Source organism: Cygnus olor, chromosome 5 (genome assembly GCF_009769625.2).
Source record: "Cygnus olor isolate bCygOlo1 chromosome 5, bCygOlo1.pri.v2, whole genome shotgun sequence".
Taxonomy (NCBI): domain Eukaryota; kingdom Metazoa; phylum Chordata; class Aves; order Anseriformes; family Anatidae; genus Cygnus; species Cygnus olor.
This window is the reverse complement of record NC_049173.1, coordinates 50,195,139-50,267,227: the sequence shown is the minus strand read 5'-3', so window position 1 is coordinate 50,267,227 and position 72,089 is coordinate 50,195,139. Positions and strand designations below refer to the sequence as shown.

At 39.1% G+C, this 72,089-nt stretch overlaps 3 protein-coding genes across 8 annotated transcripts; 1 reads left to right on the top strand and 2 right to left on the bottom strand.

The window, feature by feature from the left end:
• Positions 1-17,112: 17,112 nt before the first annotated feature.
• Positions 17,113-56,259, bottom strand: LOC121070991 (intraflagellar transport associated protein). 6 transcript variants are annotated; one of them, XM_040558875.1, is made up of 8 exons: positions 56,150-56,197; positions 48,399-48,706; positions 44,893-45,045; positions 34,001-34,155; positions 32,345-32,416; positions 31,360-31,405; positions 24,723-24,853; positions 17,113-18,742 (listed from the first exon to the last, which is right to left on the bottom strand). In XM_040558875.1, the coding sequence occupies exons 3-8, from the start codon at positions 44,993-44,995 to the stop codon at positions 18,578-18,580; spliced, it is 672 nt and encodes a 223-aa protein (XP_040414809.1). In that variant the 5' UTR covers positions 44,996-45,045; positions 48,399-48,706; positions 56,150-56,197; the 3' UTR covers positions 17,113-18,577. The 6 variants fall into 6 exon arrangements, with proteins under 6 accessions (XP_040414809.1, XP_040414813.1, XP_040414810.1 ...); XM_040558879.1 differs by lacking the exon at positions 56,150-56,197 and adding an exon at positions 47,916-47,970; XM_040558876.1 differs by lacking the exon at positions 48,399-48,706 and having other exon boundaries at positions 56,150-56,259.
• On the top strand, positions 52,429-58,735 carry RAG2 (recombination activating 2). Its single transcript, XM_040558873.1, has 2 exons — positions 52,429-52,692; positions 56,567-58,735. The coding sequence occupies exon 2, from the start codon at positions 56,577-56,579 to the stop codon at positions 58,080-58,082; it is 1,506 nt and encodes a 501-aa protein (XP_040414807.1). The 5' UTR covers positions 52,429-52,692; positions 56,567-56,576; the 3' UTR covers positions 58,083-58,735.
• A 5,161-nt stretch (positions 58,736-63,896) lies between these two features.
• On the bottom strand, positions 63,897-70,516 carry RAG1 (recombination activating 1). The gene has a single exon (XM_040559788.1). It carries the CDS (start codon positions 70,475-70,477, stop codon positions 67,349-67,351), a length of 3,129 nt encoding a protein of 1,042 aa, XP_040415722.1. The 5' UTR covers positions 70,478-70,516; the 3' UTR covers positions 63,897-67,348.
• Between the last annotated feature and the right edge of the window lie 1,573 nt (positions 70,517-72,089).

The window sequence follows — 72,089 nt, the reverse complement described above, 5'->3', positions numbered from 1 at the left end:
ATAAGAAAATGTCACTGCGCTATGAGATAAGGAGTCATTTAATCTTCTCTGTCTTATTCCATCCTCCGTTCAATTCTCTTTTATTAACACAAGAACAACAGGTTTCTCTAGGTCTTGAAGTATTCTTATTTATTTCCCATTGCTGAAGTTTACTTCTGCAATGAAAAACCAACTAGCTGGGGGTTCACGCAGTGCCTGTCATTCCTTGCAGCTGGTTGCTGCGATATGAAACAAAAAGAGGAGCTCTCAATATATGCAGTAAGGAAGATTAGATAGCCGTCCTCAGCTTCCCACACGGGAGGCCCAACACACCACTCCCTAGTTACAAATTACCCTGGCGTCACTGATCGTCCCTCTGGGCTCTCACAGCTTGTCCTCCTTGGGAAGATAAATTTCCCAGACCCACGCTGCGTTCCAGTAAAAAATAAATAAATCAACAAAAGCCTTTTTCCTATCAGTCTGATTAATTTGACACCCTTTCATCATCAAGCAAATGGAAAATTATATTCATCCTGATAGTCTTTTATCCAGACACATGGTGGTAAAAAGCTAGAGATGCAAGCTAAGATAGAAAGCTTTCAGGACACCAACAAAAGCCTTTTCTTCTTGTAATAGTTGCAATGAAATTTGAAATATTCCTAATGTCAAGGACATGATGTTCAAGTGACTACCCACCTGTGTGGTTTCTCGTGCATTGCACTGTTTGAAGGTTGCTTTGACGTTCCCCATTTTCTGGAATTCCCACACAAAATGTTTTTGAATGAATTGAACTGCAGAAATCTGCAGATTCGGAGATGCTCAGGTGGTTTCAAAGCAAATTATAATTTCTTCTTAGGAGTGGGTGACTAAACTAAGCACTGAATTAACTGCTCAGTGCTTTAATTGGTATTTTTTCCCAGTAATACTGACAAAAACGCACTCAAACCATCGGGTAGTAAAAGAATGGAATATGAGGCATCCTCCTCTGCAATTCCAGGTGCAAGTTTTGTGATCCAAAGTATATTTTCAAGTCTTTCTTTTTTTAACGACACAAGGATACATCCAGCCGTGAGGCTGTGTATTTAAACAGCTGTGGCATGGAATGAAGCTTAATACTTGAGCAATGAAGGGACAGTACAAAAAAACAAGTATGATTCAGTCCTTTCTGAGGACAGAAGACTTACTGCAAACTTGGGGAACACTACTTATCTGCTCCAGCTTCCTTGATGAATTGTCTGTTCTGTATTTTCCTGCATTCTCTCTGATACATTGATCTGATACACTGCCTAGGTGGGGGATAAATTTGGCTTGCCCTTGCTTCTCACCAGTATTAATGCAGTGGCTTTTCATATGCTTGTTTTCCTGAAGGAATGGCTGTCCTCAGGAAAAAAGATCTATTTCCTCCTTTCCTTAGTTCGGCTGTGGAATAAAATTGAAACTTTGTTTTATTCTGTGGATTCTCCCACATATATTTTGTTTTATCTCAGAAGTCAATTACATCAGTTAATCATAAAGATTCTGGCAGCATTATGTGATGTATGCGTGGAGCAATACATAAATGTCAAACCTTGTTGCTGCAGGCTAGGAAGGAAATGTTGCTTATGAATTATGTTTTAGGATCTGAAAAGGCCAGAGTATTTCTAGGCTGGAGTTTACTAGCAACTTAAGTGCCCTTATCCCTGAAAGTCAGGCAACACATAAGCTGAAATCAGAGTTGTGACATTTGCAATTATTTTCAAACAAATACATGCACCTTCAGGGATAACATTTAAAGAAAACAAAAACTTAGACAATAGCCTTTTCTCTCCCTCTGTCTTTCAAATGTTTGGAACAGCAAAAATCCTCTATTGCAAAGACACTGCCAAGCCATTAATAAACTAAACGAACAGATACACAATTTTATTATATCATGGGAAAAGAATACATTATTTCCCTGTTATTGTCCGAGATGTTACTTGCTAAAGAAACCTGCATTTTAAAGGCCCAGGACAGAAGATCGGACTTGAAGCCGGGGTGTATTTGTGTTACACTGGCATGGTCAGTGTTCCCTTCCCACTCTTCTTACTTGAAGTCTGATGGTTTCCCAGGAGGCTGGTTATTGGCAAATCCCCACAGGAACTTCCTTTCACTCTGTATTACTGACTGCTATCTAATTTGTATTGCTCCTATTCTCAAGGGAAACCAATGCCCCCTGAGTGGTGTTCTGACCCTTTTCCATACTGAAAGCACTTCCCAAGCACTGCCACCAGTAAAGTTTATTAGCAGATGTATCCTTTTTGTGCCCCAGATATTAATGAAAGAAGAAATGGAATCATCATGCAGTGGGCAAGGAGTATGGCAGGGAGATCAAAACCACACTACAGCCCACAAACTAAATCCCAGTCTTGGTTTTCAGTAGCGACGTCAACGTTGTGCATGTGGGCAAATCATGTTGGCTAATGGAACTGAGGATCTTTAAAATAATGGCTTCTGGGGAAGAAGAAATCCCCGAGTGATCTCAATAAAGGGAACCAGATGCAGTTCATCCCAGAGCTGCAAGAAACCCAATATATCGAATCGCAAGCCGAGTAGTAAGGATTTCTAATAAATTTTCAATTTGGAAAATATTGTATGTCTGGGAACAGAAAGATAATACAGTTATGGAAAGGGGAAAAATTAATGCAGCCTACTGCTGGTCCACTTCTTTGACCTCAATAAAGCATTAGAACAGTTATTTGAAGTAAGGAAAAGTGGGGAGGAAACTGAGGTCAGGCGTTTTCTTTAATATGAACTGATTTTCAAGATGATAGATAAATATGACTGGACAAAACATCTGTCGCAGAACAGCATGGAAAATGTTGGAGTATATTTTTAAGCATCTTGCTGGAGCTCTCTCCTATTGCTGCAGATGCTCAGAACACCCAAAGCAAGCAGCTTCCACTGTTATGTACTAAAGCATGAAATGGAAGTGACCCAAAGACAATGGAGCCTCAAATGGTGTTTGCTCCAAAACAGATTGCCTGCTGATTGCAGGGCAGTAGAGAAGAATAAACGGAAAGGTAATCAGGACAGCAGAGCCATTCTCTGCACTGGCTATTTTCTACGCCTGTGTCACTTCAGATGAGAAGCTGGTTTTAGCAGTGAGGCAGGCTGGGCAATTGCGTTTCCTCCTTCCTATCTGAACTACGATTGTTGTATTTTGTCCACACTTGCACAGGCGAATGGGGAATCTGGCCCTCTGCCTCTGCAAAAGCTTATATTACATCTGAAACCCACCCAATAAATCCTTTCTATGTACTTCATGAAAACAGGGTTGTTAATTCAGCACCTGTATGTGAACTTCACACACTTTCTGTGTGTTGTTCCCAAGGAAGAGAAAATATATGATGTACTATGGATTTTGTTGTTTGTTTTCATCAAACCTTGACCACAAAATATTATAAGGACAGGAAAGTAAAGGTACATGAGCTGTGAACTAGCAATGAGCGTTAAACATCACAAACTCTGTAACTTCCTAGCCCTCAGTCAGTCCTCTACAGCATCTGTCTTTACTATCTATAGCTACTGCATTTCTCTCCAGTATCTTTCTCTTACTGAAATACTTCTGGCTGCTCAGGGGAAATAAATCTGCACACCGAGGAGGCCTTTCTGGGCATCCTGGGGACTCAGTGCCTCAGCTACGAAAAATGACATTTGTACCGTCCTTTAAAAAAGATTAGCAGAAGGTGGTGAAGATCACCATGCCATTAATACAAGACACAAAAAGCATAATTTTTTATCTTAATCGATAATCGAGTGACCAATAAATGTTTCTTTTTTAGCACTTGAGACTAGAGAGCTAATATTTCACTCATGCAAGGGGACATAATAAGCAAAAGCCAACAGACTTTTTTAAAGAAGTGTAAGCGTTTTGGAATGAATCTTCTTAACGCCCTTCTTTTTAAATTACAAATGTTTAGCTTAGCCATTTCTCTGCACTACACAGATGATCATTTTTACAAAAGGGATTCATCATTTTCTTACTAATAGTGTTTAAGTTCATTTCTCATCAATTCAGGCTCAGATTTAAAATAAAAACAGAAAGCAGCAGGACACCAAATTGCTTAGGCATGTAGGCTTGTGCACTTCTTTGCCTTCTGACTGTACGCAGTGGGGCCAAGCACTCGAGAGGAAACTCATCCCGGCTGTTACTCCTCAGCAGCGCAGCCTGTACTCCAAGCGTTGCAGACGACCACACGAAGCAGTACAGCCGCAAAGCAGTATTTATGGTGGTGCTGTGCAAGTGGGGACTTGGCAGAACCTCAACAGGGAGAAATAAAAGCAAAACAGCACTGGCTGAAGGGCTATGGGAGCTCTCGCTGTTTTTTCAGAGGCAGGGAAGATGGCAAGCTGGAAAGCATTTCCCCAGCCATGCAGAGAGGCTGCTGGCAGGGTGGGTGATAGGTTCAGAGACTGGCAAGTGTGTGTCAGTCTGGAGATCTCCGCTGTCAGCTGCATCCCTCAAGAGCAACACATCTCAAGAACACTCATTGCCATGGCCGCTTCTTCCTTTTCTAGCTAAAAATTACTGACAGTAGAAATAATGATCATAACATGTAGGTTATGTTACACACGTAAAAGGGAATTATATGGCTTTTATGTTTCCTCCCTGAATGCATTTTAAGGCTTTGGTCTTGGTTGTTATACTCAGTGAAAGGAAGAACCTACCTACATACCAAACTCCTGCTTAGCAGCTGTGGGCAAACTTCCATTCATATTATTTTCTACTACAACTTAATCTATACCTCCTGTGAATAAATAGAGAAGATGTGAAATTACAGGGCTCTTGATCTTCATCCTAGAAATGCATACTGAGAAAGAACTTTAGGCATTGGGAAAAAATAAATAAATATAAATAAAAAAGGCTTAATCAAAGTCACTGCTATTAATGTATCAATTACTTCAATACATTTTCAGTGTTTCTAGCCAGCTTTTATTTATAGCAGCCCTAGCAGTGACATGACCCAAATACTTGTTTAATTCCCAGTGTTTATATTTGCTGGCCTGTGTGGGTATGTGTTGCTCACAGCACTCAGCCTATACCAACCAATTTGAAACATGAATCTAAGCAGCTGGTTTCGTGTGGCTTACTTGGAGTGCTTGCTCTCATGCTTTGGGGGTTGTTTAATTCGATTTATATTTGTAGCTGGTGGAGTGGGGAGAAGGGAGCAATTACAACACAGAGCTTTATTATTTCCTAGCCGAAGAAACCAGTGTTTTCCTTCCTGCAGAGTAAGAAGGTATTTTAAGACCTTGCAGCTTTCCTGCTCCCCTGGGCCTCTCCCCTCGGTGAGTAAGGGAGCACTGCAGCAGGGACCTTGGGGCACTGCTGCTGAATTGCTGCTCCTGTCACTGGGACCTAGACTCGAGTCAAGGTTCCTGGAGATAAGGACAACAGTGATTGATAACACGTCTGGGCCTAGGAGACTGAAAAATGGAAGGAAAAAAACTCATTAATTTTGTGTTTGTAAACTGGAAATCAGCTGAGCCATGACAGAAGCACAGGAAGGGTTTGTCTACCAAGGCACAGAGCTTGACAGAGGTAGAAGAAAAAAAAAACAAAAAACAGGGAAGACCATGGCTTGGGAAGGGAACTCATAGGGTGGCAACAGCAACACCAAAACCAGGACAATTGCAAAAGATGAGAGCCCCAGAGACCCAACATCTATTGCGTTTATAGTACAAGTACTCTCCTACTCAAACCTGCCTCTGAGGGTCCTCCTGTCAGACTGGAAGGAGAAGCAAGGCCACAGATGAATGAATCCATGGTTGCTTTATGACCAAACCACAGCAACAGCGAGGGGCTTGGCAGTGCCAAGAGCCCTCCACAGCTGCTGACCCCAGAAACTCCCCGAGGTAGGCCCCTAACTCAGCTCTTCTGCAACACTTCTGCCATTTCTCTGTAGCCATTTAGGGAAGCTGATATTTAGGCTAGAGATCTCTTTGAAAGCGAGAGTTTGTGGTTAGCGTGTTTGAATAGAAAAGCTTTCTTTTGGGAGGGAGAAACCTCGCCATGTCAGAGTAACACAGTTCCCGATTCTGTGTGTGTGATGGGTGGAGGCTTTTATTACCTGAAGTGTTCCTCTCGGGCAGATATGGGTGATTTTATGGAATGAAACTAATTAGTCATATCTTTTTCCTATACCAGCTACATTATTGCTGCAAAATTTAAATTGCATCAGTGCTTAGGATGCATGAAAATAACACATGCAGTAAAAAGAAAAAATATTTTTTTCCTATACCTTACTCACTATTTTAATAGAAAACACAATCAGTACTACCATGTACAAGTATAATATTCCCTGGGTAAAGCACCACTCTACTGATCCAGCTATTTATTGCTTTGTAAATGAATGCTGGCTGGGTGAGGGCTGCATGACGGTCCTTCAGAAGCAGTGCAACATTGCCACCACGTGCTCTGTACTGAGAATGGCTTTTGCAGTGTCAGTAGTTACCCTCTGTTCACATTATTTTAGAGAAATAAGAAAAAAAAAAAGTAACTAAGAAATTTTTCCCTAAAAAAATACTTATTTTGGACTTAGGTACTGGAAAACAGTGGCCAGAGCATTTGGAACTCTTAAATGATGCTCAGCAAGCTTCATACCAATTTTCAACCCAGTTTCCCAAACCGATTCATGTATTTGCTTTCACCCCTTCAATCTTCCTTGTCCAGAGAAAAACACTTTTTAGTTAGTGACCCTTTCTTTCTTTTTTCTCTCCCTGTGTCAGCTTTCCCTTAAGCGCTGCCCACCACCCGTTGGTCTCGTAGGAGAGTCAGTTAGCTGGCAGCACTTGGGATTCTCTTACTGGCCTGTTGGACTCAGGGGGCACAACTTCAATTATGAATTAACAAGCCCAGGTCTGAGAGGAAATTTCAAGTACTGAAATAGATCAAATCTTTTTTTTTTTTTTCCTAAGAATGGAGTATTTAATATTTTGCTGAAGCCATGAGGCAGCATATTTGCTAGAGTAACCCAATGGAGATGACATAGCATTTATGGTGGTAATGGTTAGACATGCCTGACTGCCTTTACACTTCTATGAAGTTCTCAGTCTTTGATCTGCGCTTCCATCTTTCAGAGGGGTTAGGTCTTGGTTAACTGTGATGTTGATCCCAGCACTAGCAGCGTTCCCAAACTATCTGTCTTTGCCTTGCAGCAAGCAGACAGTGTATATTCTTTCTCTTGATGAAGAGGCTAAGCATTAAAAATAGAACCTAAATGCAATCAAAATACAGTACTGTGAATGCATATTATATTTTTGCTATTTTTAACTCAGGGGAACTAAGGAAGTACATAAATGCATGGCACTGTGATGAAAGAAATTTAAATAATGCAAAAGGAAAAATATTTTTTTGGCATAATTGCTATTGATGGGAAGTTAGAGAGCTACATCGGACCACTCATGCCACAAACACAAAGAGCAAATACATGTTTGTACCAACAGTGCGAAAAACAAATACATTTGCTTTCTCAAATACATCCACTGACTGCACTCAGTCAGTCAGGCCTGCGCAACACAGTCCAGGTCACTGAAGCTACAGCCGGTCCCAGAGTTGGCCAGCAGCCAGTGGGACCAGGGCAGGGGCAGGAGCACAGTTACAGCGCTTGCACCACATCGGCTCCCCATCAGCCACCAGTGGAAGTGAAACCTGCCTTCAAGGAAGTGAATCCTTACTGAAGTAAATGGTGCTAATTGCATCTCTCTACCCGGTGCCAGGGAATGTCACGCAGCCATTCAGGTTGCTGGCCTTGCCATGCTAGTCAATACGAAGTATCTTTACTGGTACACAAGTCTAACGAGTGCATCTGACCACGCTACTTGCATACTGATGTTTGCCAGCCCAATTCTGTCACAATTCAAAATGTTAGCTATTAAATCTAAGATCTCTAATTAAATTAAATCTCTAAATAATGCAGAACCCACTAGCTCAGAACGTACCAGTCCTGTGGTACAGCATTTGCAGCCGCGATTCGTCACCTCTAAAATTCATTTCTAGCACATATTTGCCCTCACACTGCTGCAAGAAAACTTCCTCTCCCATCCTGAGTCTCTCCCAAACCATAGTTACAAGCTTCCTTTTATAAACAGATCCCTCACCAGTTGGCTCTTCTCTGAGGAATCAGAAAGAACAGAGCACATACAATGAGAGTATTGCTCCTCACTTGCAGTTTTTTATTTTTCATTACTTATGATCTTGGGATATTAGAAAAATGTGTGATCATATATTATCTGAGTTCAGACAGCTGTGAGAGAACTCATAAAAGAGATTCTCTGGTGGTGGTGGACTTTTTCCTTTATTATTCAGCTCTTGGATATTTGCTTCCACAGCTCACCAGGCAAGAGCCAGCAGCCCTCCACGCAAAAAGCAGGCCAACAGGCGAGATCCACCACGGAAAGCAAAGTGACCCACTTGTACTTGGTTAGCAATGAAAGCAATTCTACATTACCAAGAGTCTAATCAAGATGTTTCTTATTATTATTTCAACAATACAGTGTAACATTACTAATGATACAAGAACACCTTATTTGTAAAGAAGAATATGTTATATTTTTAACATTTGCATGAACAGTCTCATTTAAGAATCTTATTCTCGGTCAACACAACAAATATAACTGGTTTTGGCTAAGAGCTTGAGGCAAACACTGGTTTTAAGCAGCTCGTGCACCGTAGATTCTACTACAAATTTACTATCACTAGTCCATAACTGAACAACAGTTTGAGGATCATCTGTCAGTACATGACAAACAGAATCACATCCATTTCTCATTTCAGTCCAGGACCAACAGAGATCAGACCTGAAGCCTGAATATCCCCAAAGTAGGGGCTGTGTTAGGGCTCAGGGGTCTAGTTCAGTCTCCAGCGTGGGTTCAGGCTGTGAAGTTTAGCTGAAGTTGCTCCAAAATTTTGGCCAGAGGAGACATTTCAGACTTACCACTGAAACTGGCTTTTTGTTTACTCCATTTAGCCTCTCTTATATACAAATAGCCCTAATAGCTTTTATGTCACATGCTCTGCAATGAGCAGATAATTGCGTCAACCCAGCAAGAGCGTGACTCACTAAGTGAGCAATATCCATTTTCAACAGGGCAAAAATATCGGTGGAGGCCCACTTAATCGTTCCATGATACAATTTAGCACTGCTATAGCATGTATTAAATTAATTAAAAGGCTTTCCTTCCCGTCAAAGGTATAATCAAGGCAATTTGCTTCCAAACATAATCAAGGAACTATGCAAGAAAAGCTTAGCAATATGAGCTATTTTTTCATGTGGAAAGTTAATTGATTTTCTATCATTTTTCCCCTCTGGGATTGAAATGAAGCTTTGCAAAAGTTGTTGTTCTCTTATGTGTAATTGGTCCACTTGAACTTTTAGAGGTTACCTGAAACTAGGCCAACAAAGTACTTTTTTTCTCCCCTTCTTGTAAGAGACTGTATCAACCATCAAATAAAAGAAAAAAAAAAAAAAAAAAGAGAAAGAAAAAAAGACCTAGAGGCCCCAAAAAACTCCACGGTGCTTTAAAACAATTAACATTTAAAACAAACTTTTCTGTGAGGTAGCAATCTGTTTCCTCTCTTACTGAATACATCAGCAAACCCCTTTCTGAATGTTAACACTGTGATGGTTTAAAGGAACACAGATTTTTGTTTTCTCAGGGCCTGGCACTAGACATAAAATCCCATCTGGAAAAGAAAGGTTAGAGAAGGTGAACTGAAAAGCAAAATTGAACACTCATTTAAACCAACAAGTGGTAAATGGCCAAGGCATTGATAGTCTGCTCTAGCCTTTCCTTTGGGGAGGACAGGGTGAGGCAGGGTTATGTGGAAGTGTTTTGGAAGGGAAAATAAATAAAAAATACAGTTGGCTCTGGGGAGCCTCTTGGGAAGCTGCAGTTCATCAGAAGTGTCCCAGCGAATTGACAGCATTTTACAGGAGCCCAATTACCAGAGACTGCAGGGAGAGTCCCCGTGTCGTGTATGTTGATGCTGACAGAGCTGCGACGGGGTGGGAGCATCAGGAGGAACTTACAGCGACCAAAAGACACAACGTTTTGGAGTTCATTGAACTGAATTTTGTTCCCAATTATTTCAACTAGCAGCACCTCCCTGATAACGTGTAATAAAATACATCATCAAAATATGGGCTTAAGCCCACACAGCCATTCAAATTGACAAGTTGCCAACCAAAGGTGTTTCAATAGACTCTTCAGCTCTCTCAGAAGAAGGTTCCCCTCTCCTGCTGAACATATGGCAAAGCCATAACCTGTCTTCTGTGTGTGATATGATATTGATTGCTGTGTAGTATGGCAGTCAAGACCAATAGAGGCATGGAGAATAAACAGTAAAATAAAAGCATGCCCTGCAAATATTAACTTGATGGCGTATTTGGATTATGGAAAAAAAGTTTAACTTCACATATTCCAAAGTAAGATCAAAAGTGATGTCATTTACTTAGTCAAAGAGAGTAATGCTGAACCACAAAGTCATGAGACACAGAGCTACATGCAGATACAGGTTTTCTCAAAACCCTAATGTGGTTCTGATCCAAAATTTCACTTCAAGCTCACCTCTAAAATAAGATGGTTTTTTTTTTTTTTATGAGCAGAAAAAAAGCCCTCTCTTCTATCTTACTGTGCAATTTTAATGCAACTACGCTGTTCAGAAAAAAAGAATATTTAAATAATACATCATTTCTCATTTGTGCAAATGCTGGCAGTGATGCTTCATAAATGGATCGTCCAGCCTGTGTACAAATCAGGAGCTTGTAGAGATGCTCTGGAACTGAAACAGTCAGACCAAACCTGCACCACTGCACTGAACCAGACTTTTTTCCGTTATAAGAATTGAAATCCCAAGATGATAACAGTCTTAACAAGTAAAAATTTTCAGACTTCAACCATTCATTCTCGTGTATATTATTCTGATGGGGAAAATATTAATAAAATCCAACTCCAGCTGATGCAGTATTTTGCCACTATAATATGCTCCGATATTTTTTTCAGACTATTTTTAATTGCCCTTAGCAAATCAGCTCCACTAACTTCAGAGCTACTTGCAGAGTTTGGCAGATAATGATTTCAGCAAACTGTTTTCCCTAAACTTAACATTGCTTAATTTTACTTCATTCTTAATTTCATCACTTCTGTTCAGAGCACTCCAAGTTATTTTTTTCCGGTATCATCTTTGAAGGATGACTTTGATCTGTTGGTTCTGGGGCAGCAAGTGAAAAGTATCAAAAAGAATACATATTTCAAAAATGAAATTTTGAGAATTATAGCATTACAATCAGTAACAGATAAACATTTATTTGAACATTTGTGATCATGGTCTAATCCTGTCATTTGGAAAATACCCTCAGCTGCAAGCACCTCACAAAATATAGCCCACAATGAATACTATTACCCGTGGAACAGTAACCATTTGAATTTGGATTGCTGGTTTGCCAGTGCATTCATAAATCTGTGTTTTGGCAGGTAAGAAGGTGTATTCTTTTGACAGTCGGGATTTTAATGCCAATATTGCAAAAGAATGAAAAGCAAGACATTAAATGTCACATTCACAGCCCAGGTGATATTTGGCTGTTCAGCCAATCTCTGTTCCCATTACCTCCTTTCTTCCTGATCTCAGCAGAAAGATATCCACCAGGCTGTTATTTTTTGTACAGTTTACATTATTAATGTTCATAAGTGGAAAATAAATCCGTGGAACTCAAGAAGAGTTTCACAACCCAAAACAAAGAGCCTTAAACAGATCAGAGTTTTGTTGTAGGAAATGCTATTCAGCTAGTGCTAGCTGTCAGTATTTTTGACAGTCTGGATTTTGAAATATGTTACTTAGCAGAATCCTTGGTGGGCAGAGGAACCGGCATGTAAGCAGCTGACTTAAACAAAGGCAATTGGGAATTAAATTTTCATTCAGTAAGCCAGCTGACCATTATTTGTATTTTCCCAATTGTTTGTTTTTGAAAGCTTTGCAAATGCTAAGCTTGTGCATGAAATGTTAACGGTGCTTTGATGTTTCCTGGCCCAGGCACCAGCCTTCCATCTTTTTTACTGTAAAATTTCATCCAGCAGGAAAGTAGCTCATTGGATTAATGCAGTGTCTTGTCAAGTGTAGGGAAGCCAGCTGTAAATCTCATGTAGGAAAAACAAAAACAAAGATAAGGAAAAGAGGAGAAAAAAAAATGCATTTCAACATTTCACCCTCAAAGAACACGTGTACAATATTCAGCAAATCTAACTGGCAAAATCAACACTTCCAAGTAATCGGCAGAATTTGTCCTCTAGCTAAGTTATTCTGAGGAGCATAAGCAACATAATAAATGACACTTACTTCTTTCTAAGAATTATGCATATCATACTGCCTATTACAAGGCTTTATACATATGCACAGAAAAGCAGATGGATTCAAGAAAGCCTATTAAACATGAGGTTTACTTGCTGCAACTACACACCTGCACTCCACAAACAGTGCTGCCCAAGTACTCAACCACAACAGCCACAAAAGAACAAACTCTGCTGAAACATATGATATAATGAGGCTAAAGCCCTAATTTATGGTGTTAGTGCTGCCACAAAATACACTGAAGAATCCCACACATTTTTAATCTCATTTTAATGGCTCAAGAGATAACTGCGTTGTAAATCCACATGAATTACTAAATGATTACACTCATTTTTCAATTGGGCACTGAAAGGTTCTCAGGAATTGTATCAAGTCAACAGAATATTTTAGTATAGTTCACTCTCTAGAAAAATATCACTTTCCATTTCATTCTTTAGAATACCATTACCTCCTTATGGAATGCAATAACCTTAATCGTTATATTCTATAGGTTATTTTCATATAGACAAGTCCCCATTTGCTTTGGTTTGGAGTTTTTCCTTGAGAAATGTTTGATTAGAGAATTTTAAAGTATCTACTTCCCCAAAGTTTGGGGATATTCAGATGAAAGGGGGCTTTGAATATTCAGAGAGTTGCTAAAGTCTGAAATTCAGTGTGAAGTTAGATTTAGGGATTTTGTTCAGATCTATCTTTGCTTATTATTTTGAAACACGTTTATGTGGATAGATGTTCTGAAAAAGACACCACAGAGCACATAAAATTATAGATTGTTAATCAGGGGAATTTTATTATATGTCCTTTTTGGAAGTGCTGTAAATGAGACAAATATTTCTGCATTTTCGTAAGGCATTAAAATTGATTTCCATTTTAACTGTGGGGCACTGCAATTGCAAATAAATTAGCCTGTCTATAAAAACGACAGTACCTTCTAACACTTGCTTTTCTTCTTGCAAACTTCTCATAAACAAGCACTAAAGAAATCTCCGTCCTAACTCCGTGGCATTTCACAGCTCATACACCTGCAGCACTGGCGTACAGTACTCTACCAGCCAAACCAAGGCGTCCAGCAGCCGGCAAGCACAAACTTAGCAAACTCGTCATCTTTTCAGGTGTTGCAGAACTTACTCGGTACCATTTCAGAGAAAACTGCCTGCCTTGTTTTCCCAGGGGAGAGGCAAACACTTAGCACCTGGGAGAACCGTGTGTGCCTGGGACTGGCGAAGGTGGCCTGCCGTCAGGGCGAGGGCCCGTCCCTCCCCGCACAGCCCGGACACATGTGGCACCTCAGGGCCACCTGCGCCAACTGCCGCACCGCCACAAGAAAGCGCACCGCGGTGGGAATGCCCTCCGCTATCGCAGGCGCTCGGCTCTGCGGTGCAGGGAACTCGTTTCATGAGGCTGGTGAGAGCCCTTGTCAAGGGTTTCCTTGCTTTACTGGGCAGCCTGAGTGACTGCTGGCTGCTGCAGCCTGCGGAGGAGGGCAGTGAGCCTTGTGCTCGGCACAGCCCAGTGAGCCAAGGGGTCTGAAGAACCTCTGCCCCAGCCCTATCAGCATGCTTGGAGCTCCAGCAGAAGGCTCCTGCTTCGGTGCCTTTGGTCAGTGTAGCCAAAATGTCCAACAGTCTTTGCAGGGCTGTAAGAATTTGTACCCGGGAGGACCAAGGTGCCACTCAGACCCCTGAGTGAAACTAAGGGTAGAGGACAACAGGGTACAAATCAGCCTGCTAGCCAAGCAGCCCCCTTGATATAGAATGGCTGCTCAGCCAAACCAAAGCATACATAAAAATGCTGAATAACTAAGAATTTGGTCCTGTTTTGATTTGCGAAGTTCCCATTCCACCACAAACTGAGAGAATGCTCCTGTATAGCAGTGTAAAGTCTATGTTTTCACAAAGGATGTCAGATCATTTTAAAACAATTTTGAGATAAAGCAAAGTCCATTTCTAACCCTTGCCAAGTCACAGAGGGGAAAAAAAAACTTCAAAGGAGTTGAGAATTATTAGTAATGTATATAATCAAGTTTCATGATTTGAACATGACTTGAAAGCATAGCTGATATTTTTATTAAAGCAAAAAACAATGTTCTAAGCACACACCACCAGAGAACCTCCAAAATGGCCTGTGTAAAAATAGCAATTGAACAATTAAAGATATGTTTTTCACATTTAATTTGCACTGGCTCTGCATTTAAATATTTTCACATAAAGATAATGGGTCATATACATTGTTTTATATTGAGTAAAGTTAAATCAGCAATTGATTTGGTTTTGTAGTCTTTCAGCTAAGACTGTAAACACCAGGGCCCTGTCTGCTCTGTATGAATACAAATGGCCTCAGTGGAGCCCTGCCAGTTTATAGCAGCAGAAAATGAAGGCCAGAGGATCAAAGGGTCTTTTCCATATGAGCAAGGATTTGTTTCCATGCCACCTTCTTCAAAAGGTTCTGAATTATCTGGTGAGTACTCTCAAAACTGAAATTATTTTCTTTCAGTGGCACTGTGTGTATACAAGTATATATAATGATACCTTTGTGCATTAATAGAATTATATTTAGAACCATAATGTCTGCCAGACAGATTTGTCTGCATCTCTTTTCACTTCCTCGATTTTTATCTTATTCTTTCACAACCACTATCTCATCAAATAGTTTCTCTTCTTTTTACACCCACAAGGAGTAACACTGAGAATTAATAGCTAAGCTTGCACCACAACCAGCAAAGGAAACAACCCTTAAGATTCCTGCCAGAGTGGAAGTAGTACTAACTTCCCATAAGACTTAGAGTTCCACCCCACTGATCCTTCATGATCCTCCATTCAACCTCATGATCCTTCAAGACTGTGAAAGGAAAGAGTAACATCCCAGTGAGCAAAAAGTCTAATGCTGATAAGCTCTCTGACTGATGTGGGTGCATGGCTCTATTGCACCTTAGACATCAATGAAATCATGTATACAAAGAGATTAGAGAGATGCATCACGTAGGCCTGATTTCCAGTGAGTTTGCCCAACATCAGAGATTTTGCATTTCAAAATCCACATCAGTGGGTTAGAAAGCTAGTACCACTCCCTGCTGCAACAGTCACAAAGTTGACTCCAAGTAGCACTCAGTTTCCTGTTCCATGTCAGAGTTTTGTCTTTAATGCTTGTGGAAAATAGGAAAAGTGTTTAGAAAAGACCATAAATAGGAAAGGAGAATGTCTCTCAACAACTCCTGATGAAAATTAAAATATATATTTTTTTCCTCTTTAATATTATTCAGACTCCACCTCAGAAATACAGACACAAATCCAGATAACTAATTCCATGTACGCATATAAAATTTAACATGCACATAATATATGTTCTTTAAAATGACCATTTGGTAAGAGAAAAGAGGAAAATATGCCTTCTCTCAGAAGTATAATCAAATAAAAGGTACAAGCCAAAACAAGCCCAAGGGCAGGCCAACAGAACATCATGCTCAGAAAATGTAGCCGGCATTGGCTAATCTCCACAGTGATATTCATCTCTCTTAATAAAGAGCAAAAATCTAACTCATGAGTAGTGTAAATGTAAGTGAATTATTCCCATTTCTCTGCATAAGATAAATGTCACTAAAGAGTTCCAATTTTGTTGGGTATTCTGCAGCAAAGTGTTTCTTTATATCAAACGGAACCATATAATGACTATACTGAATGACACTTATGGAGCATAATAGGTACTCTGAACATTTGGTAAGCGAATCATCTGCCTGTGAGAGAAGGAAGTGAATGGCTGGATGTATCCCTAATGCACAGAGAAAAATCGTTAATGAAATGAATAGAAAATGCACTTAAGAGTTTACAGAGCTGATTTGGCCTGAAGATCATTATGAACCCCTGGACAAGTTCTCATTGACTATACTGGCAATAGGACTCCAGCAGGACTGATCTACAGCTTTTGTGCCTCATACCTTTCTAAAAGAATATAAAGAGTGCCAAATTTATTATCTTCATTAAATCATTCCACAAACCCACAAAAGCCCGTCTTTATTTATGGTTGATTCTTTGTTTTCAGAATAGCAAATTATACACAGAGGTCTTAGACTAAAGGTTCCTTTGCTGTATCTTTGCTATACATATGTATGTTAAGAGGTTGCATTCCTTGTTTTTCTGTTGATGCCTTTAAAGGCTGACCTTGATATTTTTGTACAGCAGTTTTCTATTTCTTCCTCGTGGAGCTCTACAAGAACTTCTTTCTTATCCCTCCCATTTATACACATCATCTGCAACTTCAAGAACAAGATAATTTTAAAAACAGACCTGCTCAGGATTTTTTATCCAAATGTTTCACTGGAAAATTCCAGTTGGTCAGATCTCAAGAACTTCATTCAAAATATCTTGGTTCAACAAAATGCTTCATTGAATTTAAGTCTGTCCAATTAAAAAAAAAAAGTTTCCCAAACATCAGCAAAATCTACTACACAATCAATTGCATCAAAATCTATTTCAACTACAGCACAGGTATTTTGTGTGTAGATGTTAAGAATATATTTCTCATTACCTTCTACAGCAAGGTCCTGTACCGATCAGTTCTTCTGTACAACATACTCGTAGTTTTACAGCACTCATCTTACCTTAGCTTACTTTTGTTGTTGTTGTTGTTGTTGTTATTGTTGTTGCTGTTAACCTACCCCTTAAGTTACATCCCTCTAATTGAGGTAAATACCATTCCTCAAAACAAATGCTATTCAGATTTCAGTGGTGCAAGGTTACAGTCTAGAAAGTTACTGATCAAAAAAAAATTTCCTTTGGAACATCAAAACACTTTAATTGTTTTCTTATATTTCTGACAATGGAGCAGCCAATCAACTGCAGGGATTTCACTCAGAGTCTTTAAACAACTTGTGGTTTGGTCTCTAGTCTCTACTTAGGCACTGTTCCCATATTCATCACTTTAATCACCCACTTCAGAAATAATGGAGATAAGCCAAGGGCAAGATGTTGGTCAATCAATCAACTTTAGCTAATGGAGTAATACCAGAAAGACCAGTCATACAATCCAGAATTGTGATGTTAAACCAAGCCGCATGAGCAAAGCTTCTACAGTAAGCTAAAAAAATAAATTCCAAACATCTTGTGGCACAAGTTCATACTATCTTGTGCCAAAGATGCACATTCTTCTCTCCCGCTCATACTGTGTGTACTCTACTAAGCTCCAAAGCTTACTGTATTTCAGTGATGCTGAGTATAAGCCATAAACTAGTATCTGGAATCATCTACTGCAAAAAAAAGTTAAATCTGACAGCCTTTCAATGCCAATTTCTTTAATGGATTAGACCACTATATTTTTCTCTGTCTGGAAGGGTTTTTGTAGCAGTACATGTTTAATTGTCAGTAGTTATACAACATCAATTTTGATCAACTCGTTCGAAAAAGTTTATTGGAAACAGGAATATTTATTTCTCTGCAGCACTAAAGTAACTCAGAACAGAGGAAAAAAACATCCCCAGATTTATTCCCTGTTATAACTCTGTATCTTTAAATCTTATAATGACAGGGAAAAAGTCTATAGACTGATGCGTCAGCTGCAAAAAGCTGTTACTTGCATTACTGAAAGAATAGGCAAAGGCAGCTTTAGGACTACCTCTGGACTAGTCAGTACCAAATGTAAGCCAGAGTAGCCATACAGCTATTCTGAATCATGCCAGCTTGTTTTGGTCCTATGGAGCAATTATTCCAGCATGCCTAGACTGAGGCAACATGGGCTTCACTCCAGTAAAGGATTTTTTTTCTTTTTTTACAAAAGAGAATTCATAGCTGTTGTTTGAGACATCTTTCCAACTGCCTTGTACCACCTGGAAAACAGCAAAGAAGCTAAGCACTGGGGATAAGAATATTAAAGGCTACTGATATATTCAAAAATCCCATGGGGTTTAGGTACCAAAAGAGGCCTCCTTAGCCAACCTGAATGCCAAGGCAAATCAGTGTACAGAATACAAAAAGATAGTAAAAGTTCCTCGCTGGCTGAAGGGCTACTAAACAAGCAACTCTGAGCAAGCACTATGTCCCTGTTCTGTGCTTTCATTTGGACTAGAAGAAGGTATAAAGGCAGCCTCAGGCTCCAAGGCACCTTGGTGAAACACACAAAAAAAATCCTAACGATGTCATTTACTGCCCACACAGATAAAAACACTAAGGGTAAATCCAGAAGCTAGATTTACCCCCTAAAATGTTTTTCACCAGCACTGCACACAATGTCACTCAGGATGCATCTGATTCAGTCTTCAGCTCCTGCTGGACTTGACATCTGTCCTCTCTTCTTCTCTTCAGACAATTCTATAATGGCCTTCAGCTCGGCTTCAGAGAACTTTGGGGTCAATGCCACATTGTCATAATCAAATTCTTCATCGAGTAAGAATGGTTGAACATCATCCCCTAGTAGCTGTAATGAACAAAAACAGATGCATAAATAATATTGCTGCAAGTAATGATAAGGAAGCTCAAAATATAAACTTCTAATTAATATTTAATTAAACTATTTCTTCTGACTCCAGCACTCTCAGCTGATTAAGCTGTTTTTAAGTAAAAGAATAAATTCAATTATTCAATTTGACCTAATTTAAGTCATTTAATGTGCCCCATTTGTACTGCACTATATCTGAATGAATATCATTAGCTAATTTTGCTCAAGGCGAGGAATCTAAGAACCTTCCTTGCACACATCTACTATATTTCTGCCACTTGTAGAGCCCGGGCTGTGGGGATATGGGCAAGTTATGTACAGCCATGTTAAATTTCAAAGACAGATTCCATATCCTTAAAATTTGGGCTAATGACACATAAAATGTCAGTGTACATCTGATACTAATGTAACGTGCTGCCCAGAACACAGTTTCAACAAAGGACAGGAGTGGAATAAGCAAAATGACACATAATCAATGTTCAGACTCTAATCATTTTCACCATTTCAGAGATACGCAATTTGATGGTTTGGATTTCTTACATAATGAACACAGGGTCTTACTGCGCTTGCCGATATTTGCTCTCCTGACATATTGTACAGTGTTTCTATATTGCTTATATTGCTTCTCACAGAAATATCTTAGAGTTAACTCTCTGCCTATAAAATAAAATAATGAAAACAAATAACTATGGCAGGCTGTGTGCTGAAAAGGAACTGCAGGAGGCCACAGCACAAAAGGTTTATGGTAATCATTTACATAAAATGAATTCCACAGCTACACAGGAGACACATCCTCACTGCCCAAACTGTACAGAAATGTTCTCTATCTTTTGAGAAATTAATATAACATATCTAGAAATTTCAACCATGACAGATAGCACACCTCCTCAAGGGCTTTGTGTTTCCAAGAATTAAGTACTCCAGAACCAAATCAACCAAACATTTAAACACTTATTTTCAAACATCTGACGAATCCTCATTGAAGCATTACAGTTTACTTAATAATGCATCCTTTACATGGATACTTACAAGATATTCACTGCTATGTCTGGTGGGTGCCCTGCTACTGGAGAGGAAACTTCTCCGACTTATTATTATATAATAAGAATAATATATAATTCTCTGTCATTAACTGTGTCACTGCAGCTTCTTATAAAATGTTAACATAAATTTTGTGGGGTACTGTGTCTTCTAAATTGAGCAGTGGCTGTAAAATGCTGAGTGTCCTTCCTTGCATCCAACAAAACAAATAAGCATATTCTGTCTGATTGAACAGGAAATATTTTTCCAGTTTTGTATAATTTTATTAATCACCTACATTGCTTAATGTTCCAGGGACCTGGCTTACATTGGCTTCAACAGATGCTGGAGCATATAAATCATCCTAGATACAGACCCCTAGACCATAGGCATTTATAAATAAGATAAATGAACTTTGTAGATAAAGTTGGTCTAGGAAAAGGTATTAATTCTACATGCAAACATTACCTTGCTTATGTCCATAGACTATCCCAGGTAAGCCATCATTAACTTTTATAAACAGCACATTCAGGAAATCTTTACATAACACAAAGTCTGCACACCACAAGCTCTCTTTGCCATTAGGGCTATGATCAACTCCTTGACCTCCTCACTATATTTATGGCCAGTTTCATCTTTCCTACAGGCAAAGACTCCTAAAATTCCGTATAGTAAGGGTACTAGCAATTGGGTTTCATTACTACCTTTCTTTCCTTTGAGGAAATACAAAACACTTGTAAAATCTAATGCAATGTACAAATATTTTTCAGTCAGTTTGGTTGTAAAAATATTCACATCTAAAGGTAATTAAGCTAAGAACAGTTTAAGTTACAGTAAACCTTCATAGGGATTCTATAAGAACAAATCTCTTGTAACACTGTTTACGGAGACAGTCATTCGCTGTGCCCTTGTGTTGAACTTTGTGTCTTTCCAATAACTTTTTATGCAGATGCAGAAAAAAAATGGAAAAAATTTTGGTTAGGAAAAAAAAAAAATGAAACCCAAAATGCTAACTGGAAATAGATGCCAAAGTATAACATACCTGCTTTCACTGATACCTATTTTTCTATTACACATTCATTGCACATTTGAAAAGTTTATTCACATTGCATATTTATCTGTGTGCTTCATCTCTCAAATGAGCATTCAAAGCAGTAGGGATTCTTTTCTTCTTCTCTCAGGAAGCTATTCACTTCAACCTTCCATGCAGACAAGCAGTATAAATTTTTTATATTGCAAACTGCAATTTTGATCTATTTCAAAAGGAAGACATTTTGCAATAGAACACTGAATCCTCTGAGCTGATCGAGTTATTATCTTGTTATTTTTGCCTAAGGAGCTGAGAGAAATATGTGAATTTCAGGTGTCTAATTTAACATCTAATTGAAATATTTTTGAGAGCTCTCTGGGAATAGAATTCTGCTCTATTAGAAAACTGCCAGTTTGCTTAAGATTGCTCCTGTGATTTACTCTCTGAAGAAAGAATCATTTTCATTTACAGATCCTGCATGTCCAAATTAAGGGAAAAAGAATGCAATATTCATATTAATAACTGAAGTATTTTGCTAGAGGCTGTTCATAATAATTTTGTAAATAAAACACCTTAAAGTTGAGACTTTCAAAAGTCTATTAATAATTGGCAACTGAGTTCTTTTTATTAATCTGTGTGGAGTTACAGTTAACTGAACAGCTTGACTCTCTTCTAAATCCTGTACTTCTGTGTAATTACGGCACACTACAATTCACTTGTTCAAGTTATGTAAAGGATGTGCATACACTCACTGATGATTTCATTGTATACTCAAAAGAAAACTTACCAAGTCAATAACTATGAGTATAAAAAGGGGGAAAGGCATGTATGCCTTTATATCATATAAACTTAGTATGGGTTACTTGGAGAAAAAAAAGGGTTGTCTTAAGCTAGGGGCACTGGACTGAAAGTCAATAAATCATGGCCCATTTTCCACTACTGCTTCATCATCCTGGACAAGTCACTCAATCTCTGTGTCTTTACCAGCCTCTGAAAAGATACAACTCTTCCATCTTCCTTCACTTTGTCAAGCCTGTCTTTAGGTTACAAGTTCTTCCTTGTTCTTGTTGCATTTATGCATAGCACTTAGTAGAAACAAACATCAGTTGAGGCCTAGCAGTAGAATCTTAGACCAAAAGAGGTCAATGGAAGCTGCATTTTAGGTTTTAGATGCTGCCATTCCACAGTTAAAATGATAAAAAGGGGCACGGTAAATACTTTTTTGAACGCTCAAACTAAAGACTAACAATGGGGAATAGAAGGGTAGAATTCATCTTTCCTAATCCCAGCTATACAAAAATTAGGCTTCTAGATTAAAGCAGCCAGCCAAAAAAGAACCAGCCTGAGAGTCAGCCTCTGATAACAGACAGAGATATATTATATCTTAGGACAAATACTGACAGCAAGTGAGATGAATCACTTACTGGAGGTGCTTCTCTCTTCCTCCTGATAACAGGACTAAATTAGACTAAATTCAGAGCTGAAATTAGGTGAGATGAGCCCCACTTTGAATGAATGTGAATAGTAAGTACGTGAAAAATATGCATTCAACTGAAGTTATATGCATGCAGGGGGGAAATAAGAACAAATAAAGAACCTAGACATTAACACATACAGTTAATAAATAAATAAACATAAAACCTGTCTTTTATGAAAGAAAGTATTAAGTAGAAATAATGAAGAGAATAAATATCCAGGTAGGGGAGGTAAATGTTACGTGATAATGTATTTCAATCATGGAGGGAATGCTGCTTCCACTTTTTCAATTTGTGGGAGGTCATGTATGGTGCACTGTCTATATTAAAATTTCAGAATAGATATATATATATATATATATAAAAATGTCTAAAACCAGGGTAGAAAGAGGAAGCAAAATTGCTGGCCAAATAATTTCTTGTGTCATTGCTGTATCAACAACTTTTGATAGAAGAAACATGTTCAGGGAGAGCTGTCCTTGAATAATTAGCCAAGTTGTGCACTGCGCTTTAACAGAGCTTCTTTTTTACATTAAACCTTCCCTAGCAATACATTCAGAGATGTAAAACTTCCACTGAAGTCCCTCACAAATATGTCCATAGCACAGATATTCTGCTCCTCCATTGCACTTGTTTATTTTTCAAAGAGAAGGGTTTTCCCTTATGCCCTGCAAAAAACAAATAGGCAGCCACATTCTGTTGCCCTTCCCTAACAGATTTGTTTTGATGGACAGGGAACAGTCATTTCAAAGCAGGGATGTCTTCAGGGTAAATCTTTTTCTCAAGTAGTCCTGCCATAAGCAATGCAAGACTTAATTTTCACAGCAATGACAATTTGAAGCACTGAGGGATTTTAAAATAGACCTGTTCAGCCTTGACAGTTCTAAAAATCAGGCCACATTTCTATTATCTAAGTGAAGGCACTAAAACATGTATAATTTAGGGGAAAGACTGCCTTCATTTTGAGTATTGCAGAGTCTGGCACCAACCAAACAGTTGTGAAAATCCTAAGTATTTATTCTTGAAAAATGCAGCAACCCTTAACCAATGTAATAGTAGTCAGTTTCCCTTTCAAAACCCAACTTTTCCTCAAACAGAAATGAATTTTGCATGCAGTGGGATCTTCATCTATTTTTCATGAATTATAACTTAAAGAGTCATATGCAATCATTTATGAACACTGCAGGCTGCTACAACTCTCCTTCTTTGATTTTATACAGAAGTTATCAAACGAGCAAACTATAAAACCTCATTCTACGTTTTTTTGTGTGCCAATGGATATTTCTCAAGGCAAAAAACTTTGAATTACGTCAATCCTCAGGGAAAAGAGCAAATATTTTTATTCACAGAATGGAAGGTATTAGAGCTTGAAAGGTCATTTTAGAACATTTACTTTTTCCCAAAGCAGACTTGTTCCTTATAGTAAAGAGTTTATTGCAAAGAACCAACTACAACTCAGCTCTGGAAATGAGACACCATATGCCCTGCCACACCATCAATCCTTCCTTGGTCACACATCATTTATAAACTTGGTTTAAGCCTCATGGGACATCAATAAACATATGAAGCTATCAAAACTGCCCAGTTTTAGCCAGAAGCTAACTTCAGCTTTTATTATGATGATCAGGCAACGGAAAAAGTGTTGTGAAAAATTCTTTTCAATATAAACATCCTGGAAAGTTAATGCTCACAATGACTATTTGGATAGGAAGTTTAATGACTTAAAGTAAGCCTGTGAGCAATCCACACCTTCTGTCTGAAATTCTGGGGGAAAATGGCAATTCTAAATTAAAACATGTATTGATTTTGTCTGATTAAAAGGCTGAGACTCCATGCCACAAAGCTCTCCATGCCAGACCTAGATGATACAGATCCTCAGCAGCATCTTGCTACTACTCATTTCCGAAAGAACAAATTCCAATTCTGATCACAATATATTCTAAAACCTTCTTCAAATATCATATTAGTGATCATTCACTACCTCATTGCTGCAGAAGACAGTTCCTATATCCAGCTCAATGAGAACTGCACGATGTTGTAAGACCATGCAATCATTGGAAAATTAAATGGCCCACGTAAGTTATGATTTCTTAAAAGGTGAGGAAGTGCAAGAGTTTGCTTGAATATTTTGCAAATTACACCAATTAAATATTAAAAAGCCCACATACAACTTGGAGTGTTGCAATTTGTCTGCAATTTGAAAACATAGGATTATATAGCAACAGTATGCAAGATAAAGCAGAACCTTTGTATTAAGAGTATTTACCTCAATTCTTAATGTATTTCAGAATTCATTAATTCAAACATTAAGAATGTGATTTGTAAACTCACAGCAGTTCCACACAATCCCTCTGTCCCCTTGTGAATAACATTAGAAGCCAACAGGTTTTTTTAAAAAAAAGAAGTGTTTAAATAAATAAATCTGACCTCATACCTCTTGTGTTTTGCTGTCCAATGGCTGTGGCACCAACAAGGTTCCGAACTTTCGCTGAACAGGCTTATCAAAAGCTGGTGTACAGCAAGTCACTGTCTGTTCCACCTGTCCTGGAAGAACTAATGACCCTGCTGAATAAAAAATACTCAACTTTATCCTTCTATCAATGTATGTTAACACAATCGTGTGTAAAATCATGTAGTGCTTAGATACAGACAGAAGCTTGTTAGTCAGTGTGTTGTACTTATTGTTGCATAATATATAATACAGGCAATTATCTTGCAAACAGATGCATGCAGTCCTGAGCTAGAATCTAGATAATAAAATATACTATACTAAGGAAAAATCAAACTTGATTAAACAGATGGCTAGCTCTTTTTTCCTGAGGATGCTGAATTAAAATTCTGGATCTAGATATTCCTAAACTCAGAGAAAACTTGGGACTAGATTTCTCTCTTTCATGAGAAGGAAGGAAGGACCTGAGCAGAAACTTTGGCAATAGGAGTTATGCACAACAAGGATTAAGTCTGGTATTTTCACTGATTACCTGGGCAGCCCATTTCAATGCTCTTTTCCTGGAGTTTCACCCTCTTACACATTGGGCATAAGGAATCTTTGCAATGCATTTGCCTTAACGTGAATCTCCTGAAGCATAAAGTAAAAATACCTGAAAGAAGTAATAATATTTCCCACTAGAGTGCCAGATAACTGTTGTCCAAGGATATTTCAGGGATGTTTGTCCCTCCCTGAACTTTCCAGAGGCACCGAAGAGGAATTCTACATATCCAGGATACAGGAACACATAACCTTTTCACATTGGCAGGATTTGGCCCATAGTTCACAAATACACAGATTTCTGAATCACTTTTCCTTTACACACTTAAGCAAAACGTTCATACTGGGAAAAGTAGATTTACTTTCTGTGACAGCTTAGAAGGATACGCCTTAGATTTTCGAAGTATCTTTTAACATGCATCAATCTCAGCTCAGCTACACCACAGATGTGTCCATCTTGTCTCAGTAATGCTTCCACGAAGAATCTTAAGGGAACCATATGTCTTGCAATTTAGTTGAAGGATTACATAAATCAACCTACTATTTTTTCTGCCTGGTACACAAATTCCTTACAACTTTATACTAGATTTTAGTAGCTTGATTTCCTCTTGAAATCTCAGAATAAACTTTGAAAATGTTCCTTGAATGTTACTTAATGCAACTAACAAGAGGGTATATAGATCCACAGTGAAAAGAAAGAAATGACCATTTATCTCTACCTGCACACATTTTCACCACAGCAGTGTGGTCAAGGACCTGTTATCCTCCTGTAAACCTGCATTTCAAAATAATGATTTCCTAGCTATGCCTTAAAATAATCCATGATCAAATACTTCATTTAGCTTTTCTCTTGACAACTTTATTTCAAGGCCTATCTACTTTGGGTTTGTGAAGTAGAATGTATTTATTAAAGATCTGAATTTACTCCCTTGGGTATTTCATTCCTGGATTTTTGTGTTTTGGTTTGTGATTCACATATAAGTGGTTTACAATTTTCATGCCTACACTCTTGGTTGCTTATATCTACCTCTAGTCATCTATGTGCTTTCAGTCCTTATTCTCAGCATAGCATTTGATCTTATTCTGCATCAGTCATATAGGACAGCTTTCTGAAAAAAACTGTGCAGTCCACAGGACTATATTCTACGGCTTCACATGTTCTGCAACTGCTTTTTTCATTCCTTTATAACTGGTGTCAAAACAGGACAGAAGGAAGATGTGAATGCTCATTAAAAGGCAATGGCATCTTCTGCTATTGTTTCAAACTTGCAGCCTAAATATATACCCCCACTGAAGAGAGGAAAGCCTGGACATCAAGAGGTTTGTATCATCTCCTAATATAAACACTGCACTTATTTCTGTACTAAGAGCAGTTTTTCCCCCACAACTGACCAATCTGTGGAGAAAAGATGAGGAGGAAGCACTGTTATGTAACCACCTGGCAATGGCTCAAAAAGACAACTCTTAAAAATTGGGACAACAGAAGGAAATTTATTTTTGCTTTTAGCAAGAAGTGCTTGTCGTACTCAGAATGTCAATTCCAATTTTTTAAGGCTCGTTAGTAATGCAAACAATGTTTGAAATTTCCTTCAATCACCCCATAAGAATGTGGTAATCAAACTTGGTTTGCCAGTAGACATGTCAGAAATGAGCTTTGTCTCTCTATCCTGGCTGCATGACAGCATATGAAAGTCTAATTGGTAAATGCTGCTTTCCCTGATAATGTTTAATCAAGAAACTCCTTCAGAGAGAAAAAATAGGGAGTTTTGACGGTCCTTCTCAGTGGGAGCTCCCAAAGGAACTGTAGGCTATTGTAAGTTCTAGCCAGTACCTCACAGCTGGATTAAGCTGATGCTACAGCAGTAGTGGATGATGATCCTAATTAAGCTGCTAATTATGTTCTCTGTGGAGGTGATTAATTAGCAACAGGAATGCCTTGAATACTGCCAATGACACCATATATAGAGATAATTGAGCAGGCATGATATCAAGAAGCTGAGAAGAGATCTTGAAATACACCTTCCCTCATACCAGGAAGAACCAACTTCCTGGATGATGTGGCAATGAACTTCTACAGTTTTACTCACGTCCTGTATAGTGCAGTGGAACAGTTTACAAAACTGAGTAATTCTTTTTAGTTCTTTTTTTTCACGTGATAGACCCACAGAAAGCGACCACTAAATTTGTGAATACCACTAAATTGTTTTGTTGCTGTTCGTTTTGTACCATTGACGTTAATTATAAATAGAGAAACAAAGAATTTGATGTCATAAATTGGATGTGAACCCTCTGGAGTGAAGAAGTTTGAAGTCTTATCTTTACAATTACCGAGCCAACTGATGCACAGCTCTAGATAGGCTAAGACAGGCTTTACCACCTTCAGACACTATGTTTGACAAAAATTCTGTTGATGGGGAGATGAGGAAGGTAGCAGTAACGAAAAATATTAAAAGCTAAATTTTGCTCTCTCCTCTGTTTCTCAAGCTTCAGACTGCTAGCCCCAAAGAGCTGTCTCGTGTGAAATCATCTTAAGGCAATGTTAAATGGGTTGCAGAGACTGGAGGAGAAAAAAAGCAACAGATTCTTAGGTTTGGTGGAGCCACATACTTGATAAAAATCTACAGAACTCTGAATCCTGTTCCCCAAGCTGGATTTTTCTGGATGTAAAAATAGGCTCAAAATATATCTGGGAAGGCACAGATTATGGAAAACAATATATTGATATGATTTGCTTAAAGGACTGCTTATTTAAAGAATCAAATTGTTATGCTTGCCCTCACATTCAAATTGACTGAGTCACTCAGGTTCTCCTTAACTTCTGTGGGGCTACAGAAAATTGGGACCTTGAAAAGACAAGTTTTCGTCTATCAGTGTTCTAAGCCTGATGAGACTCCAATATCCTTGCTTATGCATCCTCACTCATGCATTTAATTAGTCCTATTTTAATATTCTCCTGTATTTAAAAAAGACCACACTCAAGGTCCCTAGCCATGCTTCTACATATTTTGTATTTTATACAAGTATTACCTACTATTACCTAAGTATCCTTTCAGCCCTACAGCAAGTGATTTGTCTCCAGTCCTGGAAAGGAATTCTGTTGCCAAAGCACAGGTACTAGGCATTCTCCATCTGTCCCTGGAGAAAGCCTGATCATTTCTATTGTTGCCTTAAGCCACTCACAATTATAGATTAAATTCAATGAGAAAAAGCAATTAAACAGTCCACCATACGCATACTGTCTCTACACTATGGGTTAAAGCTATGGTTTAGGGCAGCAATTTTACTTTGCCAATCAAGGTTTACTGAGCCAAAGATACACAATGAAAAAGCACTGCCTTGGTTTCAGGCTTGCAGCCCAGTGCTGTCTAATGAAAACAGCTACAACAAATTTTCATAGTGGCCAAATCTATGGGCTGCTTTTTCCATAAGAAGCAGCTGTGTTCTCACCTCAAAAGATACTGGACTTAGGAAAATTAAAAAGAAGACCACTGCTAGAATGATTCTCCCAGATCATCCTCCAAAAGGCACTGGTTTAGATGGGATGTTTTAACACCTATTTTCTACCATGATTTTCACACCTTTAGCTTTGAGTCATTTCCCCTTAAGTGTGACTATCTATTGTATGAAGGTACAGTTGATAGCTAAGTGATCCGCCCTTAAAGCTACATGAAGTACAGAGATACTGAACAGTTGCCAATAACAAGTAGAGATAAAAGCTTGTTGTAATTGTACTGGCAAGGTGTATTCTTCACTGGGTATCCTAGCTTGTTGTGCCAATATGAACTCTATCATTTGGCATGCAAGTGGCAGCATTTAAAGAGGCCAGCAACAGCATGCCTTTCAAATTTGTGCCATGCTTTGCCTCACTTAAAACTAATTGGAACCCTTCACCAGTAATCCTTTATTAAGGTGGCCATTAGCAATATTATGTTACTTCACTATGGCAAACAAGTGAAGTATCAGTATCAGTATGAAGTAGCAGTATCAGTTTGTATTTTAATTTGCATGTTGTTGCTATGCTTTCCATAAGAATAAGAATATACATCTTTTACAATGAAGCCTATTAAGTGGATTTTAACATATAAGGGAACTATCCAACGATGAGGCCTGTTTTCTGCACACTGACTTAGGAGTCAACGGGGTTGTTTTTTTCTTGACTGAATAGCTGTCTCCCTTGAAGCCCTGTGCAAGATCCAGGCTGTGGGTTTCCCAGGTAGAAGTCAGGTTGCTGTTTACTTTCTTTACACAGCAAAGAAGGAATAATTAGCTGCTGGCCATGCAGTGTTTCAATGTTATAAAATATGATCTAAATGCTTCATGTTGTTACTGAGAGCCGTTGATTGCTTAGGGGTTGATGTGGCCTCTTTCTGCACTGAAGGGGTGTGTGCAGGGAGTGCTGTCTCATGGGAGAAGCTGAAGACAGCAGATATTGAAAGCCAAATCAAATGTCACATAAAAATCTACTAATTAGCACACTGATAATCTACAGTAGAGATGGTATAACATGATATTTATTATTTTTGATAATTACCAATAAAAGCAGTAACAAAAACTTTCCTGCTGTGGTTTTCACAAAGTGATGTTCAAACAGTACAAGCAGATGATTGTTTTTGTAATTCTCATCTTGTTCAAATGCAGTCTGTATAACTAGGTGTTTCTGGATGTATGCGATTAGCGTTTACCCTCGCACACACACAGAAATGACTTAAAAGCCTGTAGAGAGGCAAGGTCTGACATGGTCCAGAAAGTGGCAGCTATCCCCAAGCTCTGCCAAAACTCTTCTTTCGTCACTGCCCTGCCTCGTATTTTAGTGTTGGGCTTATTTCTCATCATCTGATTTGGGGCCTGTTTTGAGCTAGAGATATTTAACAATACTTCCACCAAACTAGATACTGAAAAGCCTCTTTGCATCAATGAAATGTGAGTTTAGGCTTCCACTAGTGAGCCCCAGTTTTTAAGATATTATCACAATATAAGACAAACACAGAACAATGTCCTAACAAAGGGAAAAACGGGCGCACAAACACTGCACCAAAAAGAAATCTTCAATTCCCAGATCTGATACAGGACAGCTATCTTACTCCCTCCTTTCTGAATGCCCAGTCTAGGTGGAAGAACATTTGCTGTAAATAAACTTGACTTAGGGGGGTCTATTGTTTTCTTGGGAGTTACAACCAAGCTCAATATTCATCAGCTGGCAGTCTGTAAACCCTCTGGACTTCATAAGGATTCTGCACATACAGAGAGAAAAGACTAATCAAAGAGTTAATGGATTAGACAGACTAATTAAATGGCAGTAACTAAGGACCAAAGCAGTGCTCTGTCACAGCTTCTTGCAGTGACCTTAGGCAAATCCCTTAATCTGTGTGGCTTGGTTTCTTTGTGCAGTCACAGATCCAGATGAGGAAAATAAATTTAATCACCAAAAGGTCTTCTGGTGGTAATAAAAACCACACAAACACCTATAATAGACAAATACCTACAAACACTAGATTTTTATTTACTTTTTTAGAAGCAGGAGAGTTAAAATCATTATAGGCATAATGAAGCAGTTCAACACTATGTGAAATGCTCATAATTGGAATGCTAAAGGAAGTTCAGTGTGCTTTCCAGGTAAGCCTCATTTATGATAAGCCCAGGACAAAATCACTATAGTGAGTAGGTACAACATTTTCATTTTATAGAACTCTCTCAGCACCCAATTTACTTTGTGGGTTACACTTTGTAATTAAAATAATTTCAATACAAACAGAAGTGTGGAAAAATGTAGAAAAGTTGCTAGCAAAAAGTTGAGAAACGTTGAAAAAAAAATCACTGCTCACCAGAACATGGTATAATAAATAATCTTTGTAACTTATTATTTCATTAACTGTTAAATTGAGGAAATAAGTAGTTCCATTCTGGGAGTATGGGCAACTGGGGGAATTTTCTGGCAATGGAAGAACTGAGGAAGAACATCATTTTTAGAGGAGAAATGGTTCTGTTAAACAATGTTTCAGAGTCACTAAAAAGAAAGGAATATCCATATACTTCAATCCAAAGACAGAAAATCTTTGTGAATATGAAGGGGGAAAAAACCTACCACTGCATGTCTCTTCATCTGTGCCTGTGTCTAAGTACTTGTTCACCTGCAGTAAAAACACAAAATTGAAAAAAAAGATTAAAATGTATTAATTCCATTCTTTTCAATACAATTTAGAGAAAAGCAAAGAAAAGCACTAAATTTCCTCCTTCATCACCTCCCTTCTCCCCTGCATTTTTCTAGGAAAGCATGTGATTATTTTTTTGAAATGCAAAACCCAAAGGAAATACTTTCAAGTGTTGAGAAAGAATTTCTACTGTAGTTGTTGCATACCAACTACGGTGAAGAGAAAGCTCAAGCTGAACAGCAACTTCTTCAGGAATTTGGTAGGAAGCTGAAGAAGTAAAGTTGTCATATAAAAATCTACGTAAATTACTCTGCAGCTTTGCAAAGACACTACATATTACACAGGCACAGCATATGCTGCAAGCAAAGGAGAGTTGGATCTTCCTATTTTGATACTAATGGTGATCTGAATGGAAAATTTAAAAAGCTAAGAATTATGACATTTTTGATATTTCATCTGGGACATTTCACTACTGCTTTTACCAGGCTGATGTCCCTTGAAAAAATGGTCTAAACATGCAACTTACCACAAGAAGAGTTGCTTCTTATTTCAGGTAACACTCTGAATAAATGCACGGGGTGAGAGTCAAAAGACTTTCCCAGCCTATGTGTAAATGGAAGATTTACTATATGCATTGAGTAGTTTTCTGCGTTTCTATGCAGAAATCAGAGATGCTCTTAGTTCATTTTTTCCAAACTGATTTTACACTATTATCTTGCTCAACCTTTACACTTCAATAGTACGTACTCGCTAAAACTTGGAAAAAGATTTGGATGACGATGCTCTCATTCATTTTTCTCATAGGCATGAAAGAAATACACTGACAAATTGCAAATACTTTGTAAATGCATAAAGCAAAATTTTCAGTCACCTTCTACTCATAATCCCCACCTTGAAGAAAATCAAAGAAAACCCCACCTTCGCTCTTTCAGATAGGCCAAGATCATTTCCATCAGAGCCACCAGCTTTCCAGTTCTCATTCATGACTGCCTGTAGATAGACATGTAGAAATATTCACATGCATGAAACAGAACCAAAATCACAGTCAAAGCTCCCACTGATTTACACAATCAGATCCTTTATGGTGCATTTCAATTTTTATAAAGATTGAATGCAATGCTGCTGAAAATAGAACATATGTAGGCAATCCTCTGAAATCCTACACAGGATCAGACTGATTCAATTGTAGCAAGAGTATAAGTAATCATAACAGGCCTAAAAAGCAGCATTTAGAACAGAAGCATTGTTTTCAATAGTATTTTTTTCCTTTCTTTCCTCAGGGCAGGTTTAAAGGTTACCGTGGCCAACTTACTGCATTGAAGTCTCCTCCCATTACTATTATAGCAGCTTTTCTAATGCATTCTACTATTACCATATTTATTTCTGAAACCACTAATGTGACAAAAACATGCAGTCATGGCTGAAACTTTCTTTTTGTAGCAACAAAAGACAAATATTAAGATGTTCTATTACATAAAGGATAACAGAAGCTGCACATTGCTTTATGGGACAGCATAAAGCATAAGCCAATTCGAAGTGGCTAAGGAAAGAGACCCAAAGGCTGTCTATCTCAATGAGGCAACCATATTCTTCATAAGAAAAATGGCAAAAAAAGATTTTTGTCATTATTGTTATACAATCAACTGACAGAATGTGATTGTTTTAAAAGCCTTGCTTGATTCTACCTCAAAGGCATGTGTTAGTAGGGAGGAAAACAACAGCTTTTTCTCTTTGTCTGAGGCCTGGCAGCCCCATCATTTGAAGTCATTTGAGTGTGCTGCTCTGTGTATTGCACAAAATGACCTGCTACTTCTTTTTTAATAAGAACCTTAATGAAGATAGCTTTTTTTCTGTTTGTTGGTGGGTTTTTTTTGTGTGTGTGGTTTTTTGGGGGGGTTGTTGTTTTTTTGTTGTTGTTATTTTTGTTGTTTTTTTTCTTGTTTGTTTGTTTGTTTTGTTACAGGCAAGATCACAGCTTTATTATTTGTTTCACAGCTTTATTATTTGTTATTCAGGCAAGAGGGTAGTTCTTAACAAGCGGACTCAGATTTCCATCTTGCTCTCTCCAGATCATGCCTGTGGTTTTCCTGTCCCTACACATTCAATCCCTAATCTCATAGGTTTCAGAAGATTAAAAAGACCTCTGGTTTGCCAACTGTTTTCTTCAGGTAGCTGAAACAATCTAGCTTCAGTAACACAGGATTCAATACTTGCTAAAATCCTCCAACAAAGCAAATCTGTGCATGCTGGCATTCATACTCTCAAGACTTTTTCCTTTCTGCCAACCCCTACCATTAACCGCAGTCTTCAGTGAAAACCTGACAATGGTCTTTGCAGGGCTCCTTATTTATTAGTCAGATTATAGGGGCTCTGCAAATGCCACTGCCAAATGTGATCCCTGCAGGTGCCTCTGTAAGCATTATACAGTTGGGTAGTATTTTAAATATTTGCCTCAGATGGGATAATACCATTAGCCTCTAACATTTAGACAGTATATCTCCCCCCACACCTTTTTTTTTCTTTAATCTTCTTGAATGTGATGCTTGCCCAGATGGACAAATGTGAATTCATTACCTCATTCTCATTTGGCGTCTGTGGTGGGAGGCACATTGATATTTCTTTGCTTCGTCCAGGTGAGCCATCCTGTTTATCTCTGTTTGAGAACTCAGAAGTAGAAAATGTTTTTCTTAAAGAATTTTTACGTCCTTGAATCGTCTTCCCCTCTTCCTCTGCAAGGAGAATCACACCACTTCAGATAACACAATACACCATCCAAGACAAAGAAAAACATGAATTTCATTAGACCTAATACTGACTTCTTTTACATATTCATTTCTCTTCTCGTGCTCAGAGCCTCCATGAGCATGATATACATCTATTTTGCAATCTTTATCATAAAGCTGAATACGAAGTTTGAACTTCCAGTGCACAGAGTATGACCTATTCCTTGATACTGAAAAATTCATTATCTCAAAAGTTTATGCAATATATAGAAAACTTTATATACCTTCACATACCTAACTGATGGATTACTTTCTTATCAAGCACGAGAAAAGACTTTGTTTTTTTATCATAGTGCAGTGATGATCTGGCCCTCAAAAAAATGTGTATTTTCTACCTCAATATCTTGGTATCACCAAGACTTACAAACAGCCATATGCCAGTGATATTTAGTTGTCAGAAGTTTAGGTCTTGCAATTAAAGATTAAATACTGGTGTTCAAGTAGGGTCAGTTCCCTTAGGGGATTCCTCTGGCCTTCAAAGAGGGACTGGAAAAACAGTCCCTCAGAATTACGACATGGCTAGGCCATCATCAAACAAAAACTCAACAGTACAGATTTAGCTAAGAGCTGATCAGAGATCAAGACAAGTATGTGCACAGAAGTTTGGATTTCCAAACTCATGCTGAACAGTTGTTTTCTGACAAAATTGGAAAAAAATATGGAGAAAAAAAAAACACTAATCATGGCCAAAATAGAACTGCCTTTTTATTAAAAAAAAAAAATCCATTATCAAGTATGCAGCAGCTATAGTACAATAAATGCAAGTGAACTTCACACTACGTGTTCTTAATGAAAAATAAATGCTGATTTTAACAGCATTTCTTGGGTTTAGCTTGAAAAATCTACTTTATAACAATAAGAAACACTGCAGTGCATTTCTAAAGCATAATTATACATTATAGGCATTAAAGGAATTCTTGCGGAGAGTCTTAATGATGCCCTTGGGGTTAGTACATTCAGCAGTCCACTTTCCCAAAGACTTATTAATCCCCATGGACAGCTCTGTGCCACGGTTACTATGACTCACAGAAAGGGCTGGCATTCTGGACATAACCTGAAGTCCACACTCGCAAAAGTCAAGGTTCATAAAAAGTAAATTGCACTAGATCAGAACAGCCTAGCAAACAGTTTTCTCCTCTCAGACCACAGATGGATCCTCTGAATAATTCCTAAATCCCAGGTCCCTTGATACGACATCTGGCTTATCCTCGCTTTTTTAGCAAGCACTTTCCTAAAACAATATTTGGGAACAGCACTACATATGCGCAATGTCTTCTTCCTATATGCTCTCTTTTTCAAGCCATGGAAATGAAGCTGTATTACATCCAAAACCCTCTTTTAAACTGTTGATAGGTAAAGTGATCATCCACTAATTGAAGATGTTCTTATTGTCACCCTACTTTATAGGAAGAACTAGAAGAGTTGCTCGAAAAGTTTCAAACTTTTGTTATTACAGAGGTAAACAGGATCAACTTCCTGTTTCATACTAAGAACTGAGAAGTTTTATATTAAAGACTGACAAGACACAGAAGGATATTCATGTCTTCATGTAGCCAAATGTGTGCAGCCCTACAGTGCAACTAGCAATAGGGGTTGAGGGGCCAGTATCCTCACTGTGCACATTTAGGGGGCCTTCACTATGAAATCTGGAAGAAAGTGCCTGGAAGCCAAATACGTTTCTCATCACGATCAAGACAGAGACAAAAGGAATCATCAACGTGAATGATCAGCATCATAACTCATATACCAATAAGCTCTGAATAAGCATAAGATTCCTGCACAAACCAGTGCCTATCATGGGTGCCACTGTGGTCATTCTTCTGGGCTACAATCAGACCCACCTTCTCCAAAGTGTAGACTCTGAATACTCCAAACAGAAGAATATCACTTAACGTCAGAAGGCATATGACACATAGTTGAGCAGTTATGATTAGACAGTACACATGAGCCCACTAATTTATTTTATTACATTATATATTTTCTGGATAGCTGAGCTACTGTCACAGATAAAAGGCTGATAGATTAAGTGAGCTAACAAGAAATCAAGAGCATTCACAGTATTTCTGTGCCACTCACTCACCCGAGACTACAGCCAGAAGCACTATATCCCTTTTCTAAAGAGATTAGTCATAAGCGGCTGTCAGAAACTTTTGGCTAAGACCTTTGCAGCACTGTTGGGTTAGATAACATAAAACGTTATATTTGATGAAACGTTCACAACTGCAATTTAATACTAGAAAGTTTACAAGAAAAACATCTGAGCAGCACAAAGCAGTTGTGAAACGCATGCTGCAGACAGACTGCCAGCCATGCAACCCTATGCATGATGAGCCTGTGCCACATAAACGGGTGGGAGGTAGGTGAACCAAACCTTATGCTGCAAACACAGCCCCCGGGGCCAGTGAGGCCTACCCTTCAGGTGTCTGAAGTAAGCACTGATACCTGCAGTTTCTCATCCTGCATCATGTAACCGGCTCTCTTGAGGTCTTAACAGTTCTGATCTCAAAAAAAGTATTAAAAAGAACACAAATTATACTAAATCTAAAGAAACTGCAACGTGCAGAGGAATCTCACAGCTTTATTCCTTTGATGGTGTTCTCAATTTTCTGTCCCTACTTTTGCAAGAGAATGGGAAGGAGAAGGGGTCAGATGTAAACCAGCAAAAGGGTTGCTCAGCCTACCCCCGGCCAAGTGATAATTGACTCATTAGGCACAGTCACAGTTTGCAACCTGTCAAGACCTGCACGTACAAAAATGGCCTTTACCACATGTGACAACATAAATAAATAAATAAGGGTACAAGCACAATAAAAAGTAGCAGAAGAAGGTGGAAATGACAGAAAGATTCATATATTCACTCCACAGTTTTTCAGTTTTACTTTTTAGAAATTTCACTGACACTACCTTCACAATGAAATAACAAGCAAGCTTAGGTCTCTAGAAAAGTAAATCTCAGTCTCTCAATAGTAATATCCATCATTATTGTGTGTCACTGAAAGGTATGTTGCAGACTTCAGAAACATTTCTATCAGAGAGTATATCCAGGTTGATACATCCTTTCTGGCCAGCTATCTATCCTTTCTATTGCCTAAAATTCTCTTTGTCTTCCGATTTGGAAAGGAACCTTTTGAAAACATCCAGTGATCACCCATATATTTCAAACAGTGGGGTCACTTATCACGAAGCCAGAGAAGAGAGCTATCAGGAGTATCAGGAAAAACTTCCTGTCAGTGAAATCTATTAGATGAAATAGGAGCCCTAGAAGAATGACAGAAATCCCATGGTTTAAAACATTTCATAGCAAGACCAGACATGGCAATCAATAATATGCTGTAGAATACCTGGCCTGGGATAACATAATGGACTAAACAATAGCAGCTACCAGGTATTTCCCTCCTCCTTCAATTCAATGAATGAATTCCAAAAATGTTTATAAAAATCAGCTGAGAATAAGGCCCTTTTTAACTATAAAAAAAAATTAATACAACAAAGCTACTATTGTAAATTCCAATCTACTTCTTGTCCTCAAAACACTGGACAGAGGGCCAGCAGAAGGCCTGTGAATCCCTTAAAGCCTTTCCAAATTATGCTTTGATGGAACACCTGGGATTCAAATAACACAGCGACGTTGTGCAGGGCTCCTGAACAAAAAGTAATTTTACTCACAGAAGCATGGTAACTGAGTACAAGAGGTACATGGTACAGAGGTACAGAGGCATGGTAGAGAGGTCAAGAGCACGAGTTTCAATTTCATTTATTATCTCAAACACATCAGCAAACTGCCACGTTTAAAAGCATGAACAAACCCTGTCACTGAAATGCTTCCATAAAATACCACTTCGGGATGTTCAACAGATGGAGACAGAGTAGGAGAACCTGGATTTACCTATTTGCAGCTATGTATACTGTTATATGGCGCTGAGATAGTTTACCCTAAATGCCAAGCCATAAGAAAAAAAAAACAGATTTAAAACCTGAAAATCCAATTTGTTGGGAGGATAAGTTTTAAAGCTTTCTATTTTCTTTCTTTTTTTTTTCTTTAATAATTCATCCAAACCAGCTCCCAGATATAATTCTACAGTACCTCAATCTAAATTTGCAGCCTCCCCCTGCTTGTGTAGTGCACACTGAGAACAGAACTTGGTGTTTTCAGTTACTTAACCAAGAAAATCTGCTCTGATTTACATTCTTGAGCTATCTTCCTGTTCCCATGTATTTAAAGGGATAAATCACTGTAAATCAATGCAGAGTTTGCCCAACTTTTCATGACAAACAAAAAGCCCAATCATCCCACATAGTACATAGCAGGAGGATTTCAGAATTAGGCACCTATATTCTGTCCCAGTACAACTCAAGCACTTGAACAGTAATCTAGTGCTCTTTTAAGAGCATTATGGTATCCTGCCTATCCTCCTGCTGCTCCTCAGAAAGGCAGTGGATTTTCCATAGATAATGTATCTTACCTGCCAACCCTGAGCATCTGAAATACCTATCCCCTAGACATCCAAATTCCTTAAGTCCTATTCCAATCTTGCTCAACCAAAACCCTCACTGATTTCAAAGACGCTGATCTCACTGCAGCAGGAAAAGCAGAACTCCTCTGTCAAAGTAACTCAACCTATAAAGCCAAGAAAATAACTTACTTGCCTCAGTGTACAAATTAATATTCATAACATATCTTGCAAGTGCAATACATAAAACAGCATGGTCTTCCATTTCTACACTTCACCTCCTATTCAGTTAACAAGGGCATTTACACTGCTTGATCCCCTTCCTTCACTGCAGTTTTGCATCAGTGTAACTCGTGGATGCCTATGGAATGCTCTGCAGTTTATACAAGCGCTGAGATTCACTTGGTATAGCCTTTCCCCTCATGTCTTTGATCTTACCCTGACTAAATCACAAATAATCAGCAAGAAGTATTGTTTACTTGTAATTTTTTTTTTTCATTTAAAAGGTCAGCTTTTACTATATTCACTAATAAGGGCTTGATTCTTTTTTCACTAACACCAACTTACTAATGAAATTTCACTATGTCAGGTCCTCAGCCAGAATAAATAAATAATCCATGGACTGGGACAACAACTTCAGTCAGACTATTTCTGACTTAAAAGGGTAAACTTTTAAGTCCTAATTATTACTTTTAACTGCCATTTTTTGACATTTTACTGTAATGTATTTTAAAAAACAGACAGGAAAGGACTTTTTGTATGTGCTTCTTCAGAGGAAAGAAGAATGACTTATATCAAGTATATTTCAGCCACTCATACACCTGCTTTAGCTTAATGTACAGCAATATTTCTTCATAACTAACTCAGCTCTTCATTTTCAAAAGCTGAACTGTTCTTTTACTGTATCAGTCTCTCTCCCGTTTTCCTTAATGGAATCTATATGCTGTGTTTTTATGTACTGTTTTATCTGTATCAATATCTATATCTCTGTTGGGCTTTAAATATTGTCAGTGTTAGAAAAGTGGCAATATTTCCTGTTTATGCCACATTCAGCCCAGCTGATCATTTAAAAACATACATTATCCTGCCACGGTTCAATAGTGCTGTCGCCAGATACCTTCTCCATTTGAATACTATAATGCAGTCAGTTAAGTAACGCAGCAAATGTGCATTTGACCATCTCAGCAGCCTTCAAGAGCAAAATCTTGCTTCTTCCAACAGATGATGACCAAAAATAATCTTTTAAAAGTTCAGAAAACCATAACAGAAGTCTTAAAGTAGATTCTCAACTGACATTAACCAGTTCGATCCTAGTAAGGGAGCTACGCCTCTTAATATCTACCAGGGATCACGTGGCATCTACCACAACCAACTAGTACCAGTGCACTAGATGAGATCTCTAGTTCCAACAATTTTTATTTATTTATTTATTTATTTATTAATTACAGTCAAAGCAACCACAAATGTGCTTAAATTCATCCTCAGCACAACGAAACTACTTTAAATACACATTATGGGAACACTTTAAAAGAGCAGGTGGCTTACTAACAAATCAGGACAGAACTGGTTTTGAAATCCTTCCATGTAATTGCATACTAGAAGAATTCAACACTAGCTGATACGTAGATAAGCACTGTAAGAAACAGGGGAATGATATGTAATTAAAAGCATCTCACAACTCAACACAAAGTATTCCTTTCTTAACAAATAGTACCAGTAAAAAGATTGCAGCAGGTGGGAACTAATTAACAAACATCTGACATCCCAAGATTTCAAAAAATGCTTGATTTTCGACATCATAATTGAGAAATTAAGGTATCTTCAGAAAGGCCTGATTTTAAAAAATGACAAATACTCACTTTCTTGAAATTAGGCATTTCAATGTGATTTTATACTGGACACAGAGAAGAACAACAGTGAGGTCACTTGATTTCTGTTTCTGATTGTCCTGCCGAGCCACTCAGAGCTGCCAAGCTCTGACCTCTGACATTATTTGCTTTGTGTAATTTCCACACCTAGAAAAGAGGGCTAACAGTTTCTCACCTCACTGGCGTGTCATGAAACTTAGCCAACATGCATTTAGGAGTTCAATGTCTTTCAAGGCAAGGTGATGAGGTAGAGCAAGAGTTCCTTCCATGTTACTGTTTTATATAGCATAACAGAATTTAACCATAGTCAATATACCACTATCGGATGAAATCTGTACTAAAATAACAACAGCAAAGCTACTATTTCCCTTCCCTATATTCTAGGCAGAATCTAAGTTATGCAACAGAATAGAAATACTTTTTTTCCATCTGAAACAGACTTTAGAAATTGTTCAAGTGAAATATGCATCACAGAAAAAAAAATGCTATCAGGGAAGCACCATTGCTCACAGGCTGTCCAGCTTTCAGGGAGCCAGGGTGCCTTGTCCTTACCCGGGGCTGCCAGTGAGTTGCTGTGCTCAGCAATTCCCCCTCTTCATGCCTTACTTTTTTCTGTCTGTACAAGGGAAATGAAGTTCTTTACATAGCAAATAGCACTGAGATCTAAGGACAACAAATAACCATAAAACAGATCCCCGCTATGTCAAAAATCATCTATTATGCTTGCACCCCTATGTCTTTTCTTCTACCTTTAGGGGCTCTGTATGGTATTTGACTTCATACTACATTGAATGAAGGTTACAGAGAGATGGCTACTACATTCATGATCAATAGAAAACTGCAGATTTTTTCTCCCAGCCAAATCTTTCCAATGATCCAGCAAAACACATCAATAAAAAGCTCTGAATTGACGCTGTTTCCCTATTTCATGCCCTGTTTAAGTTCCCTGGGGATGACAGATTAATTTAATTAGTTTTATTGAACTGCCTAGTTGTTTTTATTGGCAAATCCACTCATACAAAGAAGGCTGCAAATTTCTCTTGGGGTTAGCATTGTCCTACTGGTCCATTTTTTAAAATTAAAGTAAATTTACTGTCATTTCTTATATAGTTTTCTGGTGTGCTTTTTGTGGTTAGACTCAAATTTGTAAAATGCCTTTGCTGACACTTATGTAGGAAGTTTAAAGTTGTTTTTTCTAAACATGGTTAACAAAAAAAGGGAAGGAGACAGCTACCTTTAAATGGACTGTGAACTAAACATCACTAAGCTTTCACTGGGGAATTAAATTAATTTGATCACAACACAAAATATGGCTCTTGTATGGCACCTGGAAGCGGAGAAATGGTCAGCCACTTCCAACTTCCTTTGCCTGACAGGCTGCTGGGCACAGAAGCATCAAAAGAGCAGCACTGAGGCTATAAAGCACATAGCCAAGGTTCAGTATGCTTAGAGATGGGTCTGATCAAAGCCCTCAGACCTCAACTCAGCGCCAGGCAGGATAAAGTAGATCAAATGGAGCAAACTTAATAGCAGGAACGGACTGAATTTAATCCCAGTGGCCAAACGGCCAGGAGCATGGAAAAACTATGAGTCAAAACTTGGGTTTAGATAAGAATTTTATTCTAGCAGCAACTTTTTATTCTAGCAGCTGACTGATCCAGGATCCTGGAATTTTTTCTTTTCTTTTCTTTTCTTTTTTTAAAAAAAAAAAAAAAACGAGAGGAGTAATTTAAAATCTAGATGAAAAACATAAAGTTTGGACTTCATTTTTCTGTGCTTTTTTTATTTGTTTTGTTTTGTTTATAGAAGGTCAAAGGAAATATTTTATGCTCCAGTGAATTTGCCAATCTTCCTCTGAGTTTAGAAGCAGATGCTGTTTTCTAATTTTGGACACCTAATTCTTTCCACCAGATTTCAAGCATTCTTTCTAAGATCTGAAAGAGCCCTGTGCAGCATTTTTTTAAAAAGCGGAGACTGGGTCTATTTCAATGATATTTTGTCCAAACATGTTCTAGTGTTTAGTTTTGAAGAGATCACTCACTGACCACATCTACAGAAATCTGTATCATGAATTCTTCTCTAAATCCACCTCTTTTGAGGCTTCAACTGCATAGTCAAGAAATTCACAATTTTTCATTGGACTTATACAACATAGCAGAGTTGTACAACCTCAAAGCAAATGCCAGCTAGCTGTTCTATTATTGGACTTTTTTATAATCAAAGCTAAAAGAGCAAACTAACAAAAACTAAATACGTTAACTTGGCGAAAGCATACGGATATTCAGTGATTCTGAAAGCAACACAAATTAATGCTTTAAAATAAATAAAATAAATTATTATAGATAGCCCAGAACAGTCAATGGTTTTGTACTTAAGGTATATTCTTTTCAACTTCAACTTGTGTGTAAATTTAATTGATCAAGAAAAATAAAATATTAATTAGGAAATCAGATTCTTATGAGATGCTTGTAAGAACAATAAAGAAACTCCTAGTGAAAATATTCTTGCAATCCAATCTGGGAGCTAGTACAAATTCATGTAGAAGTGGAAATCACCTTATATAAATACAGTACTCTGTGAAATCAGTGGAATCCAATTACTTCTCTATGTTTCTTCTGTTTTCAACGGTACAACAGTCAAAAATCTATTACACGGTGATGATTTTCAATTTTTTTTTAAGACCTTCTCTATATTTACATACACAACTGAATAGGCTGGGTCATTTGTGTGTACAAACAGGTACCTCCGTATCTAATTATGCAGGATGGCAAACTCTAATTCAAATGATAATTATACTAACAGGCAGAGTATGGATCTACACTATTATCAGGCCAAATTCAGAAAGGTAATCTGTAAACGGCCAGATTTTACTTGACACTAACCACAAATGTATGTCCACAGTGAATATCAGAACTCATGACACGAAAGAGAGCATTTCTGGAGCCTATTAACAGACAATCTTATTAAGCTATCATAGTTGCTTTTTAAAATTATATTTTTAGAAGCCAAATGACTTACTTTTCAAGTGCAAAATTAAGAAACTAAGAATGTGATATTTTGCAGAGTATTTTGCACTGCTCTGTACTGAAATGCCTTGCGCCTTAAGTGGAATTTTTGCAGGTCATTAGTTTATAATGCAAACCAGCACCTTTGGGTATTTTTTGAGGAAAATGAAGACAGGAGAGAAACAACCTGAGCTATTTTGCTTATACAAACATATGAAACTACATTTCTAAGCATTTGATTCAGTTAAAACCCTACCTTTGATAAACAAAGTTTTAGTGGCAGATGCTGTAGTGACAATGACAGCAACTGAAATACATGCTGAGGCTTTTTGCAAGTAGTATCATGATATGCAGCAAGCTTCTAAGATAGGGCCTATCCCCAGTGTATCAATCATACGTAAAAAAGACCAGAACCTAATTTTCAATCCTCTTATCTCATCTCCCAGCGCCTCCTTTCTCTTCTATTTTTTACTGGGAGGAGAGACAGAAGGCTGCCACAAAATTATTTCTACGGCAGCTTCAACTCCCCCACTGGTTTTCTGCTCAGTGCCTGTGACTGACACTTAGTTCTGCCTGAAGGACAAGGACAGGACAGACTTCTGAGTGCCAATCAATGGAGCATGCTGCATAGTGTAATTGGAAAATACAGTGCTTCTGCAATAAGATGAGGATATCATTCCAAGTGGAAAGCTGTGGTAAAGACAATTATAACTGAGTAATATGTAACTCCCCTTTATCTTTATTGCACCTGACTTAAAACAGACAGAATACATGAACCTCAGCTACATAATTTGGGTACAGATCGAAACTTCCTGTAATCAGAAGTGCTCAGATCAAGGTTAAGCCCCACCTTTTATTTTATCTTCAAAGCATAAGGTCTTTTCAGCCTAATTACCCTATAGGATGTCCCTTCATCCACATTATTTGTACAGCCAGCTTGGTGCATACCACAGCATTACACAGCAAACCAGAGTTAAACTGCACATCCCTGGTCCTAGGTCATCATGTACTATGAAGTACTTTCCTTAGGCTCTTCTTCTTGTCTCAGTATTTCCCTAGCAAAATGACATGGGACTTACTTGGAGAGTCTATCCTTCCACATATTGCCCCCCACAACCTCCCTAAACTGAGCAAAACATGGTTAACCATCTGTAGGGCCCTACCTTAGCAGTCTGTGAACCAAGCTAAGGAAAATTGTCATGAGGGATTTCACTGCTGATAGGAAAAACAAAAGCATCAAAAGGATTTGCCTAAGGTCATGTAGCAAGTGAGTAACAGAACAACACTAAATACTACTCCTTCTCTTTTCACCTTCCCTTCTGGCTGCAATTTCTAATGGGAAATTTGGGTGGTACATACCTTTCAAAAGATAAGTGAATGAGTTTAGAAACTCGTCATATGACTGCTCATGGCTATTAATAAATTGATCAAGGATGCTGTTGTTTAACGATTGTTCTTCCATGATCCACACCTTCACAGTCAGACAGGTATATCTGCTTTAGTAGGCTTCTTCTGCAACAAAAAGAAAAGAGCCATGTGTATCTGTAGGCAGAAAATATGTTAACTGAAGAGTCCGTAACCCATATTTATAAGCACCAGAATGTCAATTTTTTATTTCACTCCTTGTGAAGTACTGATCTCTGCAGTGGGACTTTACACCACATTTTCCCAGAATTCGAGGAGACACAGTAATTTTAAGTGCAAAGGAAGAATGTGAAGATGTATGCCTGAAATTTAAGTCCTTGGGTACCATGGGCCACAGAAGTGCCAGCCTCTCTCAGTGGGGCTCCTTCCCCTCGTTGTAAGTTGCTTGGCGTTAAACCTGCCTAACCCCTGTCTTCTTTGCAGAAATAGTGACACCACTCGCTAGCACATTGGATTTTACAAGTAGGACACCTGTACATTCAAAACTTGGACTGAATCCATCATTTTGCAGGTGCACTATTCACTGTACCATCAAAGCCACTAAACCCAGATGTTGTAGGGCACGTTAAATTATAGTGATGTGCGCGTGCATGCTGAGGCAGCACACAGGCCGAGAAGAGCATGATGGAGCGGAGCCACACAGGAGGGCCAAGACCCCATCCTGAGAAGGAAACAAATGCCGAGAGCTGAAGAAACATTGTGGATGCTTCTCTTAACCTGTATAAACGCATTTTAACAGCTCTGCGATATTAGCTAGTTAATATTACTAACTTTTTATACATATGGAGCCAGAGTACTGGAAGTAGAAAGACACAGGTGAAGGCATGGGCAGACCTAACTCTCTCATACATGGCAACCTAACTAAAAAAAATTAAATGACCAGTTTGCATACATTAATATGATAAAGATACAAGAATGCAATATTCACCTAGGGCATGATTTTTACATGTTCCCTTGTTTCTTCCCCTGATATACCACAGCATTAGGAAGTGTCTTTGGGGAATGAAACCTTAATTCTTCAGCAAAATCTCAAATCAACTACACTAAGGAAGGGCTGAGAACCTGATTTTAAAGTTAAATACGATCGAACAAGAATTGTTCCAAGCCCAGCAGGAAAATAAAGCGTGATTTCTAACGTCTAGCTCTAATTTTGTTGGACTGCCAGCGCATAAAGGCAGCTGATGTTCTGAAGATGTAAAAACACCTGCACACCCACATAACCTGAAGTTTAAGTCTTCTCATGCTTTGCAAAAAACAAACAAGCATTAATCTCTGTGTGGACTGACCAAGCACAATATCATTTACCAGAGTCTCAGAGTGGTTTATGCAAATTACAGTAGTTTCAGAGGGAAGCATGCCTTTCTATTCCTCATTACTGTTCAGTTATTAGAGTCATCATTTGAGGTAAATTTCATTATGTGAAGGACTGCAGTGATTTGTAAGGCCAGTGTCAAAGGGAAAAATATACATACATATATTTAATCAAGAAAATGGTAATAATTTTTAGTTTTTCTTTGGCGTCTGGCATCTAGGATCTCCAAGTCCTTTATAAACACTAATGAAATAAACTTCACAATAGTCCCATGAGGAAGAACAAATATTATTCCCAATAACAGATGAGAAAAACTGAGTCACAGAGAGTTTAAATGACTTATTAACAAAACAGAGGACGTCTGGCAATACAGCTTAGATTCCTTTACTCTAAAATGCTCTAATAAGATAGAAAGTTGATAATTTGGGGAAACAGTTGTATAATTAACCAAACTGAACGGCTGCTTTCTCAGTGGCTACAGCCACCCAGCCATCAGCTTAGAATTAAGCAACCAGACCAGGTGCTAGCAAAATGCTCTAGCTCAATTCTCACCCTCTTGTGCAGCCTTTACTTTCTGCACAACTTGGGAAACTTCCTTCAGGTTTTAACATCCTGTACTGGACAAGCTGTGGAGGAGCAATAGTACAACAACACCCTGGATAAACACTAGGTTTTGACTCCATATGGTTAGCTAGGGAATGCAGTGCTGAATTCAGCTTGACAAAGTTTTAGCCATATTACAATTGTAAAAACCTGAATATCAGCCTCATGAAAACGCCAGCAATGGATGCTGCTAGAATATAATCTAATATTCAATACCTGAAAGCTCCTGATATACCCTATAAAGGAAGTTATCCCTAAAGGTTTTAAACATACATTTCACTGAGCCTATGCATTTTCATCTGGCATGTACTTCAATATGCATGCACCGGGAGAAGCTTCACCAAAATAGCATTACTTTAAAAAAATAAAAAAATAAATAAAAAAGCAGAGAAAATTCCCTGGATAGTCCAAGCATGGGAAAAGATGTCTTTCTCAAGACTGACAGGGTTTTTTACCAAAATATGGACCAATTTTTTACCCAAGACAAAGCAGTAAATCCAGAGTATTTCTCGTACAGCCAATATAGTTGTTGCTGGCTGACACTAGTATATGAGGTTTGCTATCAGCTGTGTCAAAGCCATTCATCACGGTTAAGGAAATAACTTACAACTCATAGGTGGCATTTCTTTATTTTTTCCATATTAAAAAACACAAAGAATATATTCTGTAACACGAGTGCAATGAATTATTCATATTTTAATAAATCCTAAATTGGAAAAGAGGGGAGAAAACCCTATTTGTAGTTTTGGCATTCGTCTGCTTATTTTATCTCCATTGCTTTTTATGAGAAATTCACAGTTTTGTTTAAAAAATATAAAGCAACAAATAAAATGCGAAATGGAATACAGAAGTAATAGTCCAACACAGTCTTAACCTTTCCTTGCACAGCCTGTTATTTAGCCTTGCAAAGCTGTTATTTAATTCTACAGAATCAGGATATCAGACAGAAGAACCAGCTAGGTCCTAATAAAAGCTTGGGTTCTATCGGAAGAACATCCCTTCTCTCAACCAACAGAGAGGAGAGACTGGCAGCTAGACCTACCTGTCCAACCTATTTTCAATTACTTTGAAGAACGGCAGGGCACTATTTCATCATCCTACATGAAAGCACAGATGTCAGTATTTGGAGAACGAGTACTATTCCTGAAACTGAACATATGGTTAGGATGGATGATACCATGATGAGGTGTTCAAAAACTTAGCTCTCAAACTGTTATGGTTTTTATATTTTTCATTTTCATTTCACTTTGGTTTTCTGCTGTTTTCCCATCTCCTTTATTTCTGAGTCTTTCTTAAATGAACCCCAAAATGTGTGAGGTGCAGAGTTTTGTGATGTAAAGAACTGCAAACAAACTGACGAGAAGACTCTCCAGAAAAAAATAATAAATAAATCTAGGTTATTTTAATTTATAATGATTGATTGGAATCACCTGCAATTTATGAACTGGATACAATCACACCTCTAGGAATGAAATGACTGCGCTGTTCTGCTAGACAGTAACTACCACCGGAACCAAAAACTTACCTTTCTCCCGAAGGGCATCAACCTCCATCAAAGGTTTCAAAGAAAGTAAGGCAAAGATATCTGATCCTTTCCCTGTGCTGGCTCTGGATAGATTTAGAGTCAAGTATCAGTAAGAGATGCATTCAAGCAGCAGCTATCCTTTTTTCTTTTTGCATTTCACTGCTGTTCACTCATCCAAATTACTATAATGAGGTTTCTTGAGGCAATCATTCATTCAGTCTTGCTGATCGTCAGCAGATTGTGTAAAATCAATTTTATTTCTCAACATGCAGTCTTCTTTCTAGCAGTTTAAGCCAAATCAGAAATCTCTGCATTGAATCACAAAGGAAGGTCAAGTGAGTATTCGCGTGATTTCAGTTACGCAGTTGTTAGTTCTATTAAACAACAAAGGAGTGTGGTGGAATATGGTTCTCCTTGTGTATGCTGCATTTTGAATGTTTCATTATGTTTCTTTTATACAGAACATAGGTAATGAATGAAAAATCAGGATTCTGAATTTTTAAATGGGAAGAGCAATGAGCTACTCCTCTCTATAAAGTCAATATAACCTCACATCATTTTATTATACTGAGAAAGAAAAAGGAAAAAAACACTTCGCTAGTCCTTTTGGCATAGGTTAAAGTCAGGTTGCTACAATATCAACTTGACCTACCAAAAATCATTCTTGATTAAAATAATAAATATTTGTTTATAGATCACTTGCAGGCTCATGGTAAGCATCACTAAATACACCTGTTCTCAAGATTTTATAGACTATGTCTGTACAAATCAGATTGAACACAAATACATTATCGTTACTTCTTCTATGCCGGACACTGCCTGATCTTTTTCCCTGTACAGCTAACACAGCAACTAAACCTCTCACAACCTTTTTCAAAGGAGTCTTTAATACTTCAGATTTAACTAACATCTCATAAAAGCAATCACACTGTCTTACAGCCCACAACACAGAACAAAGCAACAAATATTTCTGTAGCAGCTCTCACCCACAGAGCATTCACAAGTTGGTCTGCACTAGGACGACCTGGATTTCCAGGACTGTTTTGGCCTGGCTAGTTCAGGAAAGAAGCATGCGAAGGTAGAACTCCTGCATGTCCTTAGATAAATGCTTTTTTGTTGCATACGGACTGCAGTCACCCTAAGAAGCATCCCAGGATGGCACCTGGAAAGTGGGCTAAGGGAAGGGATCGATCCTGCGAGTTCCTGACTACTGAGAAAGGCATCAAACGTTTTCAGTGGGGCAGCACAGAAAGGTTAACCACACTCCAGTGAGCTGTTCCCTTGTTGCCTGGACACCTGCAGAGCTACAGCCACAGAAGCAAGCCCCCCCCTGCCCGCAGTCCAGCCCTACTTCTCTTTCTTCTCCTTCTTATCCTTCTCCTTCTTATCCTCCTCCTCTTCCTCCCCCTGCAGCCCTCCAGCTGCAGGGCGGCAGGGCCGCACCAGCCTGACCACAGGATGCCCTGGCCACAGCCAGCTGCGGGTCAACCCAACCGTGGGGACAAGCTAAATAAAAAGTTTCAATTACAAAGCACAAAACCTTTCGAAGGACGTTTCTTGCAGCGCCTCTCAATTCAGCGCGATCTGCAACAGCTAATCCCACTTAAATCAACTGGACGTTTGCCACTGCCTTCAGCAGGAGAAGGTCTTAAGGGCACGCACTTAATGCATCAGCAATTTGCTCAAACGGGAGCTGCATCTGCTTATGTAAGCTCATTACCGAGCCCCAGAGCCGACCTTCGTGACGGTCAGAGCCCCGCACCTCTCACGCGCAGCTCGTACGGGCTGTTAAGGCCTGTATCTGAGGGCTCTAATTGCCAGCAGGCACATTGATCCTGGGGGATTTTGGTGCTACTGTGTCAGCCCCGGGCATGATCAGAGCGGTGGGTTTTTTGTTGCTGTTCTTGTTTTTTTGATGAGTTTCCAATGGCTTCAAGAGTGCTGTGCACTTTAAAGACCACCCGGAGGCCTCTGACAAGGGTAACCCTTCCTGCGCACCAAACACCTGTGAAGCACGGTGGCCGCTGGGATGTCGCAGTCAAAGCACAGCTGGGTGTGATCAGATGCCCTAAATGAGGCCTCCAAACACAGCCCTGTCTCTCACATGTTAAATACTGGTTACTGGTGGTTTTAGATGAGACTCTAGGACACTGGATGCCCCGTGCCACTTTTTTCTCCACAGGTTTCAGCTCCTGGGTCTCGGCTAAATGTCCAGGCAGGCACTTGCAGGCTGGCTGGCGAGGCTTACACAAGTCAGACGGCCTTGCCTTCCTCGGCCTCGCTGGAGCATATTGCTGCCACCCCCAGAGACCAACCTCTGAGCTGACTGCACTTCACCCGCAGAAAATATGCTGAAAAGCCTGGAAACGCCTCGATGCAATTTGGAATGAAGACGTAACCACATATTATTTTAACTAATTAACTGTAGGAGAAGAAAATCAAGTGAAACTAAGCATTTCCATGACAGTGAGCAATCTGCTGAAAACATACTACCTTGGTCAATGTTATTAAAATAGAAATTGTGAAGAAGAAGTCTATTTTTTTCATTTTCATATTGGTTCTCTGCCAAAGAAATTCAGGATGCAAACCCTAGGTGTTCCTGCTATGAGCTGGACAGCTCTAAACATGATTTTTCTGCCTTGTACATACATTATCCCAAAGCTACTTGCTGCTTGCAGCTCCTCCAAAGCAGTTTGCCACTGACAGTTACAGAAGACCAGCTTGGACAGACCACATCCTCATCCAAAACTGACATGCCGTTGCCAACAAACTTTAATTTCTCTGTCTTCTCATCCACAGTAATTGGAAAAAGAATTTCTAAAGATAAGACGTCAACTGGCAGGAGGAGAATAAAATGAACGTACAATATTAAATGAGACAACTGGGGGCTGGATTTTCTCTCATTTCTATCTCTTTTGTCAGTAGATCTTTTGTTTGCAGACCCAGACAAGGGTTAGACTATGTCAAGCACTCGGATAAGCAGCTGTCAAATATCATCTAAGCACTACCAAAAATACAAATAGATCTGCTCTGAATACCCTTATATTTTGGGGAAGCTAAGTTCTTTAGCCTTGAACTCTGCAGTGCAGTTTACTTCTGCTCTTTGTTTCACTAGAGAAGTAATAGGCCCGTGTGGACGTTACAGGGCACAGTGCCTCAGAGCTGCTGTATTTCAGCTGAGAAAGACCACCACATCCTATATGCATTACAGTTATTCAACGTCTCAGGATGATTTTCACAAACATTGGGTATGTTTGCTTTCCTGTAATAACCAAATTCCATTTCAAGCTCTTCCTATTTCTATTCTCACTGCAGTTTCAAATGGGAGATGAGATATTCCTAAAATACTGTGGAGCAGATGTTGTAACTCAGGAGTGGGTGAAGTAGGTCCAGGAAAGCAGAAGCAGGGAGCTATGAAGAGTGAATTGTTTTCCAGGTTCATCTGTTTATTTGCTGTGCAATGTTATGCAAGTGGCTTACCCTCTGTGCCTCAGTGCTGCTAGCTGCTGAAAGAATACGCTCCCATAGGACTTGGCAGAGTCTAATTACATTTAGTAGGAGAAAAGCTCCGTGAATCTGATGAAAACTGCCACAGAAGGGTGCAAACTTATATTAGTCTCTAAAATCTGATCGGAAGGCCACTAAAGTAGGGGAAAAAAAGCATTTCTAATTACTTCAGTGGACTTTGGATTGGAATTTTAGTCAGTCCTCGTTCACTTGGTTGCATGCATTTGCCATTCCTTTGCCCTGTTTCAATGTCACTACCTACCTGCAGCTGAGCATTCCTGGGGAAAGCAGTTAGTGCACCAGTCAGCCCACGGTTATTTTCTTTTACTAGATATTGAAATGAGTTTGCGTTTGAACTCAAAAATTACTTGCGTTTATATTTTCCATTACATTGGCATTGGAAAATTCCAAAAGAGAGCACAAGCTTCACAGGTTTAGCAGTGTAAAGAATTAAACTATGCCTTACTGCAAGCTTTTACAACCTAAACAACAGACACCTCCTGCCACTCTGGTCTGGTTCAACTGCAAAGAGTTAACACTTCTAAAGGCTGACAGGTTTCTTGTTGTGCCATCTGAAGACAAGAGAGGAAAGACAAAAAAAAACGGTCACAGCCAGTTAGCCACAGCAGGCTGAGTTCTCAGGAGCACATCTGCAAATTAAGCAGATAGATTCCCCTCCATGCCACAAGCCCCCCGTGCTGTCAGAGAAGATTCCTCAAAGTGCTCACATTTGAATCCCAATAACATAGAAAGCTTTCGGAGGACGCAAAAGCACTCTATCAGCCAGGTACGTCTGACTTATTGTTTTGCCCAAAGCAAACTTGGTTGATACACTCAGCAAATGTTTTGAGAAATAGTATATAAAAATTTCCTGTTCTTAATCCTGTTTATTGGGCACTTCTAGGCTCTGTAGGTGTCTGGATGTGACTTTGATTGTGAAGAATCTGGGAACAGCACTTGCTTTTCAGGGATATGCTCTATTTCCTTTTGCAAACGGAGACCCCACAGATCAGTCAGACAGAAAGGATACACAATACTGCAAACCAAATTTAATTCTACTGCAGATTACTGTTTTTCTTGCCAAGTTACAATAACTGTAAACTAATGACAGAATCTGATGGTTAGTGATGAGCATTTACCAACGAAGACTCCATGCTATGCTGCAATCCATTTTTTCTCCATATCTAATCAGTGCTGTTGAAATACCTCATTTTGTACCTGAAAGGGACTTTTGGTTTGCATTCATTTTTGGTGGCATTCAGATTACCATGAAATTATCATGAATATGTTTTTTTTTAATGTTGACAAAATAAATATTAATATGGAAGATCATACTAAACATCAGTATTGACAGCTTATTGTTCTCCTGTTTAAAATGCTTTCATTGCCTAATTGGGGAGCAGGCACAGCACACAATTACTATGTATGGTCAAAGTGAACAGTACGTGGTAAACACACTCTGGAACTGACTCAGTGCCTTAAGAAATGACATTTTATAAACCCTAGATACGCTATGACCTAGAGCACAGATCCTATGGGAGACCTGCAGCCTTCCACAGCAGAAGCTAGAAGCCGAGAAGGATAGCCAAAGGCATCTGAAGTATCACTCAGTGTTTAGGCATCTGAATCCTACTCTTTCTTTCTAAAGCACACATATCCTGTAATTCTTACTGAATGATTAATATAGTTTCTGAAATAATCCCCCGCACTCAAGATTTTAAATATGTCCCTCTATTTCCATACCAAGAACATTTCAAATCATATTAGCTAGTGCTTTTAGAAGAGCACCTTCTCTCTTAATTTGATCCTCCTCCTTAAATAGATCTCCCAATGAATTTATCTAAATCTGAATTTCTTGTAATATCCTTTTGCAATACAACTATTAACTGAAAAACTCAGCTCAAAATAATAAGTTTGATTTCAAACTAAAATAGAGAGAATACTTGTTTTTGTCTTCTTTTTAGCTTCTAGCTCAGATCTCTACAGTTCACTTTTCAAATTCAGGGGCTATAAAATTAATGTTGAGATTCTCACTTATTTGTAAAACCCTTGGAGCTTGGTCTTTTAGAAATATACCAAATACGATAAAGCATGACTCAAGTCACCGTAACTGGTAATTGTTTATTTAACTCCACCCTTCTCTTTTTATCCACCTCTTCTTTTTCTTCTTGTAGGGTCCTTTCCTCTCTATTTTGTGCTGCGTCATGGCTAAGGCATTTGTCTGTTTCCCTTCACTCTGGCACTAATGCCAAGCCCAGTCCACAGCGAGATGGTTTTAAGCACAAAGCCACCCAAAAAAAATCCGTATTTTTGGCTCCCTAAAACTGTTCAGGGTCAAAGAAGCATTGCCCCAAGGGCATCAGTGGTGCTGGAAGGCCAGAAGTGGAGGTGAGCACAGGCCAACCACACAGTGTTACCACAATTAACATGGGACAGTCTGGAAAACCAAAGTAATTCCAGCAAGTGCCTGAAGAGATACATCTGTCACAGAATCTAGGATAAATATTTTCTGCTTTATGTACTGATGTGCTTGCTTATGTAAATGCAAGGAACATTAAGAGATGACAAGGAGGAAGTGCGCTTAATTGTGTTTATTTAACCTGTGAGTTTTGTGTGTCTGTCAATCTCACTTTTAATGATTTTCATTCGTCTTTTCTTCACTCTATCTCCAAGAGTTTCTCCAGAAAGTATACGCTTTAGAACTGAGCATTGTCAACAGTTCAGTTCAATTGCTTGCCATTTTTAATACTCATTAGATTATTATTACAAACCAGTAGTCACATAGAACGCTAACTTGCTGATGTGCTCATGGCATCCTCAGAGTAGAAGTTCTATTACTTTTCTAACAACTTCGTAAAAACAAAGGAGCTAAGTAACCACACAGTATGACAGAAGAGACAGAGGAAATACAACCCAGTAAACCCAAATTAATGCATACTCCTCTAGAAAGACCATTTTTGAATGGTGGTAAGAAACAAGCTGCAGAGATTTCTGTTCAACATCTTGCCTGCAGGTAAACAACCTGGCAAATCTCTCTCCATGCAAACAAGTACAAAAGCTGCTGTATACACCAACATCCTCAGAACAGAGTTAACTAATTTAATTACATCCTAACTGAACTTCATCTACAGTGCAGTACTTCTGAAAAGGAATCTAAATTCAGAAAAAACTACTGCCTTTAGGACAGAGGAATTGGCTACACAGCGAACACTACTTGACTGTGATCCTTCAGTGATTCCACAGCGTACAAAAAGACTGGTGTGTGTGTATATATATATATATATATATATTATATATTTATATATATAGTTAAATAGACTCAGTAGTGGCCACGTCTACCCTGTCCACGTGCTGTGGCCCAAGCACATCTGACCAGGCCTACCTACATTTGAAAGCACTGAAGAGCAGACCCATACACTAGCTTGCATCCTACAAAGTGGAGCCAGCAGGCAGTGCAGGAACGTGGTACAACAGTTCTTGCTGTACATGAGAACATACTCCGATGGCAATTTGATGTGGCCAGTGCTGTCAGTTCCCATGATTTCACACAAATCTCACTGCACACAGCTGTCCTGGAATCCCCAGGTTTTGACAGCTCACAACTAGAAAATACGCATCCTTCCTTAGAGAAGAAACCTTGTTTCTTGCTTTTGCTATTAGAGCAAAATGAAAAGCAGGTACAATGAAAATATGAAACCTTAAGATATCAAAAAAAAAAAAAAAGGAACTAATTTTAAAATGTAAAGCAGTTTTATTTTTGTTGTTGTTGTTGCTGTTTTGTTTGCTTTGGGGTTTTTTGCTTTTTATTTTTTCCAAATATTGTACTTGAAAGATGGTTTACAACCTTACATCACACGGATTTGAGAAGGGCTTCACTAAAGGACTGACTACAAGGCACAACCGTGCTGTCACCAAAGGCCAACGCCACCGAACAGGTCGGTTGTTTTCCTTCCCTAGCACCTGAGCTCTCCAAAGCTAGCTCAGAGCTACTACCCAACCCGACTGCACAACGCACTTCAGATTTGTGAACAAAAAGCACAAACCCACCCCTTGCAGCCTACTCATGAAAGCACACGCTGACAAATCCGAACAGCAAACACCAGCAACGAGTCGACCGCCCGGCAGCGCGCTGCACAAGCGCCGGATATACATCCCCGAGCGGGCAGATTCCACCCCGGCGACTTCCTAACGATGGTCTGACACAGAGCTGGGATCGCCTGCTCACCGCCCGCCGCCCCACTCACCCCGCCGCCGGCCCGCCGGCCCCGCCAGTCCCGCTCCTCAGGCCCGGGGCGGCCCCGGGGCCGAGCCGAGCCGGGCCGGGCCTGCTCCAGCGGCCGAGCGAGAACTACAAGCCCCAGCAGCCCGCGCGGCCGCTGCCTCCACGGCAACGGCCGGGCCCGCTGAGGGGCCTCCGAAACTGCGGGGAGCGGACCCCGGGGCCTGATGCCTCTGTGCCTGGCTCTGTCCTGCCCCTGCCCCTGCCAAAGTGTTCTGCTTTTGAATTCCAGGCCGTGGTTTTTACAGAATTCCGCAGAATTCATACACAGTTCTCACAGAACCAAAAATGCACATTTCATACCATTTTTTCAAGTAAAGTTACATGCTTTTGTAGAGCACTTAAAACATGCTTCTTTCATGTCTTTTTTTTTTTTTCTCAGATACCAAAATATGACCCAATCAGCAGACGCAATGTCACTGCAGATGGTGACAGCTGTCAGTAATTCATCCTTGCTTCAGCCGGGCTGTTCGCTGCTGAATTTTGATGGGCATGTCTTCTTTTTTGGGCAGAAAGGATGGCCGAAGAGATCCTGTCCCACTGGTGTTTTCTTCCTTGATATAAAGCAGAATGAGCTCAAAATGAAACCTGTCTTCTTCTCTAAGGATTCATGTTACCTTCCCCCTCTCCGCTACCCCGCAATTTGCACGTTTAGAGGCAATGAGGAGTCCGATAAGCACCAGTATATCATTCACGGTGGGAAAACGCCTAACAATGATCTTTCTGATAAGATCTACATTATGAGTCTAGTAAGCAAAACTAGCAAGAAAACCACTTTTCAATGTGTTGAGAAAGATCTGGGTGGGGATGTCCCTGAAGCTAGATATGGACATACAATTAATGTAGTTCATAGCCGGGGAAAAAGCATGAGCGTTATATTTGGAGGTAGATCGTATATTCCTCTCGCACAAAGAACCACTGAAAGATGGAACAGCGTGGTTGACTGTTTGCCGTCTGTGTTTCTTGTTGATTTTGAGTTTGGATGCTGTACATCGTACATACTTCCGGAGCTCCAAGATGGACTTTCTTTCCACGTTTCAGTTGCCAGGAATGATACAATCTACATTTTGGGAGGCCATTCACTTCAAAATAACACCCGGTCCCCCAGCTTATACAAGCTAAAAGTTGACCTCCCGCTAGGCAGCCCAGCTCTGACCTGCAGTGTCTTGCCAGGGGGAATATCTGTGTCAAGTGCTATCGTGACTCAGACCAGTGATACCGAATTTGTCCTTGTGGGGGGCTACCAGTCTGACAACCAGAAACGGTTGGTCTGTAACACCATAGTTTTGGAAGATAATAAGATAGAGATTGTTGAAAGGGCAAGCCCGGACTGGACACCAGATATTAAACACTGCAGGATGTGGTTTGGCTGTGATATGGGCAAAGGGTCTGTATTGCTGGGCATTCCAGGGGCCAACAAACAGTTAATCTCAGATGCAAACTACTTCTACATTTTGAGATGCAAAGGCACAGAAGAGGATGAGGAGGAAGAACTGACAGCACAAATTTGCAGTCAGGCATCTACCGAAGACCAAGGAGACTCCACTCCGTTTGAAGATTCAGAAGAGTTTTGTTTTAGTGCTGAAGCCAGTAGCTTTGATGTTGATGATATCGACACTTACAATGAAGATGATGAAGAAGATGAATCAGAAACAGGTTACTGGATCACCTGCTGTGCCAGCTGCAATATTGATATTAACACTTGGGTGCCTTTCTATTCAACAGAACTCAACAAGCCCGCAATGATCCTGTGTTCCAATGGGGCTGGCCATTGGGTCCATGCACAATGTATGGATCTGTCAGAGAGCATGCTCCTACATCTCTCAGAAGCAAATGTCAAGTATTTCTGCAACGAGCATGTTGACCTTAATAAAGGGCTACAAACTCCCAAAAGGTGATGCATCTGAAAAAGCAACCCATGAAACCACTACGCAAAAGAAAACCATGAATTTAACAACACCAGTGAAAAAGTCCTTTCTTCGGAGATTATTTGAATAGATTTACACCACTGATTTGTATTCAACTGGGAGTCAAAGACAGGGATCTTTTATTTAATTGATTCTAATTATCAATTAAAATAATCAATTATCATTGCAATTTAATTTCAAAGCTCATGAATTTATTTTGTTTCTTATGTATATTTTTGCAATATCCAGATAGGAAATTCATCACAGAGTGCATTGTGCAAACATACAGCCAGATAGTGTTAACTTTGTTCTGTATTTTATACTATAACCAAATCCCCAGTTACCCCACTGAAATTAGTAGAACTGCTTATCCCATGTACTCAGTAGTGTTAGCATCTGTCCATAAAAAAAAAAAAAAAAAAAAAAAAAATATTTTCCATTTTAATGTTTTATCTTAGTAGTTCTAGAAATATTTGGCTAATTTATAACTGCATTACTGTGATTTTATGTTGAGGTAATGAACTAAAACTAGACTAATTCATCTGGTTTTAAACTGAAGTGATGGCTTAAGTCCCTTGTGTCAGAAATAATGAAATATTCAGACACTGAGGGTCTGTTTTCTTCAGGGACTTCCAAAATGAAAAGCTTACATATCATAGAATCATAGAATCAAAGAATCATTAAGGTTGGAAAAGACCTCCAAGATCATCTGGTCCAACCATCACCCTACTACCAATGTCACGCATTAAACCATGTCCCTAAACACTAGGTCCAACCTTTCCTTGAACACCCCCAGGGACGGAGACTCCACCACTTCCCTGGGCAACCCATTCCAATGCCTGACTGCTCTTTCTGAGAAGAAATGTCTCATAATTTCCAACCTAAATCTCCCCTGGCACAACTTGAGGCCATTCCGTTCCCCACTACCCTCTGGGCCCGCCCATCCAGCCAGTTTTTAACCCAGCAGAGTGTGCCTGTCCAAGCCATGGGCTGCCAGCTTCTCCAGGAGAATGCTGTGGGAGACCGTATCAAAGGCCTTGCTGAAATCTAGGTAGACTACGTTAACAGGCTTTCCCTCATCGATCAGGCAGGTCACCCGGTCATAGAAGGACATGAGGTTGGTCAGGCAGGACTTGCCTTTCATGAACCCATGCTGACTGGGCCTGATCCCCCCCCAGGTTGTCCCACATACATTGTGTGATTGCATTCAAGATGAACTGTTCCATCACCTTTCCTGGCACCGAGGTCAGGCTGACAGGCCTGTAGTTCCCTGGGTCCTCCTTACATCCCTTCTTGTAGATGGGCATCACATTAGCAAGTCTGCAGTCATCTGGGACCTCTCCAGATGACCAAGACCACTGATAGATGATGGAAAGCAGCCCATCAATCACATCCACCAGCTCCACCAGCTCCCTTAGCACCCTCAGGTGGATCCCATCTGGCCCCATGGACTTGTGACATTCCAGGTGGAGCAGCAGGTCTCTAACTGTTTCCACCTGAACTGTAGGAGGTTTCTTCTGCTCCCCATCCCAAACTTCCAGGTTGGGCAGCTGAGTACTCAAAGGATAAGTGGTCTGGCTAGTAAAGACAGATGTAAAGAAGGCATTACGAACCTCAGCCTTTTCCTTATCCTCAGCAGTCGTGTTCCCCCCTGCATCCAGTAAAGGATGGAGATTAACATGGAACATTTCATTCTGGATAATACATTTTCTATTTTGAAAGGTACTGAATGCTTATATGTCAGTTTTGGCTAGAGTTATGGACTATCACCTCAAAGTAAAAAAATAAATTCCTTTTTTAAACCTCTGAGCTCAACAACTGACTTGCATTTGTATTTTTTAAATATATATCAGCTAATAAAGTTTATAATAAAAATGAGTGTGGTTTTTGTTTTTTTGTTTGTTTGTTTGTTTTTTGTTTTCCCACCTACTCATGAGCTAAACCAAACATTATAAATCCTAAAGTCTATGACAGGACAATGTGTGTGCTTGGGAGGTCCATCTGAAGTCTAATAAGGAGTCTGGCTTCACAGCTGCCCCATGCTGTGAGCTTCCATTGACTTCAGAAGAAGTCCCTTCTGATCAACATAACTTTTATTGTTTACTTCAGGTACTCCACTAAACTTTGTCTGCTCCCCCAGGGGTGACTGTGTAGAGTGTGAAAGTATAAGCTGCTGCTCAGAATGACTCATTGAGCCAGTGGAGCATTGTGAAGGTGGAAACAAATGCAGCTGGCTGCTCAAAGCATGAGGACAAGATTGGATTCAGATTGAAAAGGATGTTGTCAAGGTTGAATAACCCAAGAGTTTACTAACTTTTTTGTGGATTCTTTTATTGGCTATCTGTAAAGCCTCATCACTCTTGACTATTTTTTATTTTTATTACTGTTCCAAACATCTTTTCAAAAAATCAATACTATCCTCTGAACTTTTGTGAACCAACATTAATAGCTCAGCATCCACATTCTAGTTCTCATGCTGGACCCCTGAATAAAACAGAAAAGCAACAGGAGCAGCTGTCAGCCACCAGATCAGTACGTGCAGACCCTGAGCAGCCACTCCTTTACAAAGCACCAATGTGTTCCCATCAACACAAATATGTATGCACAGTACTCCCCTTGACACCTTCACGAGTCAACAGTGGAGGATAGTAAAGGGCAACAAGACAAAATTTCAGTTTCCAACCTATTTATATGCTGAGGGAGGTTATAATATGGGAAGAGCTTAAGAGTGGGAGGTAGGTCATCCTGAGACCCCTCTCATCAGTTTGATACTAGTATAAACCCATAGATTTTAATGCCAGTTTCTTGTTTCCTTTGTCATGCTCCTTTCTGAGCTCAGAGTACGTAATGCTATATGTTTTCCAAAGGAATACATGAAAATTATGGCCGTGTGAAGTCTCTTCAAACTGGTGAAATTCAATAAACATCCCCTTACATGTCATAGGTCTTACTCAGCTCAATTGTCTTTAAAATATACATTCAGCACACGTGACAAACTTCATTTGCATCAAAAACAGAAAATACCCTCAGCAAAAATTAAAGAACATCGTCACAACACCAACAGGTGGACGATATGCACACACAAGTCCCTTCACCATTTTACAACAGCAAAGGACTCCTCACAATTATTCCACTCCCTGGCAATGCCCAGTCTGTGTTTTGCCTGTTACCTCTCCCAATTACTGTCGATATCTCAAAGTCCTGAGGCCCAACATTGAGCGATGAATTTGTTTGGTCTGTGCCTTTTCTAAATGTATGTGTTATTTGGCAAGGAGGGAGAAATTGCTTAGTCAAACCATGTCCCAGCCTCACAGCAAAGGGTAGTACAACAAGCATTAAATCACAGCTTAGAGTTACTGCTGGAAAAGAAAGTAATAAGAAAGGTAAAATATAATATTCCTAAGGACTCAAACGTACAGAGGTATATGATCAACAACCTGTAGTGAAGACACTTGACATAGCATTCAAGATTGCAGAAAATATTTAATTCCCTAATAATTCTGATGATGCTTTTGAGGCATGTGCTTGTTAGAGTATTGATCGTCTTAAAAACCAGCTGATCAATACAAGATGTTTCTTCCTCATGCAGGGTAGAATTAGAGGATAAAATGAAGCAGATTTGAGTGCTGAAGTAAATCGCTACTGTATCTGCATCCAACTGACCTATGTGTTTTGTAACCACAACAAGCAGCATCAGGGTTCCCAGTCACATTTTAGTAACACTATGTTGTTATTATCAGCTTTTAAGAGAATAATATATGGGTTTTACTGCTTGTGAAAAGTACTTGGACTCCGAAGCACCTGATTAATCTACAGGAAAGGCATGGAACAAACTTTAGTGGTAGCACTAAAGCATGTGTCATAGTTTGGAGTGACTCATTGCACCAATAGACCACTGAAAGAAGTGGAAATACCGCTACTGGAAGCCCAAAGGAAAAGGTTGAATTCAGATTGAAACAGAATCTGTAAAAATATTTCCTGGTAGATTTGGTGCAGTGCAGACAGGACTTGCTTACTTCTGTTTTTAATGATAGGTGACTATAGCTCCCTTCACATTTTATTCCTACCCTGTCCCATTTCAAACAAAACTAAACTTCTGAGAATATATTGAGCAACAGCTCCTGAAAATCAAACTCCAGTTTGGTATCTGTATTTGGCATTTGAAAATTGTGACACCAAAGCCCCTCTTTTCTTTAACAAAAAGCAAGATAATCATGTTATAAACCTTCAGGTTTCACAAAACATACATGTACATAGGAAGAAGAGAACACTGGCCACTACCACATGTGCAGGGCCACCTTCAGTTGGTAGCTATACTTCTATTCCCTTGTCCACTGGCTCAAAATGCCCATCTTCACAGGAAGAGCCAGGCACTGAAAATACAGCGATTTCACCTCTTGGCCTCTCTCCTGGTGCTGCTAGAAAAAGTGCTGATTAAATCGTTTCTATTGTGTCTTTTTGGACTATGGAGAATATTAAGCTTGATGCAGAAGGTAGAGAAGCTGCCACACTCAGGAGTTGCAGCTGGTAAGCTCTGAAAATCGTGCCATATTCAGTCATCTGAAGCTGTGCTCTGAAGAAGAACGATGTTAGGCCTCATCATTCTTCATCTGATTCTGGTTCTAATGAGAATACATGGAAAGTAAAGTTCAGTCAGTTATTATGGATTTAGGAATAAAGGAATTAAATCATCCTAATTTGCCAGGAAGCTCTCTGGGGATTGGGTTTGTTTGTTTTTTTTGTGGTTTCCAATTTTTTCCATCCAGCAAATTTTATTCATGGTCAGCTTAAGGAACTAAGTCGGTTATATAAAGTCTAGGAATTAGATGTCTAATTACCTGATTGCAGCAGGAAATCAGGTAGCTAATAATGTAAATGCTCAATTTGCTTATCATTAATTCCATCCAGACTAGGTGGTTTATGTATGTTTTTTGACCCTGAGATATCATTGCAGGGGAAGTAAGAAAGATTTTCCTAACTGGAGTAAAGGGGAACTAAAAATCATGAACTAAAAGGTAGATTGAAACTAATTTTTGCAGCTAAGTCTATGTCAGGGAGCCAAAATTGGATGTGAAGGATGCATAGAAGCCAGTAAAGAAGCTTAACATAGCAGTATGGATGTAACAGTGCAAGGCTGGTTTTAAACAAACACTGGGGTGGCATTTGTAAATGAAGCAGAAGTAATTTACAGACTAAATGAAACTGGTTTTATTTTTCTCTCAAACAGCTGCCTGTGAAGAAAGGTGCTAAAAGGACTATTGAGATGCACAGAGCAATCTTCATTTATGTTAACTTGGTGACTTCGGAACAGGACTGAGATCCTAGCTGTAGTCTCTGAGTATTAGAACTGTCCAAATATGAAAAGCATCCACAATTTGAATGAAAAGCGAGACTGTTATCATGGAATTATGTGCACAGGTGAAAAACTGATAAGAAATCAAAATCCAGAAACTTCAATATTTGCAAGGCATTTATTTTAAACGGATTTTATGAATAAAGTAACTGCAGTACAATAAGAAAAAGCAAAATGATGAAGCCATGCTGTGAGACACCACACAGAACTCAGTGCAGTCAGAAATCAGGACGCTGTAAATATCCAGAATTTGTGTCCGAACTACCTGACTAGAAGTCAACGCTGATTTGCTTAAAGTCAATAGAATTAGTCCTGTGAGGAAAAAATACATGAAACCAGAATCATGGCTTCCAACATAGTTCACATTGTTTCATAACAAAGCAATTCACAATATGGAGCCCTTGAATAAAACCAAACAAAACAAGATACATAATGTCATTGTATAAAAAAATGCAGTCAATACAATTTCAAAATAAGAAAAGCATTCACCATGAAGTAATTACTGAAGGATTTGTACCAAGTATTAGCATTAAAAAAGAAAATGTGAAGGTTTGAGAGAGTGCCATGAATAAAAGTGTCTCCACTTTTCTAAAGCCTCTTCAAAACCAAAATGCTTAACAATAGCCTGAGTAAACAAATGATGCACCTGTCTGCAGTCAAAATTTGTTTGCCTTCAGATGCATGCCAGTGTGCAAGCAGCATTGTTATTTTATTCCTGTTTACAAAGCTTCACTTGCAGGTACCTACTCTTTCAGTGCTGTTTGTTTTAATGAGTTCAAAACTCTCAAAGAGAGTCTCTTGATTTACAGGAAACGTCAACAATGGGAAAAAGAAGAAAAGATTAAACTAGATTCAAGTCTAAAGAAAAGGAAAAAGAATAGTAATAGTTGTCTGTGTCAACTGTTCTTACCATACTTGGTGGAATGTGAAATGTGTCTCGACGGCTCAATAAAATCTCACAAAAGAATAATTTTGCATGTCCCTGAATGCCCATGGCCCGGCCCATGCGCAGTTCAGCCTGTTGAGTTCAGCCTGTTGAGTTCAGCCAGGATCTAAGGCTGGTCTTGAGAAATCATACACATATGGATAACATTTACTCAACCCTTTTGAAGGTAGTGAGACGAATCGCTTGCTCTTGTATAAGCAGCTTGTAAAAGTGAATTCGGAATTTGAAAATGTCAGCAAAGTCATTGAAATTACATGTGCAAAATGACCAAAGTCTGGCCTGTCTCTCCAGTGGCGCATATGCAATGCAAGGAACAGGTCAGGATTTCTTGTGGGTGAAGTTCACTCCTGTGCAAAGGCAGCATGAATATATAAACCATTCAAAGGGGGCGAAAGCCACCATGAGCTGAGTCAGTACTGTTAAACCAGGCTGTAGGTTATTCGTGTAGAGGCAAGAATAAAAACTTAAGGTAATACAGTTGCCCCAAATAGGCACACAAGGGAAAAAAAGAAAAAAAATAGAAAAAAAGAAAAAAAAAAGAAGCAGCATGCAAGTATTTGCATAATGAAACATAGTAGATGAAAAAAATACAAATTTTGTCTGCATTTACATCTAAAGGATGTTCTTTATCATATACCTGATATTTTTACTCCATGGGAAACAGCAGTTCTTGTTGCCTGCATTTATTGGTAAAAAACGATACTTATGTAAACCTGGCAGTTATGCTGTATGGGAAATACTTGTTTTATTCAAAGAATTGAAAGAAATAATTTAATCTCCAAATGAACACTCAGTAAGTGCAGATGTATATGGTAAACCATACAAAAGACTGCAGTTCTTATGACTGCTTAGACAAGAAAATATTTTAAGCAAAAGGCATTATTTCCAGCCCAAAATTTTGACATAATATTAAACTATGTTTAAAGACAACATATAAAAACTAAATCCTAAATTACAAAATATTTTAAAAATAAGGATTTAAAATAATAAAATCAAAAGAAAGGCATAATCAGAATGTTATTAATATTTGTACTAGTTACTAACACTTAATCCTACATTTTCATAGTCCATAAACAGTAAATACCAGACCTTCAAAGATGTATTAAATAACATGAGCAAGATACTACTACCCGAACCTCAGACCATCCATTCTTTAAATCTGTTGTATCTCCACACTCACAAACCAGCTCCTGCCACATCAAAATAAAAACAAAAAGCAGGTTCTTTTAGATCTCTGCTTTGATTGTTCATGCATTTACTCTTGTTTCAGAAAGGCTAGGTGATTTAGAGGTATCTCAGATACTTCTGAGTATATTTCTTGACCATATCATTAAATGAAATTCATATGATTTTAATATTTAAAAATATTTTTAAGATGTAAGCATGCTTGCATTCAACGGTCAACTCACACACTTGAATTTAAGCTTGCACTTGAACACTTTGCTGAATGAAGGTCTAGACCTGCTCCTTTACAGAGATGATAGGTCCAGAAATAATTTAGGTTCCAAATCTCAAAGCTTATACAAGTTAACTTTGAAACCCTTTTACCCATGGCTGCTAATGAAAAACTACATTATCCACAAGGATTACCAGTGCAATCTCATCTGATCTAAGTGGCCTTCAGTCACGTAGCAATGACACTTCAGAAAGGCAAATACCACCAACATAATGGTGCTCCTAATATAGTATAAGATAAGTAGAGGAATGCTAACTAAACATTGTTGTAATGATGTAAAATATGCTACGCAGTAATTTCAAGGCAGCTCATTGTTTTCTCACTACGCCTTTATGCAAACTATCCTTGAGGTTAATAAATGTCATTCCCGTTTTATATATCTAGAAAATGAGACTGTAAGTGATATATCCCAGATGTGAAAAAGCTCAGCATGGCATACTGTTAGAGCATATCGCAAGTGGTCAGTGAACTGTTCTAATACAGAAAATCAGAACACTGACATGTACCTAATCAAGTTAATGCCCATCCCCTGAGAAACCACTCTGCTGTGACTTGTAGTCACCTTGTGAAACTGTGGGTATTCATGACGATTTACTGGTGACTTCAGTAAGGCCAGGAATCCACCCATTAAAATTACACTGATACAAATTATACTATATACCGAGGTTACCATCGAAATCTAAAATGCATATCAAGCAACAAGCTGCACAGCAGAGCTTGAGTGTAGTTTGAATAGTGAGATAAGCACAAGACACTGCAAATGCTGATTTAGGAGCACAAGAACTGGTTTGCATTTTAGAGTAAATGGACTATGATAAAAATATCTTTAAAATATTATAGTTACCTTCCTATATCTTCATATAGTAAATTACCTTGCCGATACCACCGCCTGCTCCTAAGCAGTACTACAATCTACGTGTTAAATAATATTTTTAAATGTTTGAAATCAGTTTGCATCTTTAGTCAATATATCATATAAAAATACCTGAACTTTATCCCAGAACAATTACCCAACTGTCTCACTGCCAGACCTTGACTTATAAAAGCCAAATAACCATCAATAAAATAATCAAACCCTCTTGAAAAGTAAATAGCAAAATAGTTTAAAAAATGCAAACAGAACAAATAGCCATGCTCACTTCTTCAGCAAGTGTCATAACTCTCCAGAATCATATTCATTCCAAAGTATTGCTCTCTATAAAACCTCGTTTACTTTGGGTTTCTCATGTATAAACAACACTGAGACCAAAATAAACTGGAGATGCTTCTTTGCAATTTGTTTCCACTTCCCGCTCACATAATAACTGGTAAATGCACCACTGCATTGCCTCTTTTGGAAGCTCCCAACAGACATGGTATTTTATTAAACTCCACTCAGCACCTTTATATAGAGTATAAAGATGATAGTTTCACACTTCCCTGTACCTCTACAGGCTTGAGAAGGAAGCTATCTCCTCACAGGAAGACACCATCACAAACCCAACACCAAGCACACTTTACGTTTAGAGTTCCTCTGAATCATTGCCTTCCAAAGAGACCTCCAGCGGCAAGGAATCACCTAAACTATCCTCTGGATCAATGGTGAAGCCCTGGCTTCTTAATGTTTTATGAGCATTCATGAACTTCTGGAGGTACTTAGATGTATATAGCCAGTGATGCTTCAAGACATCCTCCATTTCATAGAATTTGGACTGCCTGGCATTCATTTTTCGGAACCTCCTAAACAGTTTGTTTCCAGACTCATTTCCTTCACTTGCCCAGGCACCAATGGACCCATCTCTTTCAATGATTTCAGGAACATGAGCAAGGGTTTTGTGGAAATAATTTGTAATCTTGCCTTCATATCGGTACTTGAACTTTGTAGATAGGAGCTCAGCAAAACGCTGTGAATTGTAGCTGTACTGGCACAGCAATTCTGGGCACTCCTTGGCAGGACATGAAGATCGCCACACTGGTTTCATTTTCAGATAAAGGTCCATTAGTTCTTTCAGGGCTTCATGCCTTTCCTCACACTTTATTAATTCACATACTGCCTCTACCGTCTCTTTGGACATGAGCTTTCTCGCGAAGTTTCCACTCATCCTCATCATAGGTTTTAAGTTCATCTTCTTCCTGAGGTGTTTGTCAAGAGTCAACTGCCATCTCTTCCTCTCCTCTTTAGATGCATCAGGATTCTTGTAGACTTCACCGATCTCCATCTGGAAAATCCTGTAGAACTCCGTTGCATTGCCAATGTCACAGTGCAACGCATCTATGGAGGGAACAGTCTCAATAAAAGGTTTGGCTGAAACACCCTTCACTCTGTCACGGAGCTCATCAACAGATTCATTATAAGGGTTGGACCTCCATATTTCATATCTCTCCAGATTTTCAGCGTGGCTCCTGGTGATGGAGTGGAAGACCAAATTCTGGGATGCCTCCAGGCGGGTCGCGTCACAGAGGGTACAGATGTAAGTGGAACCTGAGGCCTCCAGCCCTTCCACTTCCCGTACAAGTTTCTCATCATATCCTGTACCCCGAAAGATGAATTTGAATGTTCTCAGGATGCCTCCCATTTCAAGTAGCAGTTCGCTGTTCTTCATAGCCTCTCTTTCTGCTATGAGAGGGCTCAGGATCGCCGTCAGAGTTTCATGATCCGATTCGTCGGCCAGCATAAGGCACAAGGGCTTGCAACATAACTCTGAATTGGGCTTTACTTCTTCAAAGATCCTTATCCTTTCGTTCCCATGGGCTATAGAAATGTTCATAACTGTAAAAGAAAAGCGAACGGCCTTCTCTGGGACAGCAGGCCCATTTCCGTGCTTCTCGCTGACATCTCCCATTCCATCACAGGACTCTTTTACTACCACAGTGAAGGGACCATTCAAGTAGTCATCCAGGTTTTTTGCTTTCATGCCCTCCAAGATCTCTTCTTCCATGTCCTTTAAGGCAGAAACCAAGGCTGTATCATATCGAAATCTCTTCGCAATTGTGTCTACCGGGTAGTCATCAATTGAGAGTGGCAATCCTGATAGTCCATCTATAATTCCCACTTCTGTGTTAGTGGAGACACTTTTCAAGGGAGGTTTCCACTCGAATGGATGATAACCTGGTAAGAGAGCTTTCTCAGCAGTGCGAAGAGCATGCAGTGGCTGGAAAATCTGCCTCCCACTGACAGCTTTTACAGTTCTATACATTTTGTGATATTGGCTACAGCTGAGAAACGTGTTGACTCGGATCGCCAGGCAGACAGCAGGGTGAAGTCCAGATCCCCTCCCTTGCATTATAGCCTCCAATTCGTCTGCTTGTTTGTGTTCATTTTTTGCTCTTAAAGCTAGCAGGAACAAAGTCATGCATACAGCCTTTATATCACCACCCTCTTCTTTCTCAGCAAAAGCCTTGACTTGACGTTTCAGTTCTCTCAGACGATGTTTCTGAGCTCTCCTGGTCAAAGACAGAAGATGCTGCCTCGGTCGGCCACCTTTATTTATGTGGCTATAGAGCTCTCTATCTTTCATCTCCTTGTGGCTGGAGAGGTGCTGGCCATATTTTCCATGCAAGATCTCTTCATCACATTCCTTTACAGGGCATCTTATACTCAGGCTATCAAGGATGTTCAGGAACGATCTCACTGGGGTAACCAGATCAGTAGGGAAGCAAGGATACCAGCAGGAGGGGCAATAGCTGCCCATAACTTTGATGCATTTAAGGATGCAAGTTCTGCAAAACAAGTGTCTACATGTTGTTTCCACTGGATCTGCCAAAATATGTTCACAAATCTGGCAAGAAATGGATTTAATGAAATCTACTGGGTAATCAACTGCAAGCAGCTTGGTACTGAGATGTGTATTCTTGCAATTGGTGATCTCTTTCATTACATTTTTGTTCTTTATCTGTGCTTGGTTCTTTATGCCTCTGTTAACTCGAGCACGTTCTGCAATGGTCTTCACACGTTTGCCATGTTGTACGGTGGCTGGCTGGCTTTTTCTTTTGACTCCCCGACTGGTACCATGGCACACATCACAGTTTGCAGAGTGGGGTTGCCACTCCATCGTGCTGTTCCTAGGAAAATATACTTCACATGGAGAGTTACTGAATTTCCTGTGGATAATACTCCAGCAGTTGTGACAAAATCGAGTGGGATGGATAGTGTCAACATCCCCTCTCACATCAATCTTAAAAACCTTAGCAATAAGATCTGGCCAAGAGGTTGCTTTTTTCTCTTTCTTTCTCAGAAGACACAGAGTTTCATTGTCCACTGGCCCATGTACTGGATGACTTCTCTTGTTACAATCAGTTTTAAATGAAACTCCACAGATGCGGCAAAGTTGCTTCAGGTTGTTCTGATGATCTGTGTTGTCTTGTATTTTCATGTCATTGGCATCTTTCCCAAGTGCCTGCCTATTGCCCATTAAGTCCGTCTGTGTCAGAATTAAGTTTTCTCCTCTTGGAACTCCTTCATCTTTATGCAGCATGATGCCTTTGTCTGTAGAAGCTACCTCTTCTGCTTGATCCTTGTTTATGCACTGGCTGTTATTAGAAGATGTTTTTTCAAATGGTCTCACTTTAAACAGCTTGAATTTCCATTCAGAAAATTTTGTATAAGGATGCTGAATCTCTTCAGGCAGGTCCATTTGTGATGCTATCGACATCTCCGGTGTGTCAGAAACCAAATCACCTGAGAAAGAGAAGAAGGCTGTAAGTTATACTGGAAAATGAGAAATAATGCCAGTACACAAGCACATGTTTTTTTATAGAACAACTCTAATCACTTTAACTGAGAAATGCTTTGAAGGTTAAGTTACCTTCTCACCCAAGACACCTACTGAACTGAGGGGCCCAGATGTGGATGTCCACTCAGTACCTCAGATCAGTACCTGACTGTGTTTTGTCTTTCATGCTGAGGCATCCACAGTCCATTACAACACCAATGCACACTGCATTGAGCCTTTATACATCATATACTAATATCCCAATCTGCCTCTTTCTTCTTATACCTGTCTGGTCTTGCCATAAGTAAAGCTATCAGAAAGCAGAATTACATTTTGAAAGTGTGGTGACTTTTTCACATGAAACTGAACCAGCGTGGCCAATTCAAGACACAATTTTGTCTGTCTCATGCTATATTATTTAAGTCACCGAGACCACTGCTCTCACACCACTTCTTAGTCCTTGATTCTGAGCTGAAGTGTCTAATGCATGCCCTTCTACACAGGCAGAGCAGCACACACGACTCAGTCTCTATGTAGACTTTATTCAGACCTCAATTTTGTAAGGTACTTTAGTATGTGCATGCTGAATGTGAGTGGCTCCATTAAAGCTGTAGGAGTGTATCCTCTGTCAATGTAAAGCACTATAGTTCCCTGGATTCTAAACGAGATACAGCAATTTATACTGGCTGCATATTTGCTCTAGAGAGAATATTTATACATTTCAAGTTAGTCATCTGTTTAAGTACCCTGCTGAGAACTCTGTTTGTAAGGATTACTGGTACTGGAAAGCTGTAAATGTCTGTTCAAATTTGACCCCAATTTTAGCTTTCATAGAGACGCAACCAAAAGTAATATCAATGTGGTTGCCATGGGAATATGATATTGTATAAAAATAAATACAAGACTTTCACTTCAAACAATGAAACTTTGTGCTACTGCATCAGACTTAGAAAACAAAATCATGTAGAAACAAACACAAAAGTGACTAACCTGTTTTTCATTGCCTGACTATGAGAAGTGCTGAAGGTGAACAAACAGTATAGAGAAGATTAAATCATATTTCCTAATATGACTGGTGTGAGGAAAAAAAAATAGAAAAACTAAACATTAAGACTATATATGTTGAATGAGAAATGACTTGGGTATGGCTTTGGTTTCTCTGACTGATTATATCCCCACTTAACAATTCACTTAACTTGCTAGAAATCTCAGTTCTGTGTCTATTTGGAAGGTGTCCTTCATAAGAAATACATCCAAGCCATGGTCTAAAGTGATGATGCTCAGGGTGTTTCTGAGATTATTTCATTTATAACCCTTCAATAAAGCAACATTTCTGCACAACCTTTCAGAGTCAGTTGGGAAAGGACAGCATGTTTTGATAAAGTTCCAGACACAGAATGACAAGTCGGTCTACTCAGCTTTTTCCTTAAGAGCTGTGTTTAAGTTCAAAATCGTTCATTAGGCCTTGGCAACTAAAAGTAAGGTTTTTTTCCTTCCCAGCTTCTCTTCATTTCAGCCCAGTGAGAACAAGCTGCCCATACCACTGTCCCCA

Coding starts and splice junctions, on each gene's coding strand:
- RAG1 (XM_040559788.1), bottom strand. CDS start 70,477: ATGTCGATAGCATCACAAATGGACCTGCCTGAAGAGATTCAGCATCCT.
- RAG2 (XM_040558873.1), top strand. CDS start 56,577: ATGACCCAATCAGCAGACGCAATGTCACTGCAGATGGTGACAGCTGTC.
- LOC121070991 (XM_040558876.1), bottom strand. CDS start 44,995: ATGGAAGAACAATCGTTAAACAACAGCATCCTTGATCAATTTATTAAT. Junction 31,406..32,344: donor GCCTATCTGAAAGAGCGAAG/GTGGGGTTTTCT, acceptor TTTTTACTGCAG/GTGAACAAGTACTTAGACAC. Junction 24,854..31,359: donor AGATGAAGAGACATGCAGTG/GTAGGTTTTTTC, acceptor TTTTTTATTCAG/CAGGGTCATTAGTTCTTCCA.